This window comes from Fundulus heteroclitus, chromosome 7 (assembly GCF_011125445.2).
Source record: "Fundulus heteroclitus isolate FHET01 chromosome 7, MU-UCD_Fhet_4.1, whole genome shotgun sequence".
Taxonomy (NCBI): Eukaryota; Metazoa; Chordata; class Actinopteri; order Cyprinodontiformes; family Fundulidae; genus Fundulus; species Fundulus heteroclitus.
In genome coordinates this window covers 13,993,335-14,065,268 of record NC_046367.1, presented here as the reverse complement: position 1 = coordinate 14,065,268, position 71,934 = coordinate 13,993,335, and the positions used below count along the sequence as shown (strand labels likewise).

The 71,934-nt window shown below is 41.9% G+C and overlaps 3 protein-coding genes across 3 annotated transcripts; 2 read left to right on the top strand and 1 right to left on the bottom strand.

The window, feature by feature from the left end:
- The first annotated feature begins 17,835 nt into the window (after positions 1-17,835).
- On the top strand, positions 17,836-31,314 carry creb1b (cAMP responsive element binding protein 1b). The gene is made up of 8 exons (XM_012868550.3): positions 17,836-18,014; positions 24,714-24,826; positions 24,999-25,145; positions 25,242-25,342; positions 25,612-25,766; positions 26,352-26,540; positions 26,690-26,843; positions 27,099-31,314. Exons 2-8 carry the CDS (start codon positions 24,722-24,724, stop codon positions 27,241-27,243), a joined length of 996 nt encoding a protein of 331 aa, XP_012724004.1. The 5' UTR covers positions 17,836-18,014; positions 24,714-24,721; the 3' UTR covers positions 27,244-31,314.
- A 1,820-nt stretch (positions 31,315-33,134) lies between these two features.
- On the top strand, positions 33,135-49,328 carry LOC105930356 (cyclin-Y-like protein 1). Its single transcript, XM_012868545.3, has 10 exons — positions 33,135-34,135; positions 36,260-36,334; positions 38,956-38,999; positions 40,210-40,310; positions 40,670-40,705; positions 40,830-40,881; positions 42,302-42,421; positions 42,860-43,026; positions 45,031-45,193; positions 46,479-49,328. Exons 1-10 carry the CDS (start codon positions 33,973-33,975, stop codon positions 46,593-46,595), a joined length of 1,038 nt encoding a protein of 345 aa, XP_012723999.1. The 5' UTR covers positions 33,135-33,972; the 3' UTR covers positions 46,596-49,328.
- Positions 49,329-51,773: 2,445 nt separating this feature from the next.
- Positions 51,774-54,940, bottom strand: fzd5 (frizzled class receptor 5). The gene has a single exon (XM_012868548.3). The coding sequence runs from the start codon at positions 54,198-54,200 to the stop codon at positions 52,467-52,469; it is 1,734 nt and encodes a 577-aa protein (XP_012724002.2). The 5' UTR covers positions 54,201-54,940; the 3' UTR covers positions 51,774-52,466.
- Positions 54,941-71,934: the final 16,994 nt, after the last annotated feature.

The following is a 71,934-nucleotide window of genomic DNA, read 5'->3' as shown; positions in this document are numbered from 1 at the left end:
AACACGGCACAATACAAACAAAAAGAGAGACTGCTCCTAGAAAATGTCAAACACGGACTTGATGTACGCATCAAGTTTCATTTCCCAAAAAGAATCACACATGGTGGAAAACATGCGTCCGTTTTACCCAATGTGTTTCTTGACTAAGAAAACATGCCTGGGCAATAATTTAACATCTATTATCACTCATATTTGTCCTAATGTTACACTGCATCTTTGACCCAAATAGAACAACAATACAGTGTTGTGCAAAAATATTCAAACCATGTGACCTTTTCAGCATTTTGCAACCACAATATTTAATCTACTTTGACTGGATTTTAGGTGACAGACAAATACTTATTATACTAACTTCTAATACTAATACTTATTATACTAAATTATTCATGCTTTTAACTTTTTTTCACAAATAATAATCTGAAAGATGTGACATCCATACATGTAGCTTCAATGAGTAAATAATTTACAGACTTCAGTTTGACTTCAGTCACAGCTGCAAATCTTTTTTTCGGGGTATATTTCCACATCTAGTGACTGAAACTGAAACTTTTGCCCATTCTTTCATGGCATAATAGCTCAATTTTAAGCAGACTAACATTAATCTCCCAGGTACTCTGTGTTCAAAGTCTTCTTTGTCATGCAATGATGAAGAGCAGTACCCACATGAGGAGACAGGCGGGTGAAAATAAAGAATTTACAGTATCTTTAAAAAAAACAAGGTGTAGTGGAAATCTAAAACTATTTGTCACAAGCAGTACACAAGGAACCAGGCTGGTGGGATTAACAGGATGATCTGACTAACAACTGACTAATATTATAGCTATTTAAGGTGGAGAGTCTTAGTCCTGGCTGTGTGGTTAGGGTCGTTGACTGAATTCCCATCTTCCCCTGTCAGGGTGATGTCCACCGTTTGTTTTCTGCCACGCATGACATTTCCTTCAGCGATGACCTTCTTCTTGCCTCTGTTCCAGAAAGGTCAGCTTTGCGGAGAGCAAGGCTAATAGTTGCTCTAGTAGCATATTCTCCCACATGAGCTGTGAATCCCAGCACCTCCTCCAGAGTACCATGGGCCAGCCTACAAGCTTAACTGAAATCTGTGAATCGTTTACTTTCCTCTTTACAATTGTGCGGTGCTTTCTTAAATCCCAATACAATTTATGACGGTTTGTGTGTTTTAACAAAATGTTTAAAAAAAAAAAAAAGTAACATAAATGTCACTGGTTTTGTCTTTTATATGTCCTGCGGAAGGATCTGTTCATATCTGTAAACACTCTCAGGTCATAAGTTTTTCTGAGGGCTAAAAGAGGGAAAGTGGAGGTCTAAACTCCAGCTCATTTGGTTTCATTAATCATTTACTGCAGGGCATGCTGTGCAGAGGGCATATTCAGACCCAGAGCATCAAGACATACCAGCAAGCCATGCACAGTCGTGTTCACCTTTGCAAGTCCACAAGCATGGGGCTGACAGGAGTAAAGTGAACAATATTGCTGACTGACAAATGTTATGACCCCTGGTTTTCTTTGCAGATGACGACTGGCTTCTGTTGCAGCTCATTAAAGTTCACAGATACTTGTTAATTTTAGTAACTGTGTCAAAAATCTAGGAGTCATATTCAACAAGGATTGATGATTTAACAAATCGCCTCAGCAGTTCAGTCTGGTTTTTGTCGTCTATGCCTTCTAACTAAGGTCAAGACTTTTTTAAACCACTGTGACCTGGAAAAGGCTGTTCATGCTATCATCACATGCGGCCCGTTTCCACTTCTTGCTGACTCCAGCAGCAGCTGGTGATGCGGTGGCTCGGTGTGCGTGGTCTTGCTGACTTCAGCGGCGGTGGGCTAGAAGGAGCCAGGTTTCAACACCTCGGAGCTGGGATCACAGGTACGCTGGGGTTGATCTCAAGTCATATTGCATGCCGGGAGCCGTAGTGCGAGCGGCCATATTATTGTATAACACATCGGTATCCCCAGGTCATCCATCAGTCGCCTCTAACTTGTTCAGAAGGCAGCAGCTCCCCCTTTTACTCTCACTCTCAGATGGGAACACGTCACACCTGTTTTATTGTTCACTACATCGGCTTCCTGTTCGTCGTAGAATGGATATTCAGCTTTTATTATTTGTTTGTAAAGCTGACCCCACTTTGTTTAATTTCCATCTCAACTCTCGAATCAGCTTCCAGTTGATCTTTGATTGGTAACAGAACTTGAAAATCGCAGTTGTAGACCTTTTTATTCAGGCCGGGTCTTAATACTTAAAACTGTGGTGGCACTTCTGGTTTTACCAACCTTGTTTTATCCATTTTGTTTCACCTACATTGTTTTTTTAACCTGCTTTTTATGTTTCCTTTTATCTCGCTGTGCTTTTTGTTGCTATAAACTGGTTTTGTTAAGCACTTTGGTCACCAATACCGCGCATGTGGAAAGGTCTATGCAAGCAGATGACTGATTGACTGATTGAGAAATGGCTCATGGCACAGCAAGATGTCTTGGCTTTAAACATGACCAAAGATTAACCACAACTTTCTGACATAAAGCCAAAAATTGTTTTAATAGGTTAACATTGTTCAAATATTACAGAAACGTATACAAACTTTATACTTTGCAGAATGTGAAAACAAATCATGTAACATTATTCTGACATCTGAATGATAGAAATAATTTTGGTCATCTTTCCTGACTTACAGCAAGACAAGTTTAGTCTGATTTAATGTTAAACAGTGAGAAGTGTGTGTGTGTGTGTGTGTGTGTATATATATATATATATATATATATATATATATATATATATATATATATATATATATATATATATATATAAATATATATATATATATATATATATATATATATATATATGTGTGTGTGTATGTATGTGTGTGTGTGTGTGTGTGTGGACTCAACACAAGGTTTCAATTATATGTCAAGACAGATATTATATTTTAGGTTTAGAATGCAGCTTTTTAAAATACATACATTTATATATATATACTACTGAGTCGTACACTACCAAGCAGCAAACATGGTTAAAAATTTGTGTTAAAAGTGTTAGAAGGCTTTAATCAGAGAGCTTTCCTCCTGCCTCTCCTTCTCAGACTGAAATTGTCTCCTTCTGCAGCCCCTCCACCCTCCTCTTACCCCACATGTTTTCCTTTTTTCCCTCTTCTTTTATAACTGACTACAAATTTACTGCTGGTCATTACAGAGGCAGGGTCAATTCCCCAAACAATGTGTTTGGTGCCACCATAAAAAGGGTGTTTTTTACGGCATGTAGCAGTAAAATGCTATTAAACAGATAAAACACCTGCAACGAGCATCAGGAGGATTATAAAAAGAATTGCCTTGATAAACTCCACGTATCTGCAAGAGATGGCACACCAGCAGCTCTTGTCTGCCGGGGGTGGAGGAGGGGGATTGCAAGGGCTGCTGAACAGAATGGGAGACCAGTTAGACAACTCTACAGCGCCACCATGTGAGCAGGCATAGAGAACCGGACAACCTGCTTGGACTTTATGGAGATCTATGACTGAAGCTGAGAAGGGACATTTTTAACAAGAGGCATTTTATACAGCAAAATACCTCTCAGGTTAAGAAAAGATCATCATTAAGGGTAATTATCCAGTTTTTATAATTAATATGCACTAAAAAAAGACAGTATGGTGGTAAAGTATTAATTTCCACTGAGAAATTTCACAAAAACATTTTTTTTTAAAAGTGCACAGAAGAAAAATATTAGCTAATGCTTTTTACATAATCAGGCTGTCATGTAACAGATTTCCATTCTTAAACCTATATGACAAATATTCACCTATATGAGTGATAATCACATACTTTAACCATGGGGTCATATCATGACATTATTGACATGCCAAAGTGGATATAGGAATGTATGAACCTAACATATGTTAGAAACATGTATTTTGCTCTGGGGGCCTTTTCGGATGTTTAGATCTCTGGTCTCCCCAGTGTCTGCCACGGCATCCTGGGGTGCGGGTCTTTGGCTCCTCACAACCACTATTGAGCATTTTTGTTATGGACAAACATTCGCACAAACACCTACACGTTTTTGGATCCAGGTACTTACAGAGTTCTATACAGATAAACCCTATAATTAGCTATTGCTGTCACTAAATATATCATGTATTCAATAATACTACATATTTCTCATTGATGTTATTAAGGTGTTGGTTGTTTGTACCTGTGATACTTTTTTGTTTGGTTTTGCTGTTCTTTTTATATATATCTCTTTAGCTGTAGGAGCAGACTCCAATGATGTTATATGTACTCTGTTTTTCCTCTGCTCTGTTTTTGTCACCTTTTCCCCCTTTTAATGTTTTGCCTCATCTTTTTCTCTTCTCTTTCTTTCTCTTTTACGTCTTTGTTTCTGTGTCCATTGAATTTAATGTAATCCCAAAGTTAATATCTAATAAAGATTTTTGCATATATATTAAGTGGAGCACTATGGCAAAAGTAGTAATGCTCCACTTGTGAAAGCAAATCTGTTGGGCTCTCTTTGGCATTAAGACAGCAATTCTTATTGCTACAGTGCCAGACAGGACACATGAAAAATAAAATAAATTGATTGGGGCAAGAAATATGATGACCTCTGTACTGGATCGGTCGTAGCCCGGGTTAACAATGAATGCCGTTGGTGCTGGTGACCAACGAGATCGGTGGAAATTTGGCTCCTGTTGGTTAGAAAAAAAAGAGGAAGACATCTCCGTAGGCAGAGAGAGAAGAATAAAGGCAGGAGTCTCGAGAATAGAGACTTTGAATGTTATGGAAAAGCTAGACTGTTGGCTGACATGACAAGCTCAGGAGCAGGGTTGAAGATGTTCTACCATGTCACAAAATTTCTCAAAATCCATGCATAATCCCATTATTTAGTTTTATCTACCCCTACGGGATACCACTAAACACATTTGAGAAAGATATTAAATTCCAAACTTTCAAAAAAAGAAAAAAAAATACAAACTGATTGTCATGATCTGTGCCTGTCTACCACAGATCATGCTGCTGTTAGCTCAGTGTTTCCATACAGTCAGTTCTGCCACCACTGACTCTGACCTCAGCTGATCTCGTTCAGCTCTCTAACTTTGAACATTTCAATACTTTTGCATTCCTACTACGGTTTTCCACTTCTGTCTTATTCCAGTGGGAATGTGTTTTGGTGGAAAAGGAAATATGTCATTCTGCACACTTATTGTGGTTTTGAAGATGTGCTTAATAATAAAACCAACATAAATGTAATGCAATTTCTTTCTTCTTGCCTTACAGATGGGGAACATTTAAGCAGAATTTGAAGAAACTTCAATTAAATTGCGACATTAAATAAAAGCCTTTACAAACCCATTTTGTTAAATATATTAAACAATATCTTCAATATGTGAAATTATTCCAGTAATTTAATCTAATGTGGTTTTCTTACATATTTGTGTTCAGTTCTGTTATAATTATTGTGTCTTACAGGTAATCACCTTTTTCCCCAGATTTCCAAATTACAATATTACATAAAACATTTAATCTAGAATAATCTGCCTGATGAAAAGTATTTATATTTTTTTCTGTCATTCATGCATCTTTACTCTGAGCTCCTTTTGTATGAATTACATAGTCAAAGTTTTGTATGGAGGCCTGTGGCCCTGCTGAGTGAAGAAAGCCAAGGTTGCTTTGAAGGGAGCTCCATCTTTCCTGCATTGTGGGATTTGGAGCCTCTGGGGTCTTCTGTATAAGGATTAGGTCAGGTGAACTTGTTGGCCAATCAAACAAAGTGGTGTCATAGTCATTGAACCGGATATTGGTGCTTTTGGCGTGCGCATGTGCCAAGAGCTCCATGTAAATGAAGTCAACATCTTCATAAACCTTAAGTGAGCTAAGGGGAGCATGAAGTGTTCTAAAATTTGTTACCTCAACCAATGTGGATGCTGGGCCTCTCCACTCTTCCTCCAGACTCTGGGGCATTGCTTCTCCAATGAAAAAAAGAATTTACTTTCATCTAAAAACAGGGACTTTGCAACACAAAGCAGCAGCCCTTACCTCTGGTTCAGGGATGAGCCTAATAGCAGCTCTTGTAGTTCATGGACATACGTGTGTGTGGTGGCTCTTAAAGCCCTGACTACAGCCACAGTGAACACCTTGTGACTCTTCCACCAAACTATTGATTGTTTTACAAGCTATTGTATGTTTCACAGGCCTCTCAATCCTGTGGTTAACTGTTCTGCTTGTGTAGCTTTTTCAGCCACCTATTTAATTACAACTTGAGTTTCCCTACACTCTTCACCAGCACTCTATAAAAAGCATGTTTTGTTCACCCTGTACATTTTCTGCATTTGTTTTATCACTCTTGCTATTTAAATTTAAATTTTGGATTTTCATCAACAGCATTGCAGATTCATTCAGACGAAGAGAAATAAACACTTAAAAACTTTTGTGCATAGTTAATCTATAAGATATATGAATTTCACTTTTTCTTCTGTAATTACCGAGTTTTATTAGCTTTTTGCTCATATTGTAATTTATTGAGATGAATTTTGCAAGGCAGAAAAACTATTTGCAAAGAATTGTATGAATTTTGGCCAAACTCTTCAAAAACAGACACAGAAAAAGGGTATTTGTGTAGAAGGTCCGTTTTCTACTTTATGCTACAACCTGCAGATGGTTGAATTGTGGGTCTTATGCTTCCATCTAGTGGCAATAATTGTACCTACATAAAATATTACACATTCACAGGAGCATGATCGTGATTCAGCACCGAGATAATATGATGAGACATACCTATGTTGTGGCTAAGGTTTATTTAGCAGAGTAAGAGGAACTATTGTTTACACCACTTTTAACATTTTTAACTGATTCAGGATTTTTCCATGGCACAAAATGAACTTGTTGATCCTTTTGAATCCATGACCAAAGCTTGCAACCTGTTACTCATCATAGATTTTTAAATATACTCTTCAAGGATGAAGGCTTATTTCTATATTGATCTACTTTTTTCTCAAAGTTTGGAAATGTTTAGGGTCAGACTGCCACATAATTACTGAACAGTGTGTCATCACTACGAACAATGTAGAATGGTCACTGTAGCAGATTTCCTTGTATTAAATGTGTTTAATGTTAAAAAGATGGAAAAAAGGCATATTATTACCTAAGATTATCCGCTTATAGCCAACACTATGACAAAAAAATTAAGAATAAAAACACACTTTAAATTATAAAACTGAAAAAGATAGTATGCGTGGGTCATCTGTGCTGAAAATACTCCAGAACAGCACCATCAGTGGGTCGGTTCGAGTTGTAAGTGTTATATATACAGTATGTGTTTGTGGTTTACTACGGAAAACTGATTGGGAAAATAGACTGTCTAGGTGCCTGTCAACATGTTAGAAAATCACCAAAAAGTTTTTATATCACTGAATAAATTCAACACTTCAGATAATTTTGTTGACTGTGGATTACAGAACCCAAAGTTCTAATGAAACCCCAAAATTAAGTTGTTCAGAAAGTTAGAATGGCAGTTTATGGGAAGTCTGCAGACAGGCACTGACATATACTCGCAGTAAACCACGAAAGTTCATTAGTGAAGGAGCTGGCTTTTCAGAGTAGTGTATTCAAGCACTGTAATGGAAGGTTGAGTGGGAGAAAAAATGTGCACAGGAATTATGTATCGGTATGTACGCTGATGTAGTGGGTGCTTTTCATGCATAAAGTGGAACATTTTTTGTCAGATTTTCTTTGCAAAATAGTACCAATGCAGTCGGATTGTTCATTTGCTTCTGGTATTCTCAATTCTCAAATCTTTTTAGGACAGATTTGCTGATGAATTTGGGAACTGGAGTAAGGATGAGCCATCATAACATCGGATGAATGTGTTTTGATGTGAACCACTGCATTGTAGCTCTGGGTCTACATTTAGGGTTGAAGTTCTGGTGGAAGGTGAACAGAGTCCAATCCTTGATGGTCAGTGTCCTGTAACTTTTAGATGTCTCACCAGAATAATAATAATAATAATAATAATAATAATAATAATAATAATAATAATAATAATAATAATAATAATAATAATAATCCTTTGCAGGAGTCTGTAGAACTTGACATCATGAGGTTGTAATTCAGTCCTTTAATTCAGGTCTGTTGGACTCAAGACACATCCAAATGTTGCAGGTATCCAGCCCTAGAGAACACTGTGGGGATTGCGTATTCAGGGTAATGTGGAGTGTTATTTTTCTATATGGTGTTTTGCATAGACTTGTTGTGCCTTGATGTTAAAGCCATGATGAAATAATTGATGTCAGATTGAATTCTGGCCATGTAGCCGGAGCACAACTCAGAAGGGGCTTGTGAGAAAGAGGCAAGAAACATGATGACCTCTGTACTGGATCGGTCGTAGCCTGGGTTAACAATGACTGCCATGGGTGCTGGTGACCAACGGGATCGGTGGAAATTTTGCTCCGGTTGGTCAGGAAAAAAAAAAGAGGAACACGTGTCCATAGGCAGAGAGAGAAGAATAAAGGCAGGAGTCTCGAGAATAGAGACTTTGAATGTTTGAATGTTATGACAGGAAAAGCTAGAATGTTGGCTGACATGACAAGCTCGGGAGCAGGGTTCAAGCTGTTCTACCATGTCACAAAATTTCTCAAATCCATGCATAATCCCATTATTTAGTTTTATCTACCCCTACGGGATACCACTAAACACGTTTGAGAAAGATATTAGATTACAAACTTTCAAATAAAGAAAAAATACAAAAAATATACAAACTGATTGTCATGATCTGTGCCTGTCTGACACAGATCATGCCGCTGTTAGATCAGTGTTTCCATACAGTAATAAGGCATATTATTACCTAATATTATCTGCCTACAGCCAATATTATGACAAAGAAATTAAGACTAAAAGCACACTTTAAATTATAAAACTGAAAAGGATGGTATCTCATTGTATGTGTGGGTCATCTGTTCGAAAAATACTCCAGAACAGCACCATGAGTGGGTCGGTTTGAGTCGTAAGTGTTTTATATATATATATATATATATATATATATATATATATATATATATGTTTATGTTTGTGGTTTACTACGGAAAACTGATGGGGAAAATAGACTGTCTAGGTGCCTGTCAAAATGTTAGAAAATCATCAAAAAGTTTCCTAATTCCTAAAATGTTTTTGAGAACCATGTATATTTTCCCTTCAACTTCAACTTTTCAATAGTTTTATTGATTCCAAACAAAATGTGTTGACAGAATCCCAACAAAATGTGCAAAGGTTCATATACAGTTGTGTACGGTCAATTTAAGAGAAAAATAATCGACTGATTGCCGACTTTTCCAGGCAAGCAGAGTTTCCCTTAAATAAATTAACTGAGAACTTTAACTGAATTTCTAATTTAATAATTCTACTACATGTTTTTTTACATTTTTCAAAAGAAAAAAGCTGAATAACTTGCTTCAATGCAGAATATTCTCTCCCAGTGTTTAAACGTGAAATTACCTGTTCCGCTTTAACAGAGGTGACCTTTTATCTCAAGAGATTACCCTTAATTAACTGTCATTTATCCTAAATCCTAAAACAGGCCGAACATTTAAAGATCATTTGAACATTTCATGAGAACAACTAAATTAGTGTAAATGGGGCAAATAAGATTCTTTAACTGTTCCGGGATTCTGGAAAGGAGGGTCCGTCGAATAGTCAAATCTCAGATTCAGGAAGAGCAGTGTAGTTTTCGTCCTGGCCGTGGAACACTGGATCAGCTCTACACCCTCAGCAGGATCCTGGAGGGAGCATTGGAGTTTGCCCAACCAGTCTGCATGTGTTTTGTGGATCTGGAAAAGGCATTCAACCGTGTCCCTCGGGGGGTCCTGTGGGGGGTACTCCAAGAGTATGGAGTACCAGGCCCTTTAATAAGGGCTCTCAGGTCTCTGTATGACCGGTGTCTTGCTCCGCATTGCCGGCAGTAAGTCGAACTTGTTTCCGGTGAGAGTTGGACTCCGCCAAGGCTTACCGATTCTGTTCATAACTTTTATGGACAGAATTTCTAGGCGCAGCCAAGGTGTTGAGGGAATCCGTTTTGGTGGCCTTAGGATTGCGTCTCTGCTATTCGTGGATGACGTGGTCCTATTGGCTTCATCAGGGCGTGATCTACAGCTCTCACTGGAGCGGTTCGCAGCCGAGTGTGAAGCGGCCGGGATGAAAATCAGTGCCTCCAAATCCGAGACCATGGTCTTGAACCGGAAAAGGGTAGAGTGCCTTCTCCGGGTTGGGGAGGATGTGCTGCCCCTAGTGGAGGAGTTCAAGTATCTTGGGGTCTTGTTCACGAATGAGGGGAAGATGGAGCGGGAGATCGACAGGCGGATTGGTGCGGCGTCTGCTGTGAAGCGGGCGCTTTACCGATCCGTTGTGGTGAAGAGAGAGCTGAGCCAAAAGGCGAAGCTCTCGATTTAGCGGTCGATCTACGTTCCTACCCTCATCTATGGTCACGAGCTTTGGGTCGTGACCGAAAGAACGAGATCCCGGATACAAGCGGCTGAAATGAGTTTTCTCCGTAGTGTGTCTGGCCTCTCCCTTAGAGATAGGGTGAGGAGCTCAGTCATCCGGGGAGGACTCGGAGTAGAGCCGCTGCTCCTCCACGTCGAGAGGAGCCAGTTGAGGTGGCTCGGGCATCTGGTTAGGATGCCTCCTGGACGCCTCCCTGGTGAGGTGTTCTGGGCACGTAACATCGGGAGGAGACCCAGGACACGCTGGAGGGACTATAGGCCCGTTTAAACTACACCTAAAAACCGAGCCATGCCGAGACCAGTCCGAGCTTGGATCAGTTAACCGGGATAAGACGGCCGTTTACACACAAGAGTTATCTCGGTTATCTCGGTTCCTTGGTTGCTCCTCGCCTCCTAGTGGCGATCTGCGGTACTACCTCTCTCTGGAATTGAAGGCGGGACCGAGCAAATCAAAATGTTATGGTTAGACATAGATTCAGCTTTTGGGACGTGGATAAGACAAACAAACGTCTAATAAGGATTTACAGACGCAGGAAACAACAACAGACACTGAGGTTCATCACACTGCTAAGCAGAATCATCTCTGGAAACTGTGTGGCACGGTAAGGAAGCTAGTATTATTATGAATGTCTGAAATTTGTCTGAATGGAGTGTGAGTCGGTACGTGCAGCCAGACACGCCGGAAAACCCGCAGACAGTCAGCTGACTGTAAGGGGATGACGCGGTCTGCTCATGCGCTGTTTATCAGAAAACCGGGCCAGAAAAAAAAAACAGGCCGAGACCTACTCAGGAACTGGTCTGCAGTTAGCGCGGTCTGGTGATGTTTAGCGCAGTTCGGTTCAGTCTGCTGACCATTTACACACAAGAGTTATCTCGGTTCCCGAGCTCGGACTGGTCTCGGCTTGGTTAAAAAAGTGTAGTGTAAACGGGCCTAATGTCTCTCGGTTGGCCTGGGAACGCCTTGGGGTTCCTCCTGAGGAGCTGGCCCAAGTGGCTGAGGAGAGGGTCGTCTGGGCCTCCCTACTGAAGCTGCTACCCCCGCGACTCGACCCCGGATAAGCGGAAGAGGATGGATGGATGAATAGATTTAAAACCAAAAAAATGTATTTTACTTTTTAACATTTATTACTTTTTTGGATTGTTTTTATTATATTGTATTACAGATGACTAAAAATGGGTGTTGTAGTTGACATGTTTTTTTTTTTTTTAGGTTAAGCTACTTGAACCATTGCATTTCCCTTTGGAGATTAAAAAAGGTTTTATATTATTCTACTCTATTCTAGTTGCCAAGTCTGACAGGAAAATAAAATCACCATCTCCATAAAACTTGTCCCCGGAAGGAATAATGAAGTGCTCCAAATTTCCTGGCAGACGGCTGAGTTGACTGTGGACATCAGAAAACACCGTGGACCAACACCAGCAGATGAAGATGGCATCTATAATCATCACTGACTGTGGTAACTTCATATTGGACCTCACTCTGGGATGTTGATTACCAAATGAAATGCAGATTTTAATTTCATCTGAATAAAAGGACTTTGGACCACTGAGCAATAGTCCAATTCCTTTTCTCCTTATGGTTGGATTAGCCCAAGTAAACCACTCCTCTCCCTGGTCCTGGTTCAGGGGTGGCTTGACAAGAGCAATGCAACATTTGTAGCCAATGTGCAGGATTCATCTGTGTGTAGCAGCTCTTGACTCACTGACTCCAGCCTCAGTCCACTCCTTGTGAAGCTGTCCCAAATTTTTGAATGGATTTTACATGACAGTCCTCTCAAGGCTGCGGTTCTCCCTGTTGCTGGTGATCCTTTTCCTGTCACACATTTTCCTTCTACTCAAGTTTCTACGAATATGCTTGTAGACAGCACTCTGGACAAGTTCAATTCAATTTTCAATTCAATTTATTTATATAGCGCCAAATCATGAAACATGTCATCTCAAGGCACTTTACAAAATCAAGTTCAATCATATTATACAGATTGGGTCAGATTATACAGATTGGTCAAAAATGTCCTATATAAGGAAACCAGTTGATTGCATCAAAGTCCCGACAAGCAGCATTCACTCCTGGGGAACAGTAGAGCCACAGGGAGAGTCGTCTGCATTGTACATGGCTTTGCTGCAATCCCTCATACTGAGCAAGCATGAAGCGACAGTGGGAAGAAAAACTCCCCATTAACGGGAAGGAAAACCTCCGGCAGAACCGGGCTCAGTATGAACGGTCATCTGCCTCGACCGACTGGGGTTACAGAAGACAGAGCAGAGACACAACAAGACAGACAAAAAGGCACAGAAGCACACATTGATCTAGTAATCTGTTCTACATTAGATGGTAATAGCGGGTGAGCCGTCTTCTCTGGATGATGTCACAGTTAACAGAACGCCAGACCAGGTGTACCTACTATGAAGAAAAAGAGAGAGAGCAAAAAGTTAAAAGCTGAAATGACGACAGTTCTTTTCAATGTAATACAATGCAAAACTGGAGAACAGTAGACTGAAGAACAGTAGAAATCAGTAGAGTGAGAAAATTAGACCCTGATGTCCTCCAGCAGCCTAGGCCTATCACAGCACAACTATAGAGATAGCTCAGGGTATGAGCCACTCTAACTATAAGCTTTGTCAAAAAGGAAAGTTTTAACATTAGTCTTAAAAATAGATAGGGTGTCTGTCTCACGGACCAAAACTGGGAGTTGGTTCCACAGGAGAGGAGCCTGATAGCTAAAGGATCTGCCTCCCATTCTACTTTTATAGACTCTAGGAACCACCAGCAGACCTGCAGTCTGAGAGCGAAGTGCTCTGTTAGGAACATATGGGGTAATCAGAGCTCCGATATATGATGGAGCTTGATTATTAAGGGCTTTATACGTTAGAAGGAGAATTTTAAATTCTATTCTTGATTTAACAGGAAGCCAATGAAGGGAAGCTAAAATTGGAGAAATATGATCCCTCTTGTTGATTTTCATCAGAACTCTTGCCGCAGCATTTTGAATCAGCTGAAGACTTCGAACTGCATTTTGTGGACTTCCTGATAGTAAAGAATTACAATAGTCCAGCCTTGAAGTAACAAATGCATGGACTAGTTTTTCAGCATCACTCCTGGACAGAATGTTTCTAATTTTGGCGATATTCCGGAGGTGAAAAAAGGAAACTCTGGAAACCTGTTTAATATGGGATTTAAATGACATGTCTTGGTCGAAAACAACACCAAGATTTTTAACTTTATTACCAGAGGCCAAGTTAATGCCATCCAGATTAAGTGATTGATTAAGAACTTTATTTTTTGAAGACTCTGGCCCAAAGATTACAACTTCTGTCTTGTCAGAATTTAGATGCAGGAAATTTAAAGTCATCCAGCTTTTGATGTCATCAAGACATGACTGCAGTCGAAGTAACTGATTGGATTCATCAGGATTTATGGATAAATATAGCTGAGTGTCATCAGCATAACAGTGGAAATTAATCCCATGCTGTCTGATAATTTTGCCAATCGGAAGCATATATATAGTAAATAGAATTGGTCCAAGGACTGAACCCTGTGGTACTCCACAAGTGACCCTAGAGTTTGAGGAAGATTTATTATTAACATGAACAAACTGGAATCTGTCCGACAGATAAGATTTAAACCAGCCTAATGCTTTTCCCTTAATCCCTACAGTATGCTCAAGTCTTTGTAGGAGAATATTGTGATCAACTGTATCAAATGCAGCACTGAGATCTAACAGGACAAGTATAGACACAAGTCCATTATCTGAGGCCATGAGAATATCATTGGTGACCTTCACCAGAGCTGTTTCAGTGCTATGATTGAGCTCTGAAGCCTGACTGAAACTCCTCAAGTAGGTCATTACTTTGTAAATGTTCACATAGTTGATTAGCAACTACTTTCTCAAGAATTTTAGATAAGAAAAGAAGATTAGATATAGGTCTGTAATTTACTAACTCATCTTGATCAAGAGATGGTTTCTTAAGTAAAGGTTTAATAACAGCTACTTTAAAAGCCTGTGGTACATATCCATTTACCAAGGATAGATTAATCATGTCTAAAATAGGACCACTGATCAGAGGGAATACCTCCTTAAACAACTTGGTTGGGATTAGGGTCTAACATACAGGTAGAAGGTTTAGATGAAGCTAAAATTTTAGACTAGCTCAGAAAGCTCTACTGCTTTTAAACAGTTCAGACACTGCGCAGGTTCTAAGGATTCCTCCAATGCTGCCTCACTTACTGAGGACGAGGTAATCATGTTTGGGAGGATGCCAATTATTTTATTTTTAATGGAATCAATTTTATTTATGAAGAATCCCATAAAATCATTACTGCTAAGAGCTAAGGGAATGGATGGATCAACAGAGCTGTGGCTCTGGGTAAGTTTGGCAACTGTACTGAAGAGAAATCTAGGATTATTCTTATTCTCCTCAATTAATGATGAAAAATATGCTGCTCTAACTCTGCGAAGGGTCTTGTTATACAACAATAGACTGGGTTGTGAGGAAATACTGTTAATTCTTCACAATCAATGCCATATGTCAGCACAAGGTCTAAAGTATGGAGCCAAGAGTGCGTCGGTTTATGCACATTTTGAGCAAAACCAATTGAATCTAGGATAGTTTTAAAGGCTACACTAAGGTTTTCACATTCTGTGTCAACATGGATGTTAAAATCACCCACTATAATAGCCTTATCAGTATTTAACACCAAATCAGATAAGAAATCTGACAACTCATCCAAAAACTGAGTGTAAGGGCCTGGTGGACGATACAAAACAACAAACAGAAGAGGTTTTATTGCTTTGCAGTTTGGATGAGGGAAACTGAGGGTTAAATGTTCAAAAGAACTGTAGTTATTAATTGGCCTGGGACTAATAAATAAATCAGACTGAAAGATGGTTGCCACTCCTCCTCCTCTTCCCACAGATCTGGGAATGTGGAAATTTGAATAATTGGAGGGAGTTGACTCATTTATACTAACGTAGTCCTCTTGTAGCCAGGTTTCTGTGAGACAAAACAAATCAATCTGTTTATCAGAAATCAATTCGTTAACTAACAAAGTATTTGGAGGGAGAGACCTTATATTTAATAGACCACATTTAATTGTTTTATTTTTAGGTTCAAGGTGAACCGTATTGATTTTTATTAGGTTTCTATGATTTGTTCCTTTTAGATAAGTTTTTGATCTGTTAAGTTTTGGCCGTGGGAAAGACACTGTCTCAGTAGGATAATGGATGGGTAACAGTACAGAAGCTGCAGAGAGGTGTGTTAAACTACGGCTCTGCTTCCTGGTCTGGACCCTGGGTTGTCAGCATTTAGGAGGACTAATAAATCCGGCCAGATTCCTAGAAAGAAGAGCTGCACCATCTAAAGTAGGATGGATGCCGTCTCTCCGGATCAGACCAGGTTTTCCCCAGAAAGTTCTCCAGTTATCAATGTAGCCCACGTCGTTTTCAGGACACCACCTAGACAACCAGCGGTTGAATGATGACATGCGGCTAAACATGTCATCACTGGTCAAATCAGGCAGTTCCAGTTTCTTCAGAAATTAGCTTTTGTTGCTTACCCACCTTGTAGTGTAGATGGTTTCAAGCCTTTATTTCTGTCTTTATTTCTTTATTACAGCCAATGGAAATGCAACATTTACAATTAGAATACTGCATGAGACCAAAAAATGAAACAACTATCTTCCTTTTGATTCTCACCATCCACTGGAACACAAACTTTCTGTCATCAGAACCTTACACCATCGAGCCAAACATGTCCCCACTATAGTGGGGACATGTTCGGACAGAAGGGAAGAGCAAGGAACAGAAACATGTCAAAGATGCTCTCCAAACCTGTGGATACCCTAACTGGGCCTTTGTCAAATCAGCAAGGAAATCCAAAAGAGCACGCGCAAAAACATTATCCTCCCATATGTTGCTGAAGTCGCTGAAAAACCAAGGAGGATTTTCTCTAAACAAAAGATCCCCGTACATTTGAAACCCCACAGAACCCTCAGACAGAGGCTGGTCCATCCTAAGGACAAAACCCCCAAATCTAAGATGAGCAGAATGGTGTATGCCGTTCAGTGCAGTGAGGAATGTTCTGATAAGATAAGATAAGATAGGCTTTATTGATCTCACATTGGAGAAATTCACTTTCCACATCGGCTCATAAAAGAAGGTGCAAAAGTAGGAAAGGTGCATCAGTTATATACAGTGAATCTTCATGTATACAGTGGATCAAAGAAAAAGAAAAAAATAAGAAAAAAATACAAAAAGAAATAGGAATGGGCAGATGATGTCTTATTTACATTCACGGTGATCTTTATGTTGGAGAAGTTTTGCCCCAATTCACACCGTCACACACGTGACCACAACATTCCTCCTGTGAGCCAGGCAAACGATAAGCCTAACGACTTTTCATTGTTGGGGCGACCAGTTCCAGGTGAATCTACATGTGAATGCTGGTGAAGATTCTCAGTCATCCAGGTCATGGTCGTTCCAAAAAAAGGTAAAAAACAAAGCAACTGGACTCGTTAAAGACATTAACGACCTTTAACGACCGCCCATTACTAAGGGGGGGTCCTGTTTTGGTTGAATTTGCATGTTATCTAAGCCATTACAAGGCCTTTGTTTGGACAGGAGTATAAAGTTTGGTACTCATCATTACTCTAGACCTTTTGAATTGAGAAAGCTTCATGGAGATGGAAGCGAAACGTCTTCAACTGCGGAAAACAAGTCCAATTGCTTTGTTTTTTACTTTTTTTGGAGCTACATGTGAATCTAAGCTCTAACGAGGCCTTTCCTGCAGGTTTATAAAGCTTCGAACTCTACTTTGAACACTACTCCAAAAACATCTCCATAATCAGCTCATTTTTTATCTTTATTGAGCAACAAATCAATAACAATTACAATGTACATAATTAACTTGATTATTATGTATATGTACCAAATATTGCATTCACAAATGTAAATCTAAAAGAAAACAATTTTTAATGTTTCACAGGTAGAGAAAAATATACTTAATAATATCATTGTCTAAAAACAAAAATATATATATATTTTACCTTAAATCTGTGCTCTAAGGTAATTTTTTTTTCTGTATATAATACTCACTAGATTATTATACAGGTAGCTTTGACCCCTGACCCCTTGCTTCATAATCTGCTTTTTTATTTTTCGTTTTTTTTTATTAAAGATACTAAACAATGTACAAAGATACGAAACAAAAACAACGAATGTACATAAGCAGTGTTAGCCAGGGGCAGCAAGATCAGTAATAAAAGACACAATTTAATAACCTGCTAAGATTAAAACATCCCTAAAGTGAGTGTCGTCATGATCCGGATCTCCTCGGGACTTTCCGGGCGTCTTCGTCGGCGCTTCGTTCGTTTCCGGTCAGCGTCGCCATCTGCTTTCTCGTCCTTCTCCAATCTCCGTGTTGTTGTTCCCGGTGACGCGGCGGAGGTGTAGCCTGACGCGGGCTCTTACGTGTCGGCCAGAATAAAAGTGGAGCTCCGGAGACCCGGGAGTGACGAAAGGGTGTCTGTATCGGTAAGGAGAAAGGGATGTCCGGGCTTCCGAGAGACGGGAGAGGTGGCCGCTGAAAGGGTCGGTTTGGTCGGGTTCGGTCCGAAGGAAACAAAGAGATCATGGCGCCGCGGTGTGTTTGTAGCAGGATGGAGGGAGGGGAGGCTGCGGCTGTGTTTTTTTTTTTTTTTTTTTGGAGAGGGGAATGTGTGGAAGCGAGCGAGCCGCTTGGGTGGTGGAGCCAGGCGGGCAGCTTGTTAGGGAGCACAGCGTGAGCTGTTATTGCGTTATTAGCGCTCTCCACCGCCGGAGGATGCTCTGATGTGAAGCCGCTACATGCGCAAAGATCTGCGCCGTTTTTTTCCCCGAAAAAGCTGCACTGAAAGCATCTCCCGCTACATACTCTGTTTTAATTCTCCAACTTTTTTCAATTTTTTATTTTCTTCCACATAGTTGATTTCATTTTCCTTTAAAACGCACTCATTTTGTTTCTTTCTTCCATGAAGTTTCCTCCTTTAGATCCCTTCGCTCTGGCCCCACCGTGAAACCATGAAGCGACTTCACCGCTCCTCTCGCTTTCTCTGCAAAAAACACTGTTTTATGCGAGCGGCTTTTGTTCTGCTTTGTTGTTGTTTTTTTTTTTTTTTTTTTAAAAACATCTCCTGGGTTGTTTGCCTTGGGGAGGGGAGGGGGGCGTTGCCCGGCCATGTGGCTTTGGCTGTCACTCGGAAGAGCATCCGAGTGATTTTTTGAAAAGCAGAGGGAGAAATGTGTGAAGCCAATCATGCAGCGGAGAGACGCTACGCACAGTGTGAGATCACGCCGAAGAGGGAACAGCGCGTTCCAGATCACCAGGAGCTCCTGCACATCCCTGCGGCCGTCATCCTTTACTGAAAACCCGCTTCTCATGGCTGCTGTTTCCCAACCTGGACCCCGATTCTGCCTCAGCCTGTTGCCTTAAGTCTCTGATCCCTAGTGTTTTGTTTGGTCTTTTTACTTATTTTAAGCAGCGATTGAACCAACAGAGGGATCAATGCCAAAAAAAATTGTCTGCTTTATTAATTATAAATAATGAAATGGTCGGTCCAGTTTCTAATCCTGACGCTGATGTATAGATATTTGTAATTTCAGGTCGCTCTTTGCTCCTAGTTCTATCATAGCAATCCACTAGGCAGTAGAAAAAGCATTCAAAGATCGAAATCGCCCAGTTTTTCCCCATAATCTTGATTGACCAATCAAATGCTGGAAAATCAGACCCCTCTCCCTCCCCCATTATTTCAAAAATTAAGAATTACCTCCGTTTTATTTTATTTATTTATTTCTTGGCCTACTGAGGCCTCACCAGAGTATCCTGTGGCGTCTAAAAAAGGATGCCGATGTAATTCCTTCATTTTCCAGATCAGGACAAACTTTTTTTTTTCCTCTCCAAGTTGTCGTTTGTTTTGCAGCCAACAAAGAATAAATGCAAAAGACAGGTTCAAATGCAGTTGAGAGAAATACAATAATAGCCGCGACATGCAAACACAACACAACCAGCATGTAGACATGTGCTGCTACTAGGGCTGGGCAATATATTCACATTTTTAAAAAAATAACAAGATTTTTTAAAAGCGATATAAGATTAGATTATATCGTTGATATCGAGATGTTGCTTTAGAATTATTAATTATGTATTCCAGGGGGTTCATTTATCAGCTGTTTTCATATTTATCTACAGCTGCTTGTTAAAAACCTGGCTGTCAGACATTTGCGATAAAGCTTTGATTAAGAGATGCCTTTTTATAAATGCCTTATGAAGAGAATAACATACCGAGATGAATACCGTAAATCGGCATTTACGACATTTACGTCTTTCCTGTTGGCCTCTGGATAAAAATCTGTCGGTCAGACCTCAAAGACGGCCAGAAATCTGCACCCGCCGGGGAGATAACCCTTGAATCTCTATAATCTACTTTAAAGATGCAAAATAGATGGAATCACAGTTGAGATAGTCGAAATATGTGTGCAGCACATGGACTGTTTCCACAGTTGTTAGCATTGTTGTCTTGCTGCAAGAAGGCCCTGGGTTTGTATTCCAGCCTGAACTCTTTCTGCAAGGCACTTGCTTGTTCTCCCTGTATGCATGGGTTCTCTCCGGGTACTCCTGCTTCCCCCTGTTGTCCAAAACCAGGCTGTTAGTCAGTCATTCTGAAGTGCCCTTAGGCCGTAGTGTGTGTTTGGGTGATTGTTTGTGTGTCTCTGTGTTGCCCTGTAAAGGACAGTCAACCTGATCGGAGTGTACCCCCCCCCATAACCCTGCACATATAAATGGGTATTGACAATGGGTGGATGCTTTGATTAAATATTTTGTCGTCGCCAATGTTTTTCAACTGCCGTCCTTTTTTAACCTGCCTGCAAATAACATTGTTTGCCGGTTGGATTGTCTACACTAAATACAGATTTTACAGATGTTAAAAGCTGACTCGGGGGTGGGGGGACAGATATTTAAAAGGTAACTGAACCAGATGTAAAAGCACAACACAAGTGTGGGGATGAACAGAGGGGATTAAGCGGGGTGGTGATCCAGACGGGGAAAAGTTTCACTCAATTTGATATTAATCTAAGTACCTAAATTAAAACGCTATGCTGACTAATAGGTAATAAAATTATCACCTTAAAAACATCGCTCAATGCTCGCACGTCCATCTCCTGACTCGCCACGGAGGCGTGCGTCTGAGTGAGATGGTTTTATGGTGCATTCAGTCTGCGCTCGGAAATCGGGTTACCACGACAAACGGTGTTTTTGTCATTGTTGTAAAATTAGCCGTAGCCGTCATATATGAACGATGTAAAATACGAGCGTCCACGAACAAACTGCAGCGCTGTCGCCTCGGAGATTACGGCTCTTGGACTCCTCAGTCCCAGGTTCCGAGGTAAAATGAATGCACCTTTTTAACCAATAAGAAAATTCAAATGCAGTAGCCATGTTTCAACCCATAGAGGTCAGCGCTAAGATGGCTTTAGGCCAAGTATTGCAGAATTAAACAAAATTTGTACAGTAACTAAAAGACAACACCCTTAAAATAAATATATATATATATTTCACTTTATAGTCAGTGGAAGCCTGCAGGGATCAAACCGGGTTTTTGCAGCCTTGACTGAACGCAAGCGCCTCTGCTCTGATGCCCTTCAGTCCATGGGTGCTCCTCTTTTAAGACACAGGCTCCTCAGTTCATACAGGCCGGTGGTTCCATCCCTCTAAAGGGGGAAAAAATTAGATTAAAGTTCAAAAATGTCCTTAGCGTCAACTTTTTACAGTTCAAACTCTCCTTAATTTACGCCACGCCTCTCTTCACATAGTAAAAGGTCTACAGGGACTACCTCCTTCACTGCAGGACAAGGTGGCTTCTGCAGTGGACACAGACGATAAGTTATGTTTGAACTAAGCGATTGGAATAAATTAACCCGACCTTTTCAGAAAATCAAACAAAATACAATGTTTTACAATCTTAAAGTACATTTCTGTGCTTCCAGCCAGATTTGCATGCCATTTTAAGACAGCTGCTTCGAGATCAGTCATAGTTGTTCAGAATAACCTCAGCTGTTCATACACAGTCGCAAACTCCACTGGTAGAGGTGAATAAACATCAAATAGATTAGCCTTTTATTGTTGTGAAATAATATCACGTTGAAAAAAGTTGCCACACTTTTCTAATAGTAAACCTTTTTTTTCCCACCTCGCTTATCATCTTCACTGCTTGTGGAGGCGTGGTCCTTTTAAATTCTTGTCCTGATTTTTTTATCCTTTTTAATTCTTGTCCTGATTTTTTTAATCTTTTTAATTCTTGTTGTGATTTTTTTAATCTTTTTAATTCTTGTTCTAACAAAAAACACTTGTGGATGACTGATAAAAGTCCTTTGAGACGTTGGTCATCTTAAAACACTAAAGTATACATTGAAAGTCTTTACTTGCATTTCTTTTCTAGGAATTTTATCCAGTAAGTGTGGTAATAATGATCTTGTTTAAAAAAAAAACATCTATTTCCTTATTAAGGGCTTTTTTTCCCCTGCTGAATAGATGTGCTTAGTTTTTAGGTGGGAGTTTCTAACATTCTCAGATTATGCAACAGCGTTAAAAGATTATTTTGAAGCTTTTAAACATCTTTATAAGCGGCAGCAGTAAATATGGAGGCCGCTGCAAAGTTCTGTCCTACTTTTCCTAAACCCCCACGTTACATAAAGTGTGTTTAGGGCTGATTTTTTCCCCCTTTTTATGTAGGAATGAGTTTATTGTAACAAATGTTGTCTGGCCTGGTTAATGGAGCACACGGTCGGTTGCAGGTTGAAGCCGTACAATCAACTAAAGATTCTGTTTTGAAATGTTAAACTTTAGTCATTTTATTAAAGCTTCACTGACTATTAAGTGTTCAGACGTGAAAAAAGGCATACATGCACAAAAGGTTTTGAGGTCGGGGACCAAACCCCTCAGGGCTGGGTCAAGGATGTAAATGGGGCTTCAGGTCTACAGCTGTGCCCCACAGCGTCTGGACAACCACAGTTTTAACTTTCTGCCAGCAAAAAAAGCGCTGAAAACAACTCATTCAGGGGGATCCCAGAAATTGTGTATTTTTATCACCAGAGTCTTGCATGTTTGCAGTAGGGAAACAAAAATATTCACAATAACTGATTATTGATAACTTATACACATAACTTCTCAGGAACCATGATTAGTAAGTTTCTTGTTTCCACTGATCAGCCCTCTAAGGGTCTTGACCACATCTGGTAAAGAGGTTTAAAACACCTTAAAATATACTGCTAAAAATCTGAAATGAACACGTTGAAAACACATCAGATCTCAAATGGGGGGGAAAAAATCCTACTGGATATCCATACTGAAGTTGAATGGGTAATGTCTAAGGGACAAAAGCAAAACAGGAGAACTGATGCAGCAGGCTGCTCCAGTTTGCTGAAATGTTATTGTAGCTGCTAAACATGGTCCTCAGTAGGTAGCATGGCCCTCATGAGCTTCTCTGCATACCTGACAACGTCGGGGCTCCTTATGAGATGACTGATGGTGTCCTGGGGTGTCTCCTCCCAGATCCTGACCAGGGCATCACTGAGGTCCTGGACAGTCTGAGGTGCAACCTGGTGGCGTCGTATGGACCTAACCATGACGTATCAGAGATGCTTTATTAGAACATCTCAGTCAATGGGATCCGTTCCTCCGTCCTCTGGGAGCCGCCTGCATACTCTTGCCACGTGAGGTCGGGCATAACACTGCACCAGGAGGAACCCAGGACCCACTGCACCAGTGAAGGGTCTACCCTGTAAGGATTTTATCCTGATGGCAGTCAGGGTGCTGTCATTTATCCTGTACAGGTCTGTATGTGCCTCCAAGGACCTGCCCCCCCCCCCCCCCCCCCCAGACCAACACTGACCCAACACCAAACAGATCATCCTGAATAATGTCGCAGGCAGCATAACGTTCACCCCAACTTCTCCAGAACCCTTCATGTCTGGCACATGAGCTCAGAGTGATGCTGCTGAAAGAAGAGAACCAGAACCGAACCTGCCGGTTCCAGTGTTCTCTGGCAAATGCCAGTCGAGTTTAACGGCGCTGGGCAGTGAGCACAGCGTCTACTAGAGGACATCAGAATCCCCTGAGTCCACCGTCATGAAGTCTGTTTCTAATGGTTTGGTCAGAGACATTCACATCAGTGGCCCGCTGGAGGTCACTTTGTAGGGCTCAGGCAGAACCCATCCTGTTCCTCTCCGCACAAAGGCACAGAAACCGGTCCTGCTGATGGGTCAAGGACCTGCAAAGGCCCTGTCCCGCTCCCCTGGAGTAAAATACTTTCTCCAATAATCTCCTTCATGATCTTGAGACTTCTCTGAGAGACACAGCAAACCCTCTGGTGATGGCATACAGTATATTGATGTGCCACCCTGGTGGAGTTGGACTGTCTCTGCAACCTCAGTAGGGCCCAGAGGTATTGCCTCATGGTACCAGAAGTGACACTGACCCTGGTGAAATGCAAAACTACCGAAAAAAAGTGCTTAAAAAAAAAGCCGACGCAACAAGCCCCTCTACCACTAAGCTGAGCAGATCGATACTCCTCACGTTTAACTGACTTGATGTTATACTCTGATTAATAAGTATTCCTTTAATTTTTGAGCAGTATAGTTAATCATTTGGATCGTTGTCTGGCTCAGAGAGCCAATAGTTGGGCCAGTTTAGTTTTTTCAGTAAAGGCCACCAGAATTTAAAATGTTGTTGTAGTACCATTGCCTTTTGAAGCTAAACAGACCCACAGCACCACAGATCCTATGCCGTACTTAACTATTGGAATTAAGTGCTTTTCCACATATTCATCCTTTATTTACCACCAGAACCTCCTGGAGTGTTTTCTGCAAAAAGATCAATCTTAGTCTAGTTTGGGTCTGAGTAATGAGGCCCATGTGTACACCCCAGGGAGACAGAAACTCACACACTGCTAATTAAAAGGTCCTAGACACTTTAACTGATAGTAACCATGCATTAAACAAAATATCTAATCATATTTATTCAATAGGAATAGAGGATTCTTGGAAAAAGAAAAAAAACAATAGTTATCATTTGTTAGCAGAGACATTTTTCTCCAATAAGTTTAGGGTGCCATATAAACCTGTATCCAAGAAACGTTTTGGCTGCAGCTCCTCAAATTTTCCATTTTCACCCACTTTGGTCCTAACTTCCATCCCCAGCTTTGCCGATGAAGATGGAGCCAGCAGCCGAGGCTCAGCAGGCGGCGGACACTGCTGTGACGGAGACGGAGAGCCAGCAGATCACCCCGGCACAGATCGCCACTTTAGCACAGGTAAGACGTGGGGCGAGCAGACCGCTTCTGCTGTTGGGAGCGCAGCGTCTCCGCTCTGGGAGGCTGCGTTATGTTTTACGCAATGAGTTGTGTCGACTAACACTAATGTGGAGTATTACAAATGTCACGCTGCTTCTGTCGCACAGAAAACTGTAACTCTTCCGCATTTAAGGTATCCATGACAACAGGCCACGCCTCGGCAACAGGTCCCACTGTGACGCTGGTGCAGCTTCCCAACGGACAGACGGTCCAGGTCCATGGCGTCATTCAGGCTGCACAGCCGTCTGTTATCCAGTCGCCACAGGTCCAGGCTGTGCAGGTAGAGATGTTTATTCGGGTCTCTGAGTGTGCAAAGATATTCAGTACTGTGTAAAGAACATAAATGCATCACGTCGCATTTATTTATTCGTTTCAGATCTCCACCATAGCTGAAAGTGAAGATTCCCAGGAGTCAGTGGACAGTGTGACGGACTCTCAGAAGCGCAGGGAGATTCTGTCCCGGCGCCCTTCATACAGGTAACTCGGACTGCCCAGACAATCCAAAATTATTGCAGATGCTACAGATATTTTTCATTAAGGAATGGGCATGTCTTCCAGGATAGGTTCCATTTTGGTTACGCTTTTTTAATTCTTGTAGTGGTTAAAAGGACTGCCGCGATGACAATAACTTTTATTTAAATCTCCATCAAGAAACCTGCAGTCCTGAAATGTGGGTCATTAAACGACGGCGGAAAATCAATCCGTTGGATTTTGGCAGCAAACCTCACGCCTGTATTTCCCAACAGGAAAATCCTGAACGACCTTTCGTCGGACGCGCCAGGAGTCCCACGGATCGAGGAGGAAAAGGCAGAGGAGGACTCGTCTGCTGCTGCAGCTACACCCGCCATCACCACCGTCACCGTTCCCACACCCATCTACCAGACCAGCAGCGGACAGTACAGTAAGCGGCAGCTGACTTAACGTGTCTGCATACTGTCTCAAAGTAGAAAACAGGAAAGCAAATCACCTTTTTTTTTTGTCTCCAAAATAGACTACATCATATGTCGGATATTACTGGCATATCTTTCTTTACCTTCTAAAGACACCCTATTGTACCAAAGTACTTGTACTTCATACTGAGATCTTAAATGACATGAATTTCTGTTCGGACAGAAATTGGATTATTACCAGCCTGCATAACCAATACGTCATTTTGGCAAACGCCAAAGTGTCTTAAATGGGAAAACTATGTCCAGCCAAGACCAAAGAAGGTAGCTGTTGTAAAGAGAAACAAAAGTAGTGTATATAGAATTGAAGATGCACGGTCAGAGTTTTGTGGCTAACAGCTATCCTCTTGTTTTTGCAAAGCTTTATTTCCATAAAGTAGATAAAAGCAAATTCTTTAAAAGAAGAGTGACATCAGAATTACTAGACATCTCGTCTCAGTAGAAAGTTTTGACCGATGCCCCCATCTAAAGAAGTAGCTTTGCTTCTGTCTCATTCGTTCTTTGTGTCTTTTCTCTCATTCGTCCCTCCAACCATACAGTTGCGATCACGCAGGGCGGAGCCATTCAGCTGGCCAATAACGGCACAGATGGAGTTCAGGGCCTTCAGACTCTGACCATGACCAACGCTGCTGCAGCAGCCGCACAGCCAGGAACCACCATCCTGCAGTACGCACAGACCAGCGATGGCCAGCAGATACTGGTTCCCAGTAACCAGGTGGTCGTCCAAGGTGAGGGCTGGATCTTTTATCCTGACATTATAAATGCTTATGTTTAGCAACCTTTGGTATGTTCTCTTAAACACAGGCTACTCTTTGTCAACAACTAATTTATTCTTAAGCGGATTAATAAGGTTTAACACGCCGACTTTGCCATATAGCTACCTCAGGTGATGTCCAGGCCTATCAAATCCGAGCAGCTCCCGCCAGCACCATCACTCCTGGTGTTGTCATGGCCTCCTCCCCTGCCCTCCCAACACAAGGAGCCACAGAAGAAGTCACCAGAAAAAGGGAGGTCCGTCTCATGAAGAACAGGTATGAGCAGAGGACGGACGGCCACCTTAGTGTGGCATCAATGCCATAAGATAAACCCCGGAGTTGTTTTAGTGGGAAAATGGACTACAGTCATAAACTGGAAGACTCGTGTATCAAATTTATGACAGGCTCTCTATTAAGTTTTTTTAAAGACTAAGAATAGAGCCGACCTTTATTGTTTCTGTCATCCCATCAAGTCCTTTTCGTATCAAAAACACAAGTAAGAAACAAAACTGTGTCTCATCCTTCCCACAGAGAGGCAGCCCGGGAATGTCGCAGGAAGAAGAAGGAGTATGTTAAATGTCTGGAGAACAGAGTCGCCGTCCTGGAGAACCAAAACAAGACACTAATTGAAGAACTGAAAGCACTTAAAGATCTTTACTGTCATAAATCCGAGTAGCTCGTGTCCTGAACACGGAGCTGGGCCAAGTAGTTTTCCGGTTTCTTTCAAATGCTTTGACTGTTTGATTCTGCCTGCCTTGGCCTTCCTATCCGACATGGCTGGCCTGTTTTTGTTTTGTTTGTTTTTTTCTACCCAGGCGAGCTCTCCTTATATAGCCTTTTTATTCAACGGTTCAATAAATTTCAACAACATAAAGTAGCATACTGTCATCAGGATCAATAGGGAAAAGATGAGAAGAGTCCCATCTAAGACGCGGTACTCTAAAGAGCCAGAATCCCGTTAACCATTCTTTAAGTCGGTGCCGGATGCTGCAGAGATCTACATACTCTTAACGGTTTAGGCCCCCGCCCTGCATTAGTTTGTTCATCACTGTATCTATGTTGTTTGTTGTGATCCATTTTTGTTGTATGGAAAAGGTGCCTGAGTCAAAGGATGCCATGGAGATATAAGCTCTAGATCTGTTTTCAACATAAACACCCAGATGTTATTTTTAGGTACAATCATAGCTGGGTCGAACGCATGGGTTAGCTTCTGGGACAGATCGCAGATTCCAGATATTGTCTTCTCGCTGTTTCTGCGCTATGGATCATCACTTGGCCTCGCTAGGAAAGACTTGTGTTGACTGTGCAAGCAATAATGTCTTTTCAAGGTATCTCTGTTCACTCTGTTACCATTTAGAACGTTTGTTACAAACACTTAGAAAAGGCAGGAAAGAGCAACGTCAAGCATCCTCTTCCAAGAAACATTGGCTGCCTCTGTATATTCAGCTACAAAACAGATTTGTTTATTTTCATTTTATCATTATTTTACGATAAGTTAAATGGACCCATCCTAAATATTTCAATAGGGTGTCTGCAAGCTGGGTCTCTAGTTTCCCAAGTCAGTTGTAGACTGATCTGCTAAGCATAATGCACATCAGGGCTAGATTCGCAGTTCATTCAGTCTTTAACTAACTCCTAATACTGTATTGTTGGAAAGAGGACAGTCGTGGTGTAACTAAACACTTGTCTAACCTGTTGTTCATGGGATAGCTTTCTAACTTCTCCACTAACTAACTGGGATGTTTCCAGTGAAGGTTTTCCTCAGCAAAAGTCATCCGAGTCATTCAAGAATAGGCGTTTGGCATTTTGGCAAATCTTGCACACCGTTCAAAACGTCATGAAATCCAACGTCATGTGCTTGCGGTAAAATCAAACGACACATTTTGTAAGAATGACAGGGTCGAAATTTAGCGATTGTGTTGCGTTTAACTCACTAATGACATCCAGGACGTTTACAGCGATACTTTTATTTTTGCTAACCGGAGCATCTGGACAGCCACAACATGCTGCTCTAACCAGTTAGCAGTGTTTGGGAAGACAGTGCACTCCTAACAAATCTATAGTTTTATCATTTGTTTACAAAAATGTCTGACTGACAGCCATCAATAAACTCGCGCCTCGCTCCTGCTGGCGATGTTTTCATGCGGTGCAGTGCTAGGCTAATGCTAGCATGTTCCTTATTTTTTAAAGTCTATTTTAAATATGTCAGTTTTTAACGAGGAGTGTGTGCGCATCTGCCACGAATGTTAGGGATTCCTGAGCAAAGCGCGGAGAGCGATCGTCTCCTTTTTAGCCATCAACGTCGGTGTCGCATGGCATGGTGGAAATGCTGCTTACAAAATCGCAAAGAGTACAGACGCCGCATGTACAGTCGTTTTAGGGGACTCCCATTACTTCTCATTCAAAAAAAAAGGTGGCTTGTGACATCCATAATAATATCTGTCAAAGCCGATACATTAGCTGTATTATTTGGAATATAACAAAAATACAATATTCTATTCAGAGAGACTAAAATAACCTTTATCACACGGCAGAGCAATAGTACAGCCGGATAGCATCTTGCTAATTGGCACACAAGCAGTTTTTCTGAGGGTATTTAAGAGAGTTTACGGTTTAAACTGTAGTTTCTTCATATTAACCTCTCATGTTACTTGTAATATCCTCACATATTAAAGTTTGTGTAAAGCAATACGTTTTAATGCATAACAGGACAACCTACAAATAGTTTCAAAAATTTGTTCAAATAAGTTATGAATTAGAAATCTAATCTGTTATGGTACACGATAAAGGTGTACGAAATGACACGTTTATACTTTTTTTTGCTTCTTTTTTTTTAGACTTTTTCAATTTAATGAAATATTGGCAAAATATGAACCATGTAAATGTAGTAAATTGCTGTTATTTTGTTTTGTTGCAAATTGGACTCTGAGATCTAGGAAAAAAAAACCTATTTGCTACAATTTCTTGAAAATAACACAAGTTGTATATTAAATCCTGTTGGAGTGAGATTGTGTGTGCGTGTGTTGAGAAGGAATGTTTATGTGAGTGTCTATATTTTATATTACTGTACATAAACTCTACAGCATGTGTAGACTTCATATATTTCCGTTTATTTAACAAATGTTTTTATGACTTGTATGGAGAGTAAAAAAAAAAAAACTTTGCATATTTGTAATATACATCAGTGTATAATTCAAAGCAATGTTCTGTATGTGTGCATTGATGTGTCCCTCCTGGCCAACCAGCGTTATGGCAGCTAGTGAATGAGGAATGGCCTGTGTAGGAGGGGCTTGATTTTGGATTGTTTTAATCTGTTTTTGGATCAGAGGTGTTTGCAGAAAAAGGGTAAATCTGTTTGAAAGACGTTTGGCCACAAAACACAAGTCAATTCGGTCTCTTTTGTTCATCTGTGAATGTTACTCTTTTGATCTTTATATACATATTTTTTATCTTTTAAGTGTAAACTGCTCCAACACCAAATCTTTTTATACATTACAAAGTTATGAAATGAAAGCACAATGTTACCCCCCCCCCGCATTGAGGCCCTTTTGTTGTTCTTTATTCTGCTTTATACTGCATTTCATTTCAGTACAAGGTTGCCTCTTATTTGTATCATTGAATTTGTTTACAGTTGTATGGAAAACGACTGGGAATCAACTTTCAGGAATATATATCAATATTTCTCCGATTCCGAGTGACTTCTTTTTTTAGGTGGAAAAAAAATAATACTTAGGTTTTTATTTTGATCTGAAAACTTCACCTCTCTAATCATGTTTGTCAATCAACATTATTATAATGTTATATGTCAATGTTTTGTCTTGACCTAAAAAAAAAAAAAAAAAAGTTCGGTCATTCAAAACTCTTAGTTTTTAAATGAATCCCAGTTTTGATAAACAGATGTTATGGGTTGAACCGAAATTACACAACAAAGATAACTCAATCCTGTGATAACGTAGATATAAAATAATAATCCAGCCAACTGTTTCATTAGAGGCTTTTTTTTCTAAAAACCTCTATATTTTGTTTGTTTACTGTACATTTTAGTTTCAAGGTATTGTTCTTGATTTAAAAAAAAAAGTTTTTTTAACAAACAAAGCACTAGCATTTACTTTAAATATCAGATCAGCATGTAATATAGCTTTTACATTTTGTTGGTGTTTTGCTTTACGGTGTGGTTCAATAGATCAATGTAGAGACAAGACAACTTTATACATGCAAGTTTTGATATTTCATACAAACCGTCTGAATCAGTATCATGATATGTATGTTGTGTTCGGGGCTTAGTTTCACTTACTACCCGGCCGTAACGGTATTTGCGTTGCAATAAAAAGTGTATTCTTGAATCAAAATAAAAAAGAATTGCCATCCCTTGAGATTCACACATCCAGTGCTGGTGCTAAATAAGACCTCGTGGCATGATTACTTGTTATTTTTACTTGCAAACTTGCATTGTGTGAAACTCAGTGCCCGAATTGTTTGTACCTATTGCCATATAAATATAAAATGCATAATTTTTATTGTGATCGATGTAATGATTGTTACTTTTGCAAAGTCTGAACATAAATCACACACGTTGTACAGTGACCTCTTAAGACAAGGTTACAAAGTGTCATATTACATACAAAGTTTGTTTTAACACAATCTCATTATAACATTGTATCTGACCAAAATTTCAAAGTGCTGTTACTCTGATATACATCACTCTTTTGTAAACAACGGATATGTCTTAATAAACTGTTCTAAAATAGTTAATGTATTTTTGTTTAATTAGATATTTAATCCATGACAAGGAACAACTATGTTTTACTATGACTGTAATTGTTTTAAATAACTAGTGAAGGTTGGATCATGTGTCTGCATTGTTAAAAAAAAAAAAAACTCTGCAAACTGGGGTCCCTCAAAGTTATGCGCTTGAGTCATTGCTGGTAATGCTCGACTGCATCCACACACACACACACACACACACACACACACACACACACACACACACACACACACACACACACACACACACACACACAACAAAACACTGATAACTAAAGTTTTGGATGATATCAATAGAGGTACTTAATAATGAACATACGTCAGTGTACAGAGAGTTGGTCAATTAGAGTGCTAACTCCTCCATACTGTAATTAATGTGGACAAAATGAAGAATGATCAACTTTTGGAGGTCAAGACAAGAGCAAACACTCCTAGCCTCAAAAAGTAGACAGCATGAAATTCATCTGAATGCAGATCTCCGTGAGTTCTGTTTGAAGGGCACACCAGGAGGATGGGATTTGGAAATAAAATGTTTTAGTAACACGAGATGTGTTTACTTAAAAGGAAAAGACTGATTTAAATCATGGAGGTGATTCAGTTTTCACTGTCGAGAAAGGGTGCGGATCAGTAACGATACAAAAATAGCAGCATTGTAAATTCGGCGATTTAAATCACCTTTCAGTGACAGTTCATTTGACCAATGAGTACTTCTCAAGAGTCATTGTTTTGATTTATGTCAGCCAATGAAAGCGGAGAAAATTCGGAAATGGGCGGGGCTACAGCATCCCGGTGCCACTCACAGACGTAATATAAAGAGTAGACCCGGCAACGACCGCTTTCGCCTATGAGCGCTAACGAGATTTGGGGGCGCCATCTTGGGGCGGTCGACAGCTCTGCTCAGTGTAATGTGTTGACCAGGTGCAGAATCATTTTTAATCAACTATAACTCGCTGAAAATTGAACTATATTATATATATATATATATATATATATATATATATATATATATATATATATATATATATATATATATATATATATATATATATATATATTTTTTTTTTTTTTTTTTTTTTTTTTTTTTGCCGAAAACTTTAGCTATTATAACAAATGGGCCTGTGCATTGAAATATCCTTAGTGGGGTTAAAATAATATAATGTTCTGATAGGATCTACAGTATATTGCAAAACACTGCCACTCATACATTTTTATATTTTTTTATTACTACACACACACACACACACACACACACACACACACACACACACACACATATATATATATATATATATATATATATATATATATATATATATATATATATATATATATATATATATATATATATATGCTGTTTATTGACTAATGTCTAAAGCTCTGATGCCTTCACGGAGCAGATGCAATTTTGGAGAGACTAAGTCACAAAAACTTGGATTCTTGTCATAAATTTAGATTTATAGCATCCAAGTAGAATCTCTCTATGAGAAAAATCTCATTCTAATCAAAAATATGAACAACATCTGTGTTCATATTTATATTAATATATTTATATCTGTGAATATATTTATATCAACAACTTATGAAAAGTTATATCCCTTGAGCCCTGCCCCTGACGTCAATAGTCCGTCGATTGAAACAAAAATACGCCGAACAGTGCTGAGGCATCATTCGTCTGTTCAGCTTGAATCAACAGGATAGGATAGCAGGCCAACCGCCCCAAGATGGCGGCCGTAATTCCTGCGCCGCGACAGTCAATGCAGGATCTACTCTTATATAATGTCTATGGGTGCCACTTCCAAGTAGTGTCATTGTGAGCTCCAGCAACAGATGGCGACGGCAGTAGCGTTTAGTCGCGTTTCCAATCTCTCAGGGTGGACGTTCTGAACGCAGAGTTCCTGATTACTTCCAGATTCGTAATTTCTTTTAAGCGTTGGATCCGAAAGAAGAAAAAACCCAAGTCATCCGATTTGTACTTATAGTTTACTCCTTATAGCTGTTCTTTTATTTGTCTTGACGTCAGATTTCTGTCGGAGGCCTCAAAAGCCTCGGACTAAATTTGGCCACACACGGAGCCCGGCGTAAGGCGTCTCCGGTATTGTTCGGAAAGTTTCCCAAAACGTATTTAGCCAGACGTGTTTACATTGAGGGTGTTATGGGTATGTTTTATAAAGTTGGTTCTGCTCACGTCATAGCAATTAACGCGGAGTAGATTTAAATTAAGGGGGCGAGCTAACTGATGTAGCTACCTAGCAAAGAGCCGGATGAATGAATGAAGCAGCTTGCAACTACTTGGATTTAAAACAACAACAACAAGCTTTTATCCCCCCCACTACCAGCTGATGTCCTGTTTTCCTACAAGGCGCCACTGATCTCTCCTCTACTCCGGAGAACCTTCTCGGGCGACTCTTCCCCGACTGTTACGCTGGCTTTCCACAAATGGACAGGAATGCTTCGCTTGGGAGTGGACGGGCAGCGGCAGCTTAGCACGCCAAGATAGCGCCGCCGCCGACTCGACTGTCGTCTCCTGATGTTTGCTAGGAAGGGCGAGGTCAGCTTCAGCTAGCTACAGATATATATATATATATGTGCCCTACTCGGTCTCGGCGGCGGTAAGTGTGACGCTCGCGGCCAGGGTTTCGGGATGGGGAACACGGTGTCATGCTGCGTGTCGCCCGAGTCCAGTCCCAAGCTGCCCTCGAGGCAGCCCGCCGAGCGGCTGGAGGAGTTTCACACCAGCACCGAAGTGAGCGACGACCAGGCCGGGCCCTATCTGCAGCACATAAGCGACAGGGAGGTCCCCGACGGTAGGTGTCCCTCCGGGTTGTTACCCCCCACGCAGACTTCTCGTGCCCCCCGTGCGCTTTAGTTAGCCCGCGAGACGTAAAACAGGACCGGGTTAGAAAGAAAAAACAAACAAAAAAACTAAGAAGGTAGGATTGTTTTCGCCCAGATGCTTCACCGCGATAGTGAAAGTATTCAGACAGACATTTTATTTGTTGTTGCCCAAGTTGCCTCAGGTGTTTAGTCAACGACGAAGGCATTTCCTGGCAACGTGTAGATTAGATTAGATTAAACTTTATTGTCATTACACAGGTACAGGTACAAGGCAACGAAATGCAGCTTAGGTCTAACCAGAAGTGCAATAGCAGGTGGATATTACTGTGAATAGAGTTTTACAGATATGTGCAATAGCATAATATACAGATTATTATTATTATTATTATTATTATAACATAGTTTACATGTACTATGAATATATGTACAGGTGGCTATTACTATAGGCAGAATTGTGAGCATGATGTACAGGTAGCTATTATTATTATAAAATAAATAATTAGAGTTTGGACAGCAGCTATTTACCCCGCTGCTTCATATCTATCCCTCTGGCGTCAAGTTATACGGCTGGACATTAAGGTTAAAAGCTAGTTCACCAGATACGAAATGAAACTCTTCTGATGAGACGTCACCTCTTTACGTGTTTAAACAGGCAAATATAGTTGTTATGCAGAGGTTTTTCTGCTTTTTGTCACATTGCAGCTGCAAAACCCTGACTTTATGTGGTTGTGGGTGGGGAGGGCTCATGTGATAAACCCACAGAGAGGAGTGCATGGCTGTGAAGTGGAGGGGAAAACGGTACGGTTTCGTTAAAACCAAGGAACAAAGCCAGACGGGCCAGGGATGAGGTCGTGAATCAGATTAGATCGCCCCCACACCGAAGCATGGTAGGGGCGGCATCACTCTGGGGAGAGGAGCGTTCTCAGAAGGCTGGTGTGAGCTGATGGGAGGATAGACGGAGCTAAACGTGGGGCATTCCTGGAAGATGTGTCAGAAGGCTTGAGATGGGGACACAGGTCCATCTTTCAGCAGCGCTGCCATGGGATAGTTTAGATCGAAGCGTAACTGTGTGTTAAAGTGGTCCAGTCAAAGTCCACAGCTAGATTGAGCTGTTTTGCAAAGAGGAATTAGCAAAATCCCAAGTGATGTGCAAGCCTGATCTGATCTCCGGCTCAAGGTGCTTGCAACACTTTTTGTTCCCATTTGCCTTCTACTCCTACAATGTTGCACTACTTCCTGTTGGTCCGTCACAGAAAAATCCCCCTAAAACACATTGATGACATGTGGTACAACGGAATATGAAAGTTAAGGACTTTAATAGTTTTAGAACTAACCATTGCATGTCCGTTTAATTTTCTTTGAAGTTTTTTATTTACTTCTAGCAACAAAAGGTAAAATCTTTATAACGCGTAACAAGCACTCTCGCAATGCTCTTTGATTTCGGCTTTTAACGACGTCTACGTTGCAAATTGACGTTCCAAAGGTCCAGCGAAGTTTATTTTTGTCCCCCTTTGTCCCGCAGACCCCTGATTAGTCGAGGCATCTCAAGTATTCCCCTCTAGTTGCCGTGGAAGCTCACGGTCTGTGGTTTCGGCGCTCGTCTTCCCTCTTCGCATTGATTCCCAGACCTGCGCAGCATTTCTGGCATTCGTGTCGCTGCGGACGGCCCAGAGACGGCAGCTGTCGGCCGGGCGGGGGTCAAAACCCCTCCGGCAGTCCGTCGTGCATTCCTCGCAGTCCTCACTTCACAAATCCCCCCCCCCCCATCATCTAATCCCCTGTCTTTTATATAATGTGGCTTCTGCAGGGATTTGAAGAAAGAACACGTCCACGTCATCAACATAGAAGGCTGTTTTTTTACTTTTGTGCTGTTTTCATTTTGGGCTTGACCCACAATTCATGCAATCAGCTGATGCTGGTGGCTCATACCGGGATATATTGTTTTACACAATTGCTCCATGTGCTGTCATGTGTCTAGTTGTGGTTTTAGCTCTCCTCACCGGGCGCATCTCTGCCCACAATCGTAAAGCAAACAGACACTCCCAGATTGCTTTTAAGCGGTTTTTTTTTTTTTTGTTTGTTTGTTTCCACAGAGCTGGCCTTGGAATCTAATCCTTCGGACCACGCCCGGGCGAGCACCATCTTCCTCAGCAAGTCCCAGACAGACGGTCAGTGGTCCCGATATGTCCCACCAGCATATATACACGCAGAAACGCCGCATTGACCATCATCTATGGGAACGGTCGGCATTTATGTGAAACGACTTGTTTTGCACGTCGTCCCAGTGATGGTCCTCCTTTGGGCCTACTTGGAGCACCTGATGGGGCCCAAACTCTGGACAGCAACAATCTTGGCAGTGTTTTTAATTAAAATTTTTCTATTTAACCTTTAAGTTTGCATAAAGTCAACATAAATCACATTTAAATGTGTTCAGCTCATTTTGATCTAATTGTTATAACAGGAAATAAAAATGTTATTACAGAGCACGTATTTACAGATTGACCAAAACAATCAAATAACTTCCCATCGCTTACCGGCAGATCTCAGACCAGCTCAGAGGTACTCGTCGTGAGCTATAACAAAACTAAATGCCTTTCAGGCGGGACACCGAGAGTTCGATTCCCTGACGGGGAAGTTGTTAGATTCGGGTATTTGCCTCCTGGAGAGGGCCCAAAGGTCAGCGGTTCAAAACTGTCTGTCTGGCTCCATGAGCAAGACCCTTGACCACAGATTGCGCCACTCTGTGTTGGCAGCCCACAGCTCCCTAAGGGATGGGTCAAACACTGAGACATCCTCCCCTCTGTGGCACTATAAAGGGAAGTATTTTTTTTATTTATTTATTTATTTAGTAGACCCATCAGGAACGGTGGGTCAGCTTACTAAGCTCGTTAAACTGCTGTATTTGTTTGAAGTTGATGTTTCGCTCGTTCGTTCTTCATAAATCCGATCATCCAAAATGGCGTTTAGAACCTCAAATATTAGCGGCGCCAATATCTATATGCACTCTTCAGAAATGACAAGGAAGTAATTAAAAGGGCGTGAGCAGCTTCAGCCCCAGCGGCATACCCCAGCGGAGAAGCTCAATGCTCCGTCTAAGGCCCAAAGATTACGTCACACAGTAGCAGCGCCTCGAGACGGGAAGAGTTACTGGATGTAATTAGGGGATACATGGACTAATTGACAATAACAACGTCAAGCCCTGTATAAGCAAGATGGGTCCTAACAAAGCTAGAGAAGGTTGAAGAGTCACCGGGAGACCACAATAATGTCCGCAGCACTGAGAGGCAATCAGAATCTCATCCCTGGTGCAAAAGTTCAGAGTAGCAAGCTGCAGGCTGGTTATGACTTTTAGGGATTCAAGAGATGCCAAGATCAGGGACACAGGAACAAAAAAGAAGGATGAGGATGAAAGTGGGAGGCCTCAGACTTAATGGCTAAGGCAGAAGGAAACCTCAAACTTAAGGAGATCATTGGTGTTCCAGACACAGGAAGGCAGAGTCTGTCAATGTCCCACCCAAAGGTGAGGGAAAGCCAACTTAATGGAAAAAAGAACTATGGTACAGGCAGAAGTTAGGAACTTAGAGGAAGAGCAGAGAACGTTGTAGAGCTAGGATCTCAGGGGTCATGGACAAGATGGGAACTTCCCAAGAGGAGGCTTACATGGGCTGAACTATGGAGACTTGAGCCTTTCCAGATCTCCTTCCTGCTGAGGGCTCTCTATGATCCCCATCCAACACCTGTGAATCTGAACAGGTGAGGCATGAGAGACGCTCTGGAGGCAAAATGGAACCACGGCACATCCTGACAGGAAGTAAGACTGCCCCGTCTCAGGGTAGGTATAGGTGGTGCCATGACGGTGCTCGCTGACATCTTGGAGCAGGAAAGAAGAAAGAAGGACCCCTACGACATCAAGCCTCCACAAATAACATTCATTAAGGAGGGAGCAAAGCTAGCAGCACCCGAGAAAACACAATAAGCCTCCTGCAGACAGCCCAATCATGGGAGCTTAGGGTTGATCTAAAGGGGAAGCTTCAATTCCTGGATATCAGACCCGATGCAGTGCTGTTCTCCACTGAGGCAAGGAAGATGGTTCTGATCGAGTTAACGGCGCCATGGGAAGAGGAGAGGCTTCTTTTGATGTGAATAATTACTCAGCATCTTCTTTATACCCATTCATCCTCTGCATTTTTGAGTGGCCAACTTGCTTTTAAAGGGAAAGCTAGAAAGGATTGAAGCGATGTTCCGTGAAGTTTTTATCGTCAGCAGTTCTTGTTCCTGCAGTGAAACGTGTCAAATAAGTCAGTTCGAAGCAATAAAAACAAAAGTCCACAGAGCAGTGAAAGGTTACAACACTATATTGGTGGATGATGCGTTAGCCGTTAGCCTTACGGTGCCCTTAGCAATTCTGTACTCTTCTACAAACCCTCTGGTAAGTCTGCTCATCTGTTAACTACAGCTGGGGGAACTATTATCAGTAATAACATCCTACAATTTGGCTTTAAAAAGATCTGGCTGTTAATTTAAAGTTTGGCAAGTGCAGCGTAATAAAGTAGCTAGCCGACAGTCCAAGGCCAACGATGTACTAAAGCCTTTTTAAATAATAAAAAAAAAAGGATCATTTCATGGCTACGAGTGGATTAGGTTTAAAATGTACAAATATGTACGTGAATTAATGATGTAGCTGTTTTTATTAATTGTAATATAATAGTCTCATTATTAGTGGCAATAAGTAAAGAATATCATGTTCTTGTTACTGCCTCCTGTTTTAAACCTTTTTTTTTCTTTGCAGTGCGCGACAAGAGAAAAAGCAACCACCTAAACCATATCAGTCATGTAAGTATTTTCTTTTTCTTGTTGCTTGTTTCTAAGAATTGGTGCTAACATTTTTTTCCCCCAGGCTGGCTTGTCTAGAAATAGTTGGGATCAAGTATGAGTAGCTTTTAAGATGCATTTGAAGGCTCAGTAAACCTGTGATTGTTCAAGTTTTACTGGAGTTTTGCCGTTTGTCCAATAAACGCTTCATCTAAAAGTCATCAATATTTGGGACGTAGTCGTAAAAACACATCCGGCCAGCGGTAGGGACCCGCTGTAATAACCCAAGAAGGCTCAGCCTTCCACTCTGAGCTTTAAAATGAAAGTGTTCCTGGTCAGCGGCTGTGACAGAACCAGCTGATGTTCCAAACCTTCCTTTTTAGTCAGTGAAAGTCTAATGTCACATTTATCTAACTTTTATCAAACTTGGACCCGTGAGTCAAGCAAAAAAAAAACAACAACCATTGGACACATTAAGACACAACAGGAAAAAATGACCGTGGTTGAGCTGCTGGTGCTGTTGCCTTGCAGCAAGAAGGTTCTGGGTTTAAATCCCGATTGGGGCCTTTCTGCTTGGAATGTGCACGAGAGAGGATTTGATGCTAATGTGCTGAAAAGATTTAGCATTTTCTGATGTCAAACCATCTCAAAGTGCAACTTTACAAGATGCTCAACATTTCTCATTTTACTGCAGGGGGAAGGCTGCGCTTTCTTGTAGGAGTTCTTACAAATATATGACTTTATTTATGTAATTCTCATAATTTCCCCCCAGAAAATAGAAAAAATATCCCACTCGGCACAATGGGGTTGCAGGTCTCTGGCACTGTGGTAGAGTTGAAAAAGCACCGGGTGTTTTAGTTTCCTTGAAGCAGGTCTTTTTTCATTTCCAACATTTCATGCTGGCCAGACCAGCTGTTTGACGCGGTTTCGTCACGTTTTCACGCTCATTTATGTCCAGTTCCTGAATGTCTCTATTGAATAAGGTCAATGCGATAAACATGCCACATTCAGAGATGTGATCCACGAGGTCCGTTTGGTTTTTGTCGTGTGCCACAAGTTGGTTTTGTAGAGAGAAACGGTTCTGGGTTGTGAAATATAATTGATTATTAACTAGATAGCATTGTTCATGTTTAAATACAGAAAAGGGTGTTTTTTTTAATCTTGTTCCAAAAAGAGCCAGAAATCATAAACAAATCTTTTATTTGTTTATTTTTTTCCTCCTGGTCTCCAGGTTTCTCCTGGTCCCCCAATGAAGAAGTACAGCTCCTGTTCCACCATCTTCATAGACGACAGCACCGTGAGCCAACCCAACCTCAAAAGCACAATTAAATGGTGAGACCTCTCCCCACAGAAACTCTCCTCCATGCGCGGCTGAGTAATCTCTGCATCTCACGTCAGAAAACAGCGTTACGTCACGCATCCAAAGCACCAGCTGACGGATGCTTGACTCGCCTGATAGCAGACGTTCTCTGGCCTCTTTTCACCTCATTTCCACATGATGACGAGTGTTGTAGTGATCATGGTTTATCCTGTTTTATCAGGGGGTTTTCGTCTCGGTTCGATACCTAAATCCTTAAAGTCAAACACTCGGTCGCTCTAAAACCACAGGCAGGGAATGATTTATCACTGATTTGGTTGGAACAGAGTTTTAAAATGAACCAAAATGTTATTCTTTATCCTCTTTTCCACAGTGTCACTTTAGCCATATACTACCACATCAAAAAAAGGTAGGTTTGCAGCTTTAATCTGTCTCACGTTATTCTAATGTTGTTGTTTACTATTTATTATTTGCTATTTATTACGTTCTAAGTGAGTTGAAGTGATCTTAACAGAGGTTCTGCTGGTTTCCAGGGACTCTGACCGGTCGCTGGACATCTTTGATGAGAAGTTGCACCCTTTATCAGTAAGTGTCCTGCTGAGTAACGCTTTTTAAGGTCCGTCCTTCAGGGCTTTACTCCAGATGATTTATTCGCCGTGTTGTTCTTTAGCTCTCCGTGAACACGTGTCAGATTTTGCAGCGCCGGTGATCTTCAGGTTGGATTTTGAGCCGGGATCAAAACGGGGTTGTGTACCGTTTTCTCCTTCGTTGTCATGTTTGTTTCGTGTGCGTTTGAATTTTCTCAGTGGAACAACAAATGCATGGCGACACGTCCTGGTTTCCCAATCTGGAGCTTTGCTTTGTGGCGTTGTTGTCCCACCCAGTAGGCCCGCTTTGAAACGGACCCGGTTAAAATGAACGGGGAACCACAGTGGGAGGAAAACCCATTGTCTTATGCAAACACCATGCTGCAGCTCACAGGGGCGTAAGCACCGAAAATTAATCCTGGGTAGTATTACAGCACAGATAGAGTATCTAACCGAAGAAGTAAAGTAGGGCGATATAAAAAAAAGCATATCGATAAAATAGAAATCATATTGCTCGATATCAATAATTATCAACAATTTCAAAACATACATTTTAAGTGCAGTCCTGGACATTTTATGCTGTTGCATGCCAACCTATTTTCAGATAAAGAACACAAACACTGAATTCAGACTCACCCTTTATTTAACAAATTTTTTTTCACTAAGACTGCAAGTTTTTAATAAAGGAAAAAAAAATAACACATGCTCTCTGGATTCTCTGAAGGGGGCGGAGCTTGGTTCCTGGGTCTCTGTTTGATTGGTTGGGAGGATGTAATGACTATAATATTAATCTACACGGCTAGAATGTAAAAGGAAGAAAAACTGTTATTCTATTGAACTTTTGATTGACTTTTTTTTTTTCCATCATCGGTATATGTCTATCGATCGATATATATCGTTATTGAATTATCGTCCAGCCCTAAAGTAAAGTTGTAGTAGGTGTTAAGTTAGCTGTGAGGATTAAAAGAAACTGATTATAGAGGGATTGTTTCGTTTTTTTTGCTAGTGAAACTAACGATAGTCTTCAAGTGTCACCAGACAGACCCGTTTCTACGTTACACAACAAAAATAGCAAATCAGCGCTTCCATGCTGACAGCACAGAGCGGGACAGGAAGTTTACTTCTTCTGGAAGTGTTGCCTAAGGGCAGAGAGGCGATGCCCTGAAACTAGAAGCACCTGGCAGAGCTGCTTTATAGCAGACCTGGTGCAGCTTCATTTCACGAGCGGCTGATCCACCGCGTGTCCTTCTGTCTCTGCTAAACGAGATCTGAGAAATCTGAGAAGCTCATCTAGATAGTTGAAATTTTGTTTAGTATGACCACCTTTAAATGTCCTAAAACAAATAGTGGAAAAGACCATCCGTCTTCAGTTCCTGCTTCCTCCCTCAGTCACCTGTGAATCTTTTCGTCCCACGCAGAAAGAGCCAGTGCCAGACGACTACGCGTACGTCGACCCCGAGCACAAACACATCTATCGCTTCGTCAGAACGCTCTTCAGCGCCGCACAGCTCACGGCAGAATGCGCCATCGTCACTCTAGTAAGTGTCACTTCCTGGATGATAGACGGCAGCGTTTACTGTTATTATGCCAAAGCTTGGTGTGTTTAATGCCTCACCGCATTTACAGTATAAAACGGTGCAGAAAGATTCTGGATCTTCAACAATGTTGAATTTTATTGAGATAAATGTGCAAAGGATGTTTTTGCATCTCAGTTCTCTGCTGCTGGTTGCTGTGATGTTTCGCTGTTTTGTCACTAGAGGGCAGTAGAGTCCTGCGAACGAGACAAATCAGGCAATTTGATTCAATGGCAAGAAAAAAATAGTCTTGATTATTTCAGCTAATGATCTTTGAGTTGACTTTTCCAACTAAAGTGTTGTTTATGTAATGCACAGTGCAGAACAATGACCTGTAGGGATGTAAAAGTATTGTTAATAGCTGTCTAATAATAGTTATGGGTGTTATTTTTCTTCATCCAGGTCTACTTAGAGCGCTTGCTGACTTACGCGGAGCTGGACATTTGTCCGGCCAACTGGAAGCGCATCGTCCTGGGAGCCATCCTGTTGGCCTCCAAGGTGTGGGACGACCAGGCCGTGTGGAACGTCGACTACTGCCAGATCCTCAAAGACCTCACCGTGGAGGACCTGTAAGTTGTGTGCAAGCACGGATGCTGCCATCTTCCATGTGAAGCCTGGACAGATGGGAATTTAAGGAACGGTGCAGTTTTTTTATTTGTATTTCCATCACATCAAGGTCCCTGATTGGAATAAATCATTTGAAATTTTATTAATTAATCTAGGACCTGTTCTCAGTTCTGTTACAAAACATGTCAAATATGAAGAGACTGAACTGGAAATGGACCAAAACCTGGCATCTAACACAACGATGAGTTATTAAAGTTGTCCCTAGTTATTTAGTTTTAGTTTAAACTTTATTCATTCAGATGGCAATATTATCTACACACTTCAATGTGCTTAGAATTAGCAGAAGTAACCATAAGCGTAAAACAAATGTCATGCATGTTTTTGAGTAAAATAAGTATTTGATCCCCAAAATTAAAACATGACCTAAAACTTTGTAGAGAAACCCACGATCGGCCCTGAGACGTTATAAGTACCCTGTCTGCAGGGTTTTTGGTTATGGCCAGCCATGCCTAACCCATAAAAGGACAATTTTTAACCATTTCATCTCTTGACAACTTAAAATTCAGGTTTTACCAGATTTGTGTTCCTGACGGTGAGTCTGAATCGTCAAAATAAGCACAAAATCTGCTGTTTCTGAAATTTGAGTCTCTCGGTAAGTTTTGCAATGAAATTGTGAAGGATATAAATTCATAGTGAGCGTTTGTGGTTTCATACGGAAAAGGAAGCCTAGAAAAAAAACGGGAAGGGACTGAGATAAAATGGCCGTCGATCCATTCAAGGAATAGAAAGAGCCGAGTTCTTATAAACCAGCTGAAAAATGTCAGCAGCAGAAAATGGGAGCAATAGGTGAACAATGACACATCTGGACGTCCAAGATGTCGTAATGCGCTGAATTACAGGGGAAAATCCTTTGCCTAAGAATATAGAAAGACAAATAGATGTAAGTGGATATCACCTAAAATCAGAGCATTTATTTAAATACATCCACTATGAGTATCAGATCCCTGCTCAGTTTATTGCCTCAGAGCTGCGCTTCCCAGGTTTTTCTGCGCTTCTCGTAAGGAAGGAAAGTGCTTTTGCTTTCTCGGTGCCACATAGATGTCCAGAGAGAGGCTCTGGCACAACATGCTTGTCCCTCGAATGAAAGCAATATAATAAGACACACTTAAAGCAGCCAGAAGAAGGTGCTGGAATAAGTGGAGGCTGGAGCATCTCTGCTGTCTGGCTGCGAGCCGGTGAAGAGGCCAGGGGGCTGCACTCGGGAGGGCCGCGGCTTTATTTCCTGCAATTGCTTTTCTCGTGTCTGCGTGGAAAAGAGGTTGAGAGTGCCGGCTTGTTTTTTTCCTGATTTGGACCGAGGCGCTCCCGCCCGCCCGTGTGTGTGTGCGTTCGCCGCTCGTGCCCCCCCATCCTCTCCCCGACTCCCTCGCTCCGTCTGACCCACGCGCTCTCCGCTCTGTTTTCATTGCTGCCACTGAAGTGTCTTTGTGAGCTGGTCGGAGTCTGGGCCGGGGGGACGGGAAGAATGGGAGAGAGGGAAACAGAGGGAAATGGAAGGGAGGGTCTCAAGTGCTCTCACTGCTTCTACATAATGGCCCCGGCTCTCGTCCGCTCCATTAGTTGCCCCGGGAAACCAGACATCACACACACACACACACACACACACACTCACTCGTATGTGCTCTCGCCACCTTTGCTGACCAACAAAGCATCCTGGATGTTGTCTCCTTGGAGACCACCTCCCTTAGATTTCCTCGTGACTGTGATGATGAGGGGATCATGGAGGCTGCTGTCTGGAGGAAGGCGAGCGTTTTCACTCCAGGAAAGTGTTTGCAAATACATGTTTGATGACCTGCAAGCTTTTTTTGTGGCACCTCAGGTTATAGACAAAGCGCTGCGGCCGATGCTTCTCTCCCGCCTCCTCGGTTTCCTGAGGTTGTTGTCTGAGTTGCTCTGATTAACCCCCCGCGGGTGTCTCCTTCCCCCCCCCCCCCTCCCTCCCCCAGGAACGAGATGGAGCGGCAGTCCCTGGAGCTCCTCCAGTTCAACATCAACGTGCCGGCCAGCGTTTACGCCAAGTATTACTTTGACCTGCGGCAGCTGGCTGACGACAACAACCTGAACTTCCCGCTGGAGCCCCTCGACAACCAGCGTGCTCAGAAGCTAGAGGTGGGCTGACCTCCAAACGCCTAAAAAGGCCGTTTTTGATGTTTTCATGCACCCATCTCTGTGGTTATTTGATTTATCGGAGCTGTTTTACTGTGGCTGGATTGATGTGACATCGTACAAACGCACAGATTGTAAGAAAAACCAGAATTAAGCACACAGTCTTTAGGTTTTTAATGGATTTTCTTTCCCCTCCACATCCACACAATGTCAAAATTATATAAACAAGCTCAAATATTTACATACACCCATACTAATCAGTGTTTTCGTCAGCGTGTTTCAGCGTTATGCTGAAAGTTTTCAGTTACGCTCATCAAAAATAAGCATTAAGGGTCAGTACGACGCGGCTGTTTGAGAGCAACATATTAAAGTCAATAAAGCTCTTGAACATGCATCAACCCAGCTATAAACCTCCTGAACCTTTAAAGCTAGCGCTAACTGTTATTAGCCTGACGAACGGCCCCCTCTGAGCTGCAATACGCAACTCAACGCTGCGGGAATACATCCGCCTGCCGTCCACCATTCTGCTGAAATAAGATCCTGTTAAGGGTCCTGATAATATCTGGGATACACAGGTTGCACCTCAGCCACATGCTTTTTGTAGCCACCAACACGTTTTAAAAGCGGCTGAAACCTTGAGCAGTTCTTATAGGTTAGTTGGTTTTCTTTTGACGGACCCGTCCATCAGTTTTCAGCCGGGTTGATTTGGTCCAGAAGCAACATATTAACCTGTTTTCATTTAGTTTTGATGTGCTCATCCTGTCGGGTAAATCAGGAGTCCTGTATGCGCATTATTCAGCCCACCTTTTGCAGTTCACCTGCACCACTAGCAGGAAAGCAGACCCCAGCGTCATTAGGTTTAAAGACCCCACCATGTCTCCTCTAAACAGTCTTCTCATCAATGATGTCAAACAGCCCACTCTCTGTCGTCTGGCCATAAAACCGGTTCGAGTCTTTGTGATTCCTGAGCAGACCTTACATGTCCAGGAAACTCACTTAAATGAATGACTGAGCCCAAGTCTGTCCATATTTTTTAAAAGACACCTACATTTAAAAGTATAGTTGCATAACATGATCTTAATGCTTTGTTTACATGGAGGAAAGCAGCAATATACTAACTGCTGTACCTAAACGTACGGTCAAATGAGCTTTTCATTTTCAGAAGTGCATCAGGTGAGTTTTCATAGTTGTGGGTTTTTTCAGAGGGGAATATTTCTGCCTAGATTTGTCCCTCAGTGACCCCCGTAGAGCTGCCTTAACTCGTTGTGTGACTCTTTTGTCTGTCCAGGCCATTTCAAGACTGTGTGAGGATAAATACAAGGATCTGAGCAAAGCAGCGATGAGACGATCCCTCAGCGCAGACAACCTGATAGGAGTACGACATTCGAACGCCGTGCTGTCGTAGCCCCCCCCCTCCCCCCTCCTCCTCGGCGGACAAACATGGAGTCGTCGCGGCCGCAGCTGACGGGCTTCTGCCTTCAAAGCGCCGCAGCATGAGCCGCTCCCGGCGGTCTGTCACAGCTTTACGGCCGCATCATGGGTGAAGCTGAAACTCTGGCTTCTGACTAAACCGATTGTCAGCGATTCTTTTTACTGTTTTTTTTTTTTCTTTTTCTTTTAATTTATTTCTTACCAAACTCTCTTTCTCCCAAAACGGTGTTAAAAAGTGAAGGAGCGACTGATCTGTAGTCGTCACACAAAGCGGCGTCAGGACAAAGGTGTGTAGTTCGTTCTGTCTTGACAGACGAGGCGAAGGCTTGGTCTGAGGTTTGGTCGTTTTTTTTTGTGAACAAATCGAGAAGAAATGGATGTTGGCGACCGTCTAAGCTCAGCTGGTGAGGTTGTTCAGTCCGCAGCAGAAACGTCTGAACAAAGACTGAGATATCGTTGGTTCATCAGAACACCCCGTCTCTTTATCCTCAGTGTTTTACGCTCTGTTTTTCATAATCGTATCCAATAACGTTGGAAACGTGGGCTTTTATTTCTAACTCAGTTTTGTCGGAACAGATTTTCCCGATTTTGGTCCCACAAAGAAGGGCGACGGTCACATCTTGCATCCAAATATAGTCACTGATTTTATTTATTGCGTCATTGCTCCTCAGGGCCTCAGCGCGCCCTGAGAAAAATCAGATGGAAAAGCTTTTGGAACATTTTAGCTTTAGTTTGACCTTTTTGGTTTCTGAAAGTGCTCGTTTTAGCCTTTTTGATTGGAATAGCTAAAGGTGTATTCTCTGTTACGCAGTACTTGGAAAAAGGTGTTGAATTATCCATAATTCTTTAATATTTGATGTATTTATGTCTTGGTATGTTTTAGTGGTCATGATCACAAGTTCTCCTGGCTGTCTTTAGGGGCTTAAAGTTGACATTAAAGCTAAATGAGTAGTGGGATTTTATTTCTTAAGCCACTTAACCCTGGCCTTAAACTCGCTTAGCTGTTCTATTTCAACATAATGGGTGGGGAAAAAAGCCCCATTTTTAAATTTAGCATAGCTGACATTTCTCTTTATGTAATCAACGAACAAACATAAACTGTTATCACAGACGCTTCCTTCTTGGGCTGGCCATTTTCTAGCTGATAGTTTCGTCTTCATTTGTGCAGGAGTACCAATTGATATTTGGTAAAAAAAAAAAAATTAAAACTCGATTTGGTTGATTGGACATCTAAAGTAATTGGTTGGTGAGGCCAAACGAGAACTGCAGCTTGTGGCACTCCTCGTCCGATTATAAAGAGCAAAACAAGCGATAAACTTCTGCCCAATAAGCGCATTTACTACCAGCTTCTACTTTATTCTACATTTTGCTTCGATCTTCCACCACTGTCTATATACGTAGGAAACAGAATCATATTTAAAGCTAAAGTCTTTTAAATCAACCTTCTTTGATGTTTATCTGCATCCTCGATTTTTATTTTTGTTACTTCAAAACAGCTTTATTGATGGAAGCTGATTGGGTACGTGGAAATGCTTGGCTTCTCCGTATGCTTGCGTATGAATCAAAATAAGTAATAAAGGTTATAGGCAGCGTTGTAAAGTTCACTATAACACAGTCGTCGTGGCTGCAGCCGTGCTTGTAGAAAGTCGCTCATAGAGAACTGCACGGATGCGCGTTCTGGCTGTTTCGGGAGTCGGACCTTCGATTATTCGTTCCTGCTGTCCTCTGATCTGCATCTTTATTGGCTGAGATGCTAAAGCTCACAGAGAGCGGTGCAGCTTTTGTGTAACGGTAAAAGAAAGCGCGGGTTAATCACGGCTAAAATTGCCATCCCAATTATTAGCCTCTGTTAATTTAGCAGCAGCAGGGAATAATTGTTGCTTCTCTGTTTTAAATAAAAGCCAGCAGATCATATTGTGCTGCTGCTGCTTAAAGGCTTCCTGATGCCGTCGTACCGTGAAGGTTTATCGCGCTGCGAGGAGCCGATGCTGGCCACAACCTGCTCAGTGTTATGTGGCTTAGAGAAATGATTGACTTTGGTGTTAAAATGGGTTCTGGACTAAAGAAAAGTGTCAAAAAGCAAAAGGCCCGTCAGAGAGGCCAGTGAACTGTGATCAAGACCATCCTGGTCCTTAGATGCAAAATCTACAGAGATGAAGGAGAACTCAAGACTTTAACACAGTATAGTAGATTTGAGTAAAAATTGACTTGAAATTTGGTTTTTTTTTTTTTTTTAGTAATTGTCCCGGTCTGAGCTGAGGATGTCTTTCTAACACAGAATCTAACCGTTAACAGGAGATGGTTGGAGTAAACAAAGCTCCGGTCAGCTGTGGTGGTTCAGGAGTCAGGAGTGCCAATTGTGGGATTGTTGTAACGCCGTCTATACATGCGTACCTTTGGATGCTCAAATGCTACTGATGTTAGGTCAGTACTGCTACTGAGTGGGAGTGGGTGGGTGGGGGGGGGGGATCCCCCCACCGTCCATCTTTGGTTTTAAGCCCCTCAGATCTCACCATCGTCAGAAGCTTCCCAACCCCTTTGTTCAGAAACACCACATAGATGCAGAGGGAACAAAAGACTGATGGATGAACCCTCTCCTTTTTTTTGCTTACTATGTAGGCTACTAGCTGTGAAATTATTCTTTTTAATGAAAAGAGGAGTTTGCAAATGGAATATTTTAAATAAACACTAATCATGTGACAGAGAAGTGGTGTGCTTGTTGTTTGTACTCAATGTAAAAAAAAAAAAAAAAGAAAAAACCTGTCAAAGATGTAATCAGTGATGAATAATTGGTATAAGCCGTCTGGTGTAGGTGGGAACACCAAAGATACAAGGCATTTCGGTTTAGTTTTTATTAAAAAAAGAAAACTACTACTACTCAACGCTCAATCAGTTTAGATTTACTCATTTTCAGAAGTGTCAGTGATGCCCAGATTTCTCCCAGCAAACCAGCCCACTATTTTTTATTTATTTATTTATTTTTTCCCCATTAACGGCTCAGATTCTAAAGGATAAGTACACAATACTTTACCGCTGCAGAATCGTTCAGCCCTACTTCAACGTACGACTTGCAAAATGTGTGCAAAGATATGATTGGACGAAGTGTTGGAAACTCTTTGGTGCACCTCCATGTGGTCTCCATTCAAGTCAACACCCTCAGCCTACCCTGAGCTTCTGATTTCCTTCCTGTCAATGGGGAAAGAATTGGATGCTCAGAGTAAAGTTTAGTGGAAGGAAAAAGTGCACAAGCAATATGAGTAGCTGCAGCCTCAGAGTTTTGGGAGGCAAAGCATATTTAGGAGTTCAGTGTGTGTGTGTGTGTGTGTGTGTGGGAGGGGGATTCCCAAAGCGTGGACTGCAGCTGGCGCCTCAGGAGTATGTGACTGAACACCCGCTGCTCTGGTAAATTCAAGAATCTCAGTCAAATCACACATTCTGCCAAATTCAAAAGCAGCTGTTTTAATTCCACATCATGAATTTAAAATCTACAGCATGTTTATTACTTCCTCTGAAGACGTCTGCCAACACGGAAGCAGAGGCTCACTAAACCAACAGAAACTAAACGCCAGCACCTGACCGCCGTTACATCACGTTCACTCACACACCGGACCACGCAGTGGGCTGTGACACTGGTGGAGACTTTAAAACATCCAACAAGAACACCTAAAACAATCTTATATGCAGCATGTTATTTTCTGACTTTTAATTTTAGCATTTATGCCTCGAGTGTCCTGAAAGGTGCCTACAAATAAAATGTATTATTACAACATATGGATTTTATTTTTTCTACTGAAACCCCTTCTAGTACATTACTTCATAGATTTTGGACCGCTCATCAGAAACAAGACGTGACCTGGAAAAAAAAATGTGGTTGATCCACAGCAGGAACTTTGACTTTTATCCTCTGGGTAACATTACGGCATCAATTCTGCTAGTGGTGTCGCAATATTTCAGAAATATTCAGTCACTTTGTTTAAATTCACATGATTTTCTATTCAACATATGAAATAGCGCAAATGATTAAATGTGAGCAAATCTAGAACAAAATAAATATTTTATATCAATAAATCACTGAGGTGATTTCAAGTGCGAGTTCCTCATAATTTACACTTTACGTTTTCATATTGCGTTTTTCAGTCACATACAATGAACTGTGAACAAAACTTTGTCATTCAGTGGCCTTTTCTTATTTATTTTTTTCATTTCTACATAGTAGATGCGTAGTGAAGATAGCAAAACTATGTAGAATTATGCAAACAAATTGAACTAACTCCAAACATCGTTTAGATTTCAGGTTCTTCTAAATAGCCGCCCTTTGTTTTCACTACTGTTTGCACACTGCATCATCCCTCCTTAGTCACCTGAAAGGTTTTACAGTCCTGAAGGAGATCCCAGAGGTAGTAATAGAAATAAAGACAAACCATTGAATGAGAAGGTGGTAATGTATAGACTATTTCTCAGCCAGGTTTAAAATGCTGACTATCATATTGAAAAGCTTTAAAGATAAATATTCAGGTAAGCCTGGAATGATCCATACCCCCCCGAGAGTCATTTTAAAGTTTTGGAGCGGCCCAGCCAGAGAATCTGTGGCGGGAGCGACAGATTAGGGCGATGGCAAGGAGGCCGCTCCAACCTCAAAGACCTGGCGCTCATCACCTAAAACAGAAGCGCCAGTGGTGGTGGAAACATGCAAAAAAAAAAAAAAAGTTGCTCAATAATTGAAAGGCTTTCCTTGCTGTGATGCCAGCACACATTTTTTTCCATTCTTTGTTTTAAAGGGTGTAAAAAAAACCTTTGACATGAACCATGAACAAAGATAAGTTTCTGCTTTATAAATCTGACACACATTGATTTATTCTCTGGGGAGATCCCTCTTCCCATCAGCAACAAGCTACTTGCTTGAATTGAAGTAGTGTAAAAACTGTAAATTGTATACTTTATATTTTTTTTTAACTATTAAAACGTGCATTGTTAAACCAGGCTGCGGTCGGTCTGAGGATTGACCTTCATCTGTTAGGCGTTCCTCCTCTAGAGCACAAAGTGAGCAGCTCCTTTGTCCACCAGTAGGTGGGGCTAAACACCAAGTCCCTTTGTGTCTCCTTTGCTTTGATGGTTGCTGTGCGTCTGTTCACACAACACAGACAAAACTAGCTCCCCGTTCACAAAGACGCTTTAATGAGTTCACAGAACTAAAGAGGTCGTGGTAGAGCTCACCGTACAGACAAAACAGAGGCAGCTCCTATTGTCACAGTGATGAATTTCCAAGAACACACCGAGTTTGGACTCACACCGAGCACTACAACTCAAATCACACAGCTACAACGTCACATTTATGGACAATTTCTCCAGATCACACACACACAAAAAAAAAAAAATGTTTCTGTAGTCTCTTATACATAGCTTGGCAGTATTATTTTTTTCAAACAGAAACTAAACATATTGTGTTTTTTTTTCTCTTTACAACAAATATTTGCAATATGTACAACAATAAATATATATTTGTTATTTTTCCAGTGCTCAGGAATATCCGATTGCCTTTTTTGTTGTTGTTGTCGTTGTTGAGCGAGAGTCAGATTTGGTCAAGTGTCTCAGTTGCAGTGCAAAAAAAAAAAAAAAATTCACTTTCAGATTTTCTCAAGATTCAGAACCTGAAACCTATTCGTTTTACTCTTGTTTCAACTATTATTACCAAGAGCTGCTCAATGCTCTGAATCTTTTCGTTCAGTACATTTCCTGTTCAGGTTTTGATATTTAGGGTAAAACGACACAAACACACAGTTCTGGTTCTCGTCCACAATCCCGTCAAGCGATCGGCTCTCTAAAATGTTTCACGCCGCCACGCGGTTCATATATGTGACGGGGGGGCTTTCTGATAGATCCCTGATGTCAACCCAGTCCGAGTGTGTCCGGTCAAGGCCGTGCTGGCCTCGCTGTACATGGAAGGGGGTGCGGTGACCTTCTGTGGCCAGCAGGGGCAGCATCTGGACACGAATCTCCTCCAGGACTCCAGAGTCTTTCCCGACCAAATCCAGACTCCAGAGGTGATCCCCACCACCAAGCACATGAAGTACTTGAGCATGAAGACGGCGTAGTCTGGGCCCGAGCCCGAGCGCTGGCGCTCCGACAGGCAGGAGCAGGCCAAGGCTCGCTCCCAGCCGGGTCGGTAGTGCTGCTCGTAGACCAGGCAGGCCACCACGATGGTGGCGGGGACGGTGTACAGCACGGTGAACAGCCCGATGCGGATCATCAGTCGCTCCAGTTTGTCCGTCTTGGTGCCACCTTGCTTGATGATGCTCCTGATCCGGAACAGAGAGACAAACCCAGCCAGTAGGAAAAGCGAGCCCGTGAAGAGGTAGACCACGAGAGGGGCCAGCACAAACCCCCTCAGATTCTCCAGACTCTGGTTCCCAACATAGCAGATTCCGGCCACGGGGTCGCCGTCCACAGAGCTCAGCGCCAGGACCATGATGGACTTGACGCTGGGGATGAGCCACGCGGCCAGGTGGAAGTACTGCGAGTATCCGGCAATGGCCTCGCTGCCCCACTTCATCCCCGCCGCGAGAAACCAGGTGAAAGACAACACCACCCACCAGATGGAGCTGGCCATCCCGAAGAAATACACCAGCAGGAAGACGAGGGTGCAGAGAGCGGGGCCGGACGCGTCGTAGAGGATGTGCAGCTGGCTCCCGCCGAGGCTGCTCGAGCCACACGCCACCCGCTCGTGACCCGCGACCAGACGGATGATGTAACCCAAGGAGACGAAGAGGTAGCAGGCGGCGAGGAAGATCATGGGCCTCTCGGGGTACTTGAACCGCTCCATGTCGATGAGGAAGGTGGCCACGGTGGCCGAGGTGGAGACGAAGCACAGCACAGACCAGAGTCCCACCCAGAAGCTGGTGAAGGCTCGCTCGTCCGCGGAGAAGTAGGGCAGGTGACAGGGCTGGGCGCAGTTGGGCAAGGGGCCCGTCTGGACTCTGCCGTACAGAACGTGCGACTCCCGCTTTATGGGGACCAGGGGGTCTCTGCAGTGGCACTCCCTGTCGCACTGCGATGGGTTGGGAGGTCTGGTCCTGACCTTGGGGGTGGACTTTGGGAACGGGGGAGCCAGAGTGGTGGTCTCACTGCTGTTCTGGTCCATACAGAGGGTCTCGTCGCCAAGCTGGGGCAGCTGCTCGCAGCTCATCCTCTCAGGCCACTCGAAGCCATACTGGCTCATGAGGGGGGAGCAGCCCCGCTTGGCTCGCTCGCACACCGAGCGGCACGGGGGGAGCGGCTTCTTGTAGTCCGGCAGGCAGATCGGCGTGTACATGCTGCACAGGAAGAACAGCAGGTCCGGGGAGCAGCGGATCCGGACCAGGGGCCAGAACTGGTGCACCTCCAGGCCCACCTCCTCCTGGGTGTCATGGTTGAACTGATTGGGCATGTAGGTGAGGTTGTAGCCGATGCCCTTACACATGGGCACCGTGATGGGCTCGCACACCAGGTTCTTGGAGGCTCCTGACGTGAAACCGGGAGACCAGATCACAAAGAGCAGAAACAGCGCCAGGCTGTGCAGCTCGAGTCTCACCGCTGATGCCATGGATGAAAAAAAAAAGTCTCTGGTTTCAGGGTAATGTAGAGTCTTCACATCAATTAAAATAAAGCAGGGCTTATTCTACCCAAGTTCATGACTGAAACTTTATCTTCTGGATAAGCAGTAATAATAAAAAAAAGTTCTGCTCAGAGAGAGAATGCTTCAGTCAGCCTGTTGAAGGTTAAAACTGATATCTGATGGAGGAGCCAGTGGACCCAGAGCCCTGCACGCTGTCAATCATTCACCAGCACTCCTGCAATCATTACGGAGAAAGTTCATATCCGGCAGTCACGTTCCAATAAATTTAACGACCCCGTAACATTTTTACCAGCTGCATGTCCCCAAAGCATGTCCTAGTAATCCCGAAAGAGTCACATCCTTAAAGCTCTGCAGAGTTTACCACAAAAAGGTGGTCTAATCAAACAAAGATGGTTTTTAACAGTTGGTTAAAAAAAAAATATTCAAAAAGCCTCCTGTTTCTGCGCCACGAGGAGCCAGGTGCGTAAAATCCACTTGATGCGTTTCCTCGGCGGGTTTAATCCGCCTGCGACTTGAACAACTTCTCAAAAGTGACCTCTTGGACGTTTCTGTGCGAAAAGCAGAGGCAGAGCAGATGAAACGAGGAGAAGAAGAAGAAAAGTCCCTCCGGATAAAAACTTATCCCGTGCAGTTAGGTGTGCGGCCACGCGCGGCTTGCTGCGCTCCCTGCGCCCGAGGACGAACTGAAGTCCGCCTGAAGCTGCGGCACCTTCTCATCAAACACAGGCTGTGATGCGTTCACGGCTGTCGGAAAAGTGTCACCACCCAACTAGGAGCGCGCCTAGCCGTCCCTGAATTTCATTGACAAACTGCGCTTATTTTGGTTGGAGTTAGTTAAGCACTTTTGTGGTGCCAGTGTCGGTCATTGAATGCACACTGGCTTCCTTTTTTAACATTTACACAGCACTCTGTGATACATTCAAATGCGTGGAGTGTTCTATAAATCTGAACTGACATGAAATACTTTTTGACATCATGTCAAATAAGTAAACACTGATCAATCGGCTTCGGACAAAACTAGTCACAATTTTTTATGGGCTTCACACAGAAATATGTAAATTCCATGTATATAGGCTATATATAAATGAGATATAAAAACCCGAATCAAAACAATAACAATGAACTGGTCTACATAAGGAAGGGGGGGGGGGGGTATAGGTTTATCTTATTTCCAAAACACTATGAAGAAACAAGAATCCAATAATAATAAAGCTTATTAGAACAATAACAACATTTCTTAATGTGCAGACCTTGTTCGGTGATATAATCAGCCAGTTTAATAATATTTATAGGATACATGCGTATTTGCGCTCACATTTTGAGAGAAACATTTTCCTGTGCTTTTTATTTTATATTCTTTTGCCCTCAAAAATTCAGTTTCCTTCTTAAATTGTTCCAACTTTATAATTTACATGACCTCTTGCTCTGAGATTCAAATTTCTAACATCCATCAGTACGTGAACACACCAGGGAGTAATTGTAGCTGATGTGAACTCCTGCAGTAAGAGGCAGGAGATCCCAGGAGAGCTTAAAGTGGTCTACGAGGGACTCTTGACAACTGTAATTTACTACTAGGAAAAGTATGGTATGTATAAATGTTTACGTGCATACATATATATATATATATATATCATATATATATATCTATATATATATATATATATATATAATATATATATCTCTATCTATATATTTCTATTATGTCTGTCTGTATTTCTGTATGTCTGTCTAGTATGTATGTTATGGTCTGTCTGTCTCTCTGTACTGTCTCTCTGTCATATCTTCCGCTCTGTCTCTCTCATTTCTCTCTCCTCTCTATCTATCTCGTATCTCTCTCTCTCTATCTCTCTATCCTCGTATTTTTTTCAGTGTGGTCACATCCTCGCCTTGGTTCTTCCTTTTTTTTTACCTCTCCTTTTTCTCTCCCCGTCCTTGCTGTCGCATCGGTTAGCTCCAGATCAATGAGAAATATCTATTACTGGTGTTTTTTGTCATTTCCAGTGAAAAAAAGCAAAATTTGTTGCAACACACACTTTGTGCAAATGAATCAATATTAAGCCCATGTTCACTTACAAAAGAGGTTTAAAGATCACCTGTAGGTGGCGTGTTTCTAAAACGGCATTTAATGCATGGTTAGAGTACCAACAACCTCTCTGTTTTTCCATTTACTATTTGTAAACTGAGCTTCATTTTTATCTTTAAAAGCAAAGAAAGAAAATGCTTCAAACTGCTTTTCAAACGCCACAAAATCTAATGACTAATACCTGCAGCTCTTAAATGAGGTTAAACCAGTTTGATTGAATGACAAAAAAAGGAAAGTAGCTGTTCTCAACTTCAAGCTGTTCTGGTCCTTCAAGGACATTTGATGGTTTATGAGGTCTTGTTGTTTTTTATGTTAAAAAGTTGCATTGATTTAAGATTGGACATAACACCCATTTTCTTCCTCGGCCAAATAAAACTAGCTCATAACTGGAATCTTAAATAACAGTAAAAAAATAATAAAACGCTGTCAGGGATCCAAGCAGCAACACCTGTACCAAAATCATTGGAAAAACAAAGAGCACATCTTAAATATTGTTTGATTTCTTCTTCATTTCACCCAGTTTAAATAAACAGCCCCTACTGACACTCTTGTAAATGTCCTCATGTAGTCCTCCGTATTTTTAACAGTTCACAGGGGATTTGGCTGCACTGCTTTACACGACAAAGTAAAAAAAGGAAAACCCAATCTGTGGTGCTCTGTAACAGAACCTCTCCTCTCTATTGTCTCTCATAAGCCACACGGGACAAAGGTCACAACGCTCTCCTGGGGACAAAGGGCTCCGAAGGTGTGTTTGTGCGCGGACGTGTGTGTTTGAGCAGTGAGGGTGTGTGTGCTCAGCGTATCAGCCGGGAGGAGACTCTCCGGGTCCAGATTTACCTTCGCTCAGGTCACGCTGACAGATAAAAGTAAACAGTGGCGAGTTTGTGCTTAAAGCCCGAAAAGGAATCCGTTCTGTGGTGCAGATAGACACGCGTGTACAGACAAGGATGCGTACGAACATATATTTTAGGAAGTGTAGAGATGTTTTTCTCTGGTGGCAGGCTTGTTTGACTAAAACTCACGAGGGAACACAAGGAGACCTGCGCTGCTACTACTTGGTCTGTTAATCAGAGGACTCGCACGTTTTCACTTGGTTTAGAGTGAGAGAAACCTGTTTTCCTTTGCATTTAATTTCAACCATTTAAGCTATGAAAATCAGTTTGGGGTTTTCTTTAGTTTTGAATATTTTTAGAAAATGCAGCCAAACGTTTTGCTCTAATAATACTCACCGAAGGATTTTACATTTGTTTTACAAATAAAAATTGTGCTAAATGGGGTCTACCTTTGTGTGATTTAATCCTGGCATTAATGCAGCTGTTCTGTGACGGCATCGGATGGTTGTTACAGAGCATTAGAGAACAGTCACGCAGGATATGAAGAACACTAGACGGGTCAGAGAGAAGGTTGCGGAGAAGTTTAAAGCGTTCTGTTAAAAAAAACAATATCCTGAGCTTTGCACATTGCAGGGAGAACCTATCATCTATTTATCAACCGGACAAGAAAAGCAATGGAAAAGCAATGGAGGGGGACACAGCAAGATGAAACCAAAGCTCAGTGTTTTGGCTTAAATGCAACATGGTGTGTGGCAGACAACCATGGGAGGTTCACCTTGCAGCGTGACGACAACCCTAAACACACAACCGGAGCGACGATGAAGCGTTTTGGAGCAAAGCATGTTGGGTCAGTCCAAACCCAGGTCTAAATCCTACCAAGAATCTGTAGAAAGACTTTAAAACTGGCGTTTCAAATTTGCTCTTCTGGTGTGCTCACTATATTTGCAAAGCGAAATGAGCACAAAAAAAGCAGCATTGCGTATGTAGAGCTGGAAAAAGCTGGTAGACCAGACTTGCTGCTGTAGTCACAGCAAAGGTGGTTCAACAAAGTCTGAAACTCTCAGGGTGCCTCAGTATAGATATGTATGCCGCAATTTTCAGATTTCGATTTGCAGCGTGTCCCAACGTGGATTTATCTTTGACCTGAACGCCTTTAGGCTGCTTCTTTACCAGGGAGCTGAACATCGGAGCTGAGCTCGGGTGTGCTGGGTAGGCCGTGTTTTCCCCTCCCACATTCATGTCAGTGACATGCAGAGACCTGGAGCCGCTCTGAGTTAAGCGCACAAAACAAACCGTAAGTCCTCTTTGTTGACGGCCTGCGACACTCCTTCAAAGAAGATTCCGTTTTTCAAAAGTAAATGTAGTTGAAATAGAGTGGATCTGACCTTTTAACAGTAATAAAAACACAAAACCAGCCTACTCAGCTGCAACCTGCTGAAAGCCTTAGTGTAGCCAACGGAGCCTCTGAATAACCAGGTCACCAGGAACACTGGGGCCCTGCCAGCTTTTGTGTAGAACCTCGCTAAATATTGTGAGGGGGGTAATTTGTGTGTGCTTGTCAGCCCGGTTCTTCCCTCCTCCGTAACCGCTGTCCACATCCTCCCCTCTGCACACCTCCTCTCCCTCTGCCTTCGTTTTCCTCCCTCCGTCCCCCCTTTCCCTCCTTAAACTGTCTTTTGTTTTCATTTAGGGTGGCATTTCTGCTCCGTCGTCGTCCAGGCCCCTCAAATGAGTCTTGACTGGCTCGCAGGCCACTGGAGAAGCACAAAGGACTTCGTTCTGCTCGCTACAGTTGATCCATTGTGGCCGTCCCACAATGCACTAATTGGCGATGACAATTAAGCGCGGTCGACACTCAGGTTCAATTTGCGGCTGCTGCTCGACGTACATAAAAGGCGAACGGTTCAGCCTCCAAAGCCCTCAGAAAATGTCCAGACTCTCCTGGGAAGGTTTACACACACACACACACACACGCACACACACACACACACACACACACACACACACACACACACACACACACACACACACACACACACACACACACACACACACACACACCTACAACTTGTATATATTTTCTTAATCTGAAGCAAACAACAAATAGGACAAACTAAGAATTCAATTCAATTCAATTTTATTTATATAGCGCCAATTCATGAAACATATCATCTCAAGGCACTTTACAAAATCAAGTTCAATCATATTATACAGATTGGGTCAGATTATACAGATTGGTCAAAAATTTCCTATATAAGGAAACCAGTTGATTGCATCAAAGTCCCGACAAGCAGCATTCACTCCTGGGGAACCGTAGAGCCACAGGGAGAGTCGTCTGCATTGTACATGGCTTTGCAGCAATCCCTCATACTGAGCAAGCATGAAGCGACAGTGGGAAGAAAAACTCCCCATTAACAGGAAGGAAAAACCTCCAGCAGAACCGGGCTCAGTATGAACGGTCATCTGCCTCGACCGACTGGGGGTTACAGAAGACAGAGCAGAGACAACAAGAGAGAAAAACAAGCACAGAAGCACACATTGATCCAGTAATCTGTTCTACATTAGATGGTAATAACAGGTGAGCCGTCTTCCCAGAAAACCTCTGCATCGTGCATGACCCCCTTTAAAGTCACTACTCTGTAGAGCCACTTTTTGCAGCTCGAGCTGCTTTGGATAAGTCTCACTTTTAAACGTCTCTCCATGAACCCCTCAAGTGTTGCGCTAGCAGGATTCTTCGGGTCATAGTCCTGCTGGAAGGTGAACCTCAGTCCCAGTCTCAGATCACACCGTCCCCCCCCAATGGGATGGCTGCTGCTGAAAAACATTCCCACAGCATGATGCTGCCACCACCATGTATCACTGTGGGGATGGTGTTCTTTGGGTGACGATATGTGTTGGGTTTGCGCCAGACGTAGCGTTTTCCTTGGTGGCCCAAAAGTTAAATTTTAGTCTCCTCTGAGCAGAGCATTATAGAGAGTTGCAGACGTGCCTTTTGGCAAACTCAAATCAGGCCTTCTTATTTTTAGCAGCCAAGTAATGGCTTTCTTTTCTGGCCAGTCTCTCATAAAGCCCAGCTTTGTGGAGCTTATTGTGGTCATGTGGACACATCCTCCAGTCTATGCTGTGGAGCTCTCCGTCTTCCTTCAGGGTTACCTTTAGTCTCTGTGCTTCTTCTCTTTGCCCAGTCAGTTTCATGCAGTTTGCATTGTATGATCTAAAGACTAACTAACCTGAACTCAACTTGTCCCGGGTGGGCCTGTCCTGGTTAAACCGCTGGACGGTCTTGGCTGTCACGCTGCAGCTGTGGGTCAGGGTTTTGGCAATCCTCTTGTAGCCTCGGCCGTCTTTACGCAGAGCGACCACTTTTTTTTATTTCTTTTTGCAGATTCTCAGAGAATCATTTGCCATGAGCTGACTGACCAGCATGAGAGAGTGTTAGAGCGCTAACCCCATATTTAACAAACCTGCTCCCCATTCCCACCTGACACCTTGTAACAGCAGCAGCTGCCATGACACCCAGGAGGGAAAATGGCTAGTTGGGCACAGCACACACACTGATGTGAGCAAGCAGTGAGGTCATGTCCCAGTTATGGTTAACCTTAGAGTCTGAACTTGTGGGGTTTTAGATTGTTTCCCTTCTTTTAGTTTATATAATTTAATTTGTTTTCCCTCTAACCTTTTGATAAAAAATAACATTTACATTTCTAAATGGGTAAATGCTATCATGACCACCTATCTATTAATGTGTTGGTCTCTCTGGCTTCCAAAACTGTCCTGACCAATCACAGCATGGACAAGATGCTAGCAGCAGATCATCCTTTGAGTCCTGGAGAAACGATGGAAGGGATGCAATCACAATAGATCGCACTTGTTTGTCCAGGGCATCCCACAGATGTTTGATTGGATTAAGTTTGGAGGGAAAGGCAACACCTTAAAGTTGTCGTTGCGCTCCTCACATCCATTCCTGAAGCGTTGTTGCTATGAATGAGCTATCAGTGAGCTATGGCCTACCATGAACCCATTAGCGGTTCACCACTGGTCCTTCTTTGAACCACGTTTGTTAGGCATTGACCAATGGGAATGCCCCTGCAGAGCTTCAGTTTTGATGACATCCGTTGTAAATTGGTGCTATTGACATAAACTGATTTGCGTTCTGGAGATGCTTTGACCCAGTCCTCCAGCCATCATAATTTGTCTCTCTTCAAGCTGGCCACAAGCTGCAGAAATTGCCATTTTTCTAACGCATAACTTTTGAGGACGAATGTTAACTTGCTGCCTTATATAGCCAGCTACTAACAGGTGCAGAAAATAAAAGACAGCCAGTCCACGTGATTCTCCTGACAGCAGTAATAAAGTTATGCCTGTTTGGTGTGTGCAGGTTAAGGTCTATGTTCAGTGTTGACAAACTCAGAGTCAGGCCCCTCCAAAGAGCTTTTACTGTTCCTGTAATGGCATACTGAGCTTTTCTGGCAATATTATGCTCAGCAGCTCTCTAAGAGTAAGCCTTGGAGTTATATTATTTTTACCACTACTACCTTCCTGCTCTCTGTGCGAGGCCACTAGATAAGCTCGGGTCGTCGTCCAGCCTGGTTTCTCACAGTCACCGCTGTTTTACGCTCTTTAAGGAGCGCCCTGCCTGTGTATTTTTCTCTTGTCTTACTCATTTTGAACAATTTCTGAGGGAAATTAGACCATTTTCCTGTTATATCTATTCTGCGCTTAACAATCCAAAGTTTCTGTCTTACTCTGATCAAATGAAAAAAGCAAAGTGCGGTTACATTCATCGTCTAGGAAGTGTTTTAGGGGTGTCGCTGAGTGTTTATCCGACAATTATGTATTCAATTTGAACCCCCCCTCCCCCCCTCCTAAATGCAGGCTTACAAAAGACATCAGGATATCTTTTCATCTCCTTAAAGAATTTGGGCAATGATATCACACATTGGCACACATCTAAATGGACATGATTATAACATACATATAGATTAAAAGCAGAGAATAGATCTTGATTGTACAGCATATCGCTAGCACAGTTAGTAGTTCTTTAACTGCAGTGTGATCCTGTGACATCTGTTGATAAAACTTTTTTTTTGTCCTACCTACATTAGAAAAACTCCCCTTTAAAGTTGAATGTACAATAAACAGTGATTGTTAAGACCTAATATGTTAGATTTAGGACTTTTTTATGTTCTAATTCCAGCGTAATGAGTGGAAGAAAGGACAAATTGTCTTAGAATTTCATGAGTGAAGCAGACTATTTTTGAATTTGTCTTTCAGAGCCAGCACCTAGTGGCCATAAGTGACATTACATGTTTCAGGACCACAACCTGAAAGCAAGCAGCTGTGAGTATCTCGAATGTCCAGAAGGCACAAAGAAACCACATAATTAATATACATGACATATTCATTCTTTGTGTTTTACATTATTTTTATGATCATCTCAAAGGGTGTCAACTTTAGTGGTAAAACAATAATTTTAGCTGCATCAAGAGCACCTCATCAGGTTTTCCCCGTCCCTCAATTCAGTCATAGATTCATTACACACAGTTAAATATTTCAAGCCTTCATCTTTTTAAATTCCGATGATTGTGGCTGACAGAAGCATACACATTTTTAATATTGTGAAAATACTGGAAACTCACTGTGTCACACCCTATAGCTAATCAAAGGTTTCCTGAGCCTTTAAATGGTCTCTCACTCCGGGTCAGTAGGCGACACGATCATAGGGAGGACTGCTGACTGGACAGATGTCCAGAAAATGGTCTTCAACACTTCACAAGGAGGGGAAGCCACACAAGATCATTACTGAAGCAGCTGCTTGTTCACATAGTTCTGCATCCAAACATATTTATAGAAAGTTGAGTGGAAGGAAAACGTCTGGTAGGATAAGATGCAACAGGGAGAAGTCTCGAGGGGATTGTCAGACAAAATCCATTCAGGCCGAGGCTTGAGTCAGCGAATCAAAAGCCTCTATGCAGAGACAAATCCTTCATATGGGCTACAAATGTTGCATTCCTCAAGACACTCATGAAACAAAGATAACTTCAGAAGTACCTTACCTGGGCTAAGGAGAAAAAGAACAGTAAAGTAGTTCAGTGGTCCTCTTTAAAGATGAAACAAAAGTTTGCATTTGATTTGGAAGGCACCGAAAGCTGGTCCAGTGACCATAGTGTTCCTGTTGTTGATTGGCCAGCGCACTCCCCTCACCTGAACCCCATAGAAAATCTATTGGCTGTTGTTAAGGGGAAGATGAGAGACACCAGACCCAACAAGACAGATGCCCCGAAGGCAGCTAACAGGGCAGCCTGGGCTTCCATCACACCTACACAGGACCATGCGCTGATGGCCTCTATGCCACGGCATACTGATGCAGTGTAGTTCATGCAACAGGAGCTCAACCAAGTACTGAGTGCCTAGAAATAAAAAATTTTCAGAAGCCTGAAACGTCTGCTTAAAACACCCTGCTTTTATGGATCTTATGTGATATTCTCATTTTCTAAGACACTGGATTCTGGGTTTTAACCCAGTAACCTGTAAACTTTGAAAGTACAATAAAGGCTTGAAATATTGTTCTCTAGGTGTAATAAGTCTCTATGAGTTTTATTTCCTGAAATGAGTGACACAAAATCTTTTCTCACAATCCTTTAACTGTCTCTGGGTGCTGCCAACCTTCCCCAGGCTGAACGCGAACACCATCCTTTTATCCGACTCCGCTCATGTGCTCCAGTCTGAGTTTGTGCCACTGAACTCTGGAAGAAGTTACAGGATCCCCTTATGCAAATATAACAGATAAAAACATGCAATCATCCCTCTGTCATTAAAACTTGGTAATGAGCGCATGGTTTGGGATGGGAAGATCAATAGGAGTAGGGCAAGGACATGTAGGTAGCTCCATCCATGGTCTCATGATCTACAGCAGTAAACTGGGAGGGCAGTGGTGCTTGGAATTTTTTTATTGGTTTTATATGTTGGTTTGCACCGTTTTAATATGACCTTTTAGTTGAACTGAGATTTATTGTCATGGGGCAGTTTTTGCCTGCCAGTCTCAGGAACTTTCTAGCACCTTCCTCCTCTTGCCCTGCTCCTCTCCCTCCACTAAATCATCTACACCTGTCCGTTTCTAATCAGCACGGACTCATTCCACCTGCCAGCCTCTCCATATAAACCCTCTTCAGTCAGCTCTTCACCGCTGGTCCATCTTCTGGGTTTACTTGAACAGAATCTAAAATTTGGTCTCGTTGAATCTTTTGTGCTATTTTGGATTAATTTTTACTCTATTTGGATATTATTTCCACAAACTGTCAAAGCACAGAGGCAAGTTTTGATCTTGGTTACTATGCAATTCAAGCGTCAATTTAAAGTTAACCTAAAGAAATTTGTATTGAGTTTTTGTTTGTTGTAAATCTTATACTGTTGGCAAGCTGTCGTTTCCCTGTACATGGTGACACCTTTGTGAGGATCACACATTTGTTGGTAGATCAGCGGAGTTGAGATTGTGAGCTGCACTCATGGAAAACTCTGCCAAAGCCAAACAAAGTTCTGTGCTGCAGTTTGATGCCAACAACGCTGCAAAGTCGGGGAATGTCACGCATCCAAGATGTTGGGACTCTTCAGAAAATCTAAGAACCTACTCTTGCTATAATTTTCCTTGGCACCAGCTCTTCATTGGACAGAGAAATGTCTCATGGACTACAATTAAAGAAATCATGTCCTCGTAGATTACATGTTCATACAACCATCAGAAATGTGAAATACTCTCGTATTTTTTGCTATGGTGAAATAAATTAGCAAAAAATAAATAAATGCATAAATAAAAATAAAAACCTAACATGAAAGCCTTACCTTTTCCAATCTTTAACAGTCAAAAAGTGAAATTTCTGAAATATGAGATTTGACTTGATTCTAAAACTTGACCTTTTCTGCTCAGTGGCAACACTGCCAGAATGGGCTGCTGCTTAAATTAGAGATCAAGATGAAGATAATCTAGAAAGACACGCCCTCTACACAGAACCTTATATTCTCCAAAATCTCTATAAAGATAAAAAGTTCAAACAAAGAAAATTTGATTCGCCATCTCAAATGCCTATGCTGAATACAGTTGTGGTCAAAAGTGTACATACACTTGTAAAAAAATCATAATGTTATGGCTGTCTTGAGTCTTCAATAAGTTCTACAACTCTTATTTTTCTGTGATAGAGTGATCGGAACACATACATGTTTGTCACAAAAAACAGTCATAAAGTTTGGTTCTTTCATAAATTTATTATGGGTCTGCTGAAAATGTCACCAAATCTGCTGGGTCAAAAATATACATACAGCAACATTAGTATTTGGTTACATGTCCCTTGGCCATTTTCACGGCAACTAGGCGCTTTTGGTAGCCATCCACAAGGTCCTGGTAAGCTTCAGGTCGAATGTTTGACCACTCTTCTTGACAGAATTGGTGCAGTTCAGCTAAATGTGATGGTTTTCTTGCATGAACCTGTTTCTTTAGCACTGTCCACATGTTCTCAATGGGGTTTAAGTCAGGACTTTGGGAAGGCCATTCTAAAACCTTAATTCTAGCCTGGTTTAGCCATTCCTTTACCACTTTTGATGTGTGTTTTGGGTCATTGTCTTGTTGGAACACCCAACTGCGCCCAAGACCCAACCTTCGGGCTGATGGTTTTAAGTTTTCCTGCAGAATTTGGAGGTAATCCTCCTTCTTCATTATCCCATTTACTTTCTGCAAAGAACCAGTTCCACTGGCAGCAAAACATCCCCAGAGCATAATACTACCACCACCATGCTTGACAGTAGGCATGGTGTTCCTGGGATTAAAGGCCTCACCTTTTCTCCTCCAAACATATTGCTGGGTGTTGTGGCCAAACAGCTCAATTTTTGTTTCGTCTGACCAGAGAACTTTCCTCCAGAAGGTTTTATCTTTGTCCATGTGATCAGCAGCAAACTTCAGCCGAGTCATAAGGTGCCTTTTCTGGAGCAAGGGCTTCTTTCTTGCACGGCAGCCTCTCAGTACATGCCGATGTAAAACACGCTTGACTGTGGAGACTGACACCTGTGTTCCATCAGCTTCCAAATCCTTGCAGACCTGCTTCTTGGTGATTCTTGGTTGACTCTTGACCATCCTGACCAATCTCCTCTCGGCAGCATGTGATAGCTTGCGTTTTCTTCCTGATCGTGGCAGTGACACAACTGTTCCATGCACTTTATACTTGCGTATAATTGTCTGCACAGTTGCTCTTGGGACCTGTAGCTGCTTTGAAATGGCTCCAAGTGACTTCCCTGACTTGTTCAAGTCAATAATTCGCTTTTTCAGATCCACACTGAGTTCCTTTGACTTTCCCATTGTAGCTTTTGTAGCTGAGTCTAATCACTGGGTCAAATGAGCCCTATTTAAATGGGCTCATGAGAAGTCAACAGCTGTAGTCAATCAGAATCACTTAGAAGAAGTGAAGAGGCCATGACATGAAGCTAATTTGATTGACACAACTCGCTACATCACCAAAGTTGACAAATTTTGTTGCTGTATGTATATTTTTGACCCAGCAGATTTGGTGACATTTTCAGCAGACCCATAATAAATTTATGAAAGAACCAAACTTTATGACTGTTTTTTGTGACAAACATGTATGTGTTCCGATCACTCTATCACAGAAAAATAAGAGTTGTAGAACTTATTGAAGACTCAAGACAGCCATAACATTATGATTTTTTTACAAGTGTATGTACACTTTTGACCACAACTGTATATGACGGTGGTAAATGGCTTGTACTTGTATCACACTTTAGTCCAACGACCCCAAGGACAAAAACTGAGACGGTCAGAACCGTCAACCTGTCAATTACAGGACGGACTCCCTAACTTTTGTGCCACCGTCACCCCAGTAATGCCATTAGCCCACTTATTGTCATTTTATGCAAACGCTACTCACATCATAGAAGCCAGAGACCATTTAGGAGTATTACATTAAAAACAATGAATTGATATTAATAAGTTTGTTTTTATTGGCATCAGTGGATCAATTCAAACAGAAGCAGACATGAGGATGAGCTGAATGCACCAAAAACAAACTCCATGGGCTTGCATAAGACTTTGGCTGCAAAAAAAAAAAACGGAACAAAAACAACTGTAACAAAAATCCCTTAAAAAGATCACAGAGCTTCAGTCCACTTACGCTCCTTAAATACCGTATAATGTATTTGTATGTAACAATGTGCCTGAAGCATACAGAGCATCTCCTGCAGCAAACTGAAAACAACACCAGTGCAGGTTTCAGTCATGGTATGTTCAGGAGCTCCACCCCCCCCAGAATAACTGAAATAAAACTCAATTCATAGTCAAATGAAACATTAAACACACGACATGTTACAGTACCCTAAAAAAGAAATAGTGCTACAGCGACAAAAATCACAAACATTGCTAAAAACACAAAAGTATGAACATAAAAATAAATAAATAAATGAAAACTTGTAAAAATATCTGATGCTCAACTTGAACATCTTTTTGCTGCAGAGGCAAACTAAGGAGCCCAGCAGGTATTTGGGGGTTCTCTGCGAGCGCTCGAATCGTTGTTCTCCAATACTGGGAAATATACTCAAGTAGTTTGTTACATTGTGCAATAAATGGACTCTGTCCATGTGAGGTTCCACTAAGATTTCAAACCTGGAAATATGTATCCTGAAAACTGTTTTATTTTGGATGAAACTGAAATATATGGTCAGATTAGAGTTCCCTGAACACATTTCACTGGAATGTCGATTTTCTAATGATAATAGTTCATCTCGTAATAAATAAGTAATGAGCATGGGGGGCTCTGACAACAAGCTATAAGGGTTTGGTCCTTCAAACTGAGTTTGGTGCTGATGGCTTACTTTTAATGCTGAATTCAATTAGTGTAAACACGTCCACACACAGAAACCCTCCCCGGGACCTGCCAGGCTCCCAAGCACAAATAAATAACACGATTTCAACGAAACAATGTAGTCAAAAAACAAAAGACATTTTCTTATCTTTTTGAAGCATGATCATTCAGCGAGGTACAATTAAACCTTATTTTCAAAAGCAAATGATTCACTTCAGATGGGGAAAATAAAGCAAAGAAATGCGATAGGCTTGAGGAAAAACAAGCATGTTTGCCATTTTGTAGTTTTTCTCTTTCATTTCATCCCTGGCATCTTCCGTTCGGTACATGGAAACACATCTTTCCGTATCCATGTCCCAAACCCATACGTTAGCAGTTCATTTGTGTTTTTACGCAATTTGTGCCATAGCATAAGGTGATTAATCATTAATAAATCCTTAAATCTGCTGATAATTTGACTACCGGTATATCTAATTGTTAGAAAACAGCTTCTACCTATTTTGGTTGCGATCCCCAACTAGGCCTACTGACTAATAAAATGAGACAGATTATGATCCCTGATGAAACCAAAGCAACTAGGCGACTTCTACTGCTTGTCGATATTTTTCAGTGGGACTCATTTAACCAGATTCTTCTTCCAGTAGCCTGTAGATAATTACTTATCATTGGTTGTCAAAGTGGAGATAAATGGAGACTTGTTCAGAACAAAGCAAGTCGGGTAGGAAGCGACAAAAACGTTGACGGCACAAAACGGCAAAATACGCAGCAGCTCCGGGGAAAAAAAACAACAAAAAAAAACAAAAAACAGTGATTTTCACATCTGTGAGTTTCAAAGCCGACATGCTTTATGGCTCAAATAAAGTGAGGTTCAATAAGGGCAGGTAGATCAGAATGGCAAAGCGCTAACGTTTCCGTTTATTGGAAAGAAAGAAAAACTGGGAGGCGGTGCCACCAGCAGCTAGCTTTCTCCTGGTACAGGAAATTCTCCTGTTTCAGCTCCAAAGCAGCAACAGCGGTCTACAAATTCTTTTTACAGCTTTTGTGGATTGTTTTTTTTTTTTAGAATTTTTTCCCCCCGCAATAAAACCCATATGTTGATCCTCCCTTCCCGGCTGGAGCTTTGTTGTAATTTGCATTTAAAATGATAAGTCTGAAAATTACCTTCTTTCCCCCCGTTGTCAAGGATTTCCCAAACTACCCAAAAAGTGGTGGATGTGTGTGTCTGTGTGTGTGTAGGTGGGTGGAGGGACGGGGGGCTATAAAGGCCATCTAGGTTGCATAGAGACACTAAAAGCTAAAGCTGCTATCACGTCTGATAGATTATGCATGAGTAAAGCACAACAGGAAGTAGAATCACAGGAGAGAGGCAGAAGGGAGGTGAAGGCAGCAATGAGAGAAGGAGTCCCGGTAAGTTATTGCCCGCTTTATCTTCCAGTCTGGACAATGTGCCCAGTCAGTAACTTTTAGATCAAAGTCCAATTGCATTTTCACATTTACATGAGGAAAGCGAGTTGAACAAAGATCTTTTATTAAGAATCTACGCAACGGATCACTTTCATGAAAAGTGGGTTGAAGCAAAAGGATAGAGGGGCCTGTGTTCTTCAAGCATTTCCTAGTGGGTTATTGTCACCTGAAAAATCAGAACTATAGATTTGATTTGTGCGTGATTATGACAATTAATGATAATTACTTTTAATTATTACTTTGATTTATTAAGATCAAGTGACAAAGTCAGAGATAAGAAGCTATTGAAAAGCAAACAGCGCTTTCTATAACACGCCGATACACATCTTCTCTATATTCAGGCAGTGAGAGAGAGCAAGACTTTCAGCAGATAACAGGAAGGCCGGATGTATTCCCGCAAAGTTTCTACTTTTCTCATGGAACGTGGAGGGAAAAATGCTGGAAAGCTTTTGGCAATGTCAGAGTAAAGGTAAGGATCTACGTTTACTATGATATGCATCCAGACAATACTGCTTTATTTTAAAACAAGCTGAGCTAACCACGCTATTTGAATTCTAGAAAAAAATATTTTGAATGGCAGGTAAAAGGTTCACAAAAACCAGAGGTCAGAAATCAGCCCCAAATTCCTATTAGTTAATATCTAAATACAGTGAAATGTCATATTAGAAACAAGCCGTGTCAATGGAAGTACTCTCCATCATCTGCAATGATGTCAAATTTAGACAGTATCCTTATCCTAAAGGATTTTTTTCTTTCTAGAAATGTTCAAATTTTCAACTCTCATTCTTGTCGCATATATCCAAATAGTTTTCTGCAATTTTAGAACATTCTGGACATTTGTGCACTAAACACTTGGGATTTCTTAATTAGCCATGTGCTAAAGGCTACTTCACAGATTTTTTTTTTGGCAGACTGAGCAACTTAAATTAGCTTAATTTTAAAACGTTGCTTTTCAAGCACAGTTCAGGATCTGTTTGATTAAATCTGTTATTAGAAATTCATAAAAGGCAGCTCCAATGACTGGTGTGGTTTCTAAACAGGATAGTTGGAGAACCACTGGACCAGTTTTAAACCATGATCAAAGCGTAGGTATTTAGGCGTATTTCAATTTACATTTCTGAAAGAGTTTCCATTTATCTGTGCACTCCTATTAGTACCTCAAACACTAACAACCCAGCTTGTGATATGGCAAACCAATGATCAATTTCATTTAACTAGAAATCAATGTCAAAATTCTTGATCTTTCCACTCTAGTAAAACCGATTAAATCGATCTACATACTTTTTCAGGACGGCTTATGACCCGTTTAATGCAGAGTAAGAAGAGGAGGAAGATTACAACCAAGCAACCTTCTTTATTCCTCAGAGCACCAGAATATTGCTTCAAGACAAACACACAAACATAACTCACGCAGTTATTTGATTTCAAATGTCTTATTCTCTGCATACTTTAGAGGCTACGGTGTGCAAGAATATTCTGGGTAGCACTTGACAGCTGATACATTAAGATTTTTTTTTTTAATCCACAATAGAATAATACATTTTTCTCCATTATTTAGCAATTTAGTATGAAATAGGAGCAAAAAGCAACAATAGCCTCCCAGAAGAAAAGCAGCAGATTTTGTGCTTAATTCCAACTTCCTGTATGTGGACAAAAAAAGAAAGAAAACAAGAAATCATCTCTAAGAGATTCCAACAAGCAGCCAAGTTTGTGCGGTTCATCTTTCTAGTGTTATCAGCTGTGATTTGCTGTGTTTAACCTGGAGTCGGAGGTAAGTGAAAGTGGGAGAGGTTGCATTAAAGGAGAGGACTTGACTAAGAAATGACGAGTGCTTGGGCCTGTAAAGCCTTTCGCAGCAGCTGATTCTTTTCTCCTTCGCTAGAGTGTAACAAAGGAGGCTCAGCTCGGGCGCGAGTTCGGCAGCTACATCTGCCTGGTGGCCAAAGCTGCGGCGAGCTCCAACCTGCAGATACATAAACGAGAAGCACAGGCACTTTGTCCTGGTTGGCGGCGGCGCGACGGCCCGTTTTCCTCCTGGACCTCAGGTGTCTTGGTAAGGGAGATGAAAGCAGCCGGGGCTGTCGTCGTCGGGGGACCAGAAGGACGCCGGCTTCTTGTGGTGGAGCTCTCTGCGCACGCAGCGGGGACACGGCTGAGCTTTCTGCCGACACTCCGCGTGGAAAACGGCGCCACAGCCGTCACACCTGCCAGCCAGCAAATACTGAAGTTAAAAGTCAAACATCCCGACGCACCAGCCAACTTCCTCCCTCTTAATTTCTTGGAGGTAACAGCATATAGTTTGACGACCAAATGCAAACTGTTCAGTCAGTAGTTTTACTTTGTAAAAAAACAAATCACACAAAAATAATCTGACTAAAAAAACATCTGAACCATGTGACTTGTAAAATGGTAAATGGCTTGTTCTTGTATAGCGCTTTAACCAGTCTTGACGACCTCCAAAG

Bases quoted from the DNA above. Each gene is read 5' to 3' on its own strand.
- creb1b (XM_012868550.3), top strand. From the start codon at position 24,722: ATGAAGATGGAGCCAGCAGCCGAGGCTCAGCAGGCGGCGGACACTGCT. The intron at 25,767-26,351 runs GTAAGCGGCAGC...CCAACCATACAG, and splicing joins GACCAGCAGCGGACAGTACA to TTGCGATCACGCAGGGCGGA. The intron at 26,844-27,098 runs GTATGAGCAGAG...TCCTTCCCACAG, and splicing joins GTCCGTCTCATGAAGAACAG to AGAGGCAGCCCGGGAATGTC.
- fzd5 (XM_012868548.3), bottom strand. From the start codon at position 54,200: ATGGCATCAGCGGTGAGACTCGAGCTGCACAGCCTGGCGCTGTTTCTG.
- LOC105930356 (XM_012868545.3), top strand. From the start codon at position 33,973: ATGGGGAACACGGTGTCATGCTGCGTGTCGCCCGAGTCCAGTCCCAAG. The intron at 40,311-40,669 runs GTGAGACCTCTC...TCTTTTCCACAG, and splicing joins CTCAAAAGCACAATTAAATG to TGTCACTTTAGCCATATACT. The intron at 43,027-45,030 runs GTAAGTTGTGTG...TCCCTCCCCCAG, and splicing joins GACCTCACCGTGGAGGACCT to GAACGAGATGGAGCGGCAGT.